Source organism: Haliotis rufescens, unplaced genomic scaffold (assembly GCF_023055435.1).
Source record: "Haliotis rufescens isolate VD_foot unplaced genomic scaffold, xgHalRufe1.0.p SCAF_9, whole genome shotgun sequence".
Lineage (NCBI taxonomy): Eukaryota > Metazoa > Mollusca > Gastropoda > Lepetellida > Haliotidae > Haliotis > Haliotis rufescens.
The window spans coordinates 28,159,435-28,231,523 of NW_025964383.1; the positions used below are offsets into that span (position 1 = coordinate 28,159,435).

General features: G+C 41.2%; 3 protein-coding genes across 6 annotated transcripts; 1 reads left to right on the plus strand and 2 right to left on the minus strand.

Annotated features, from left to right (window-relative positions):
* Positions 1-2,104: 2,104 nt before the first annotated feature.
* On the minus strand, positions 2,105-35,914 carry LOC124130404 (monocarboxylate transporter 12-like). Of its 4 annotated transcripts, none has more exons than XM_046493582.2 (6): positions 35,759-35,914; positions 9,396-9,620; positions 7,054-7,197; positions 4,353-5,294; positions 3,658-3,708; positions 2,105-2,381 (listed from the first exon to the last, which is right to left on the minus strand). In XM_046493582.2, exons 2-6 carry the CDS (start codon positions 9,595-9,597, stop codon positions 2,245-2,247), a joined length of 1,476 nt encoding a protein of 491 aa, XP_046349538.1. In that variant the 5' UTR covers positions 9,598-9,620; positions 35,759-35,914; the 3' UTR covers positions 2,105-2,244. The 4 variants fall into 4 exon arrangements, with proteins under 4 accessions (XP_046349538.1, XP_046349533.1, XP_048247254.1 ...); XM_046493577.2 differs by lacking the exon at positions 35,759-35,914 and adding an exon at positions 26,900-27,217; XM_048391297.1 differs by lacking the exon at positions 35,759-35,914 and adding an exon at positions 13,763-14,368.
* A 13,906-nt stretch (positions 35,915-49,820) lies between these two features.
* LOC124130453 (dnaJ homolog subfamily C member 17-like) lies at positions 49,821-51,961 on the minus strand. Its single transcript, XM_046493596.2, has one exon. It carries the CDS (start codon positions 51,831-51,833, stop codon positions 50,835-50,837), a length of 999 nt encoding a protein of 332 aa, XP_046349552.2. The 5' UTR covers positions 51,834-51,961; the 3' UTR covers positions 49,821-50,834.
* Positions 51,962-52,083: 122 nt separating this feature from the next.
* Positions 52,084-62,157, plus strand: LOC124130467 (transmembrane protein 256 homolog). Its single transcript, XM_048390913.1, has 4 exons — positions 52,084-52,481; positions 55,426-55,463; positions 60,012-60,092; positions 61,348-62,157. Exons 1-4 carry the CDS (start codon positions 52,289-52,291, stop codon positions 61,489-61,491), a joined length of 456 nt encoding a protein of 151 aa, XP_048246870.1. The 5' UTR covers positions 52,084-52,288; the 3' UTR covers positions 61,492-62,157.
* Positions 62,158-72,089: the final 9,932 nt, after the last annotated feature.

Consider the following 72,089-nt stretch of genomic DNA (forward strand, 5'->3'; position numbering starts at 1 on the left):
AGAATAACCCACTCGGTACAAGTGATTACGGAAAATATGTCACTGACATATTTTACGTAATCAGTCGTACCGAGTGGGTTATTCTAATTATTTCCCATAGTCATATTAAAGACGTTTCAAGGAAAAAAACATGTCGCCGATCAAGAATCAGCTGTTTTGTATCTTTCCGCGTGTGAAAAAAAACTGTCTATTCACTCCAATTGCATGACGCAGTATTAACGTGTTGTTACGCGTGAAAAATATAGTTCTGTTAAAATTGTAAATATCACATTATTGCAGTTATATTTCTGCCCGATTTACACAGCGTACACTATCTAGCATTGATAAAGAAGACAAGTTTCCAAAAAGGTTCATCAGGTTTTTTCATCAAAGCTTGTTATGACAAGATCTCGTTACTGACAGACAGCCCCCGTCGTGCATCGGCAGAGACATGCATTTCACATTGAGAAAACACGGAAAACCTGTCAAATTATTTAGGTGTCATTCGGAAAAAATGCCACAATCTATAACAACAATATAGACGGAATGTACAGAAGTCTTGATTATTAGAGAAAAGTTACGAAAAGAAGGTAAACTTTGAAAAGTACGATTGCTGTCACAGTGTCTGAATGAATGACCCGACTTGACCCAGATATGGGACAGCTGAAATCAGGCATGACAAGAGAACCGGCGTTACAGTTTAATCCGGACAACAAGTTTATTGAACATCGTGTGTGATTTGAGACAAGTGTGACTGATGAGAAACATGTGCATGTGGGGTTTTAGGAGGACTTGTCAAACGCGCTTGTGGAGTGGACACAGATGGCGGGAGTTTGTTGATATTTTGATGTGATTAATAATAGTCAAATACCTGTTCATAGACTTACACGGTATCTGGAGACTTGGTGCCAAACTGTCCGCATGTACGTAGTTCATTTACTTCAATATTGGACACAGGATCAGCTCGCAGGGGTAAGTTTTTTTCCTTGTATGTTTAATTATTTTTGTTTTGATTTCAAAACCTCTCCGAGTTCAGCAAAGTACATCGATTTCGCAACCAGATGTTGGTAATCTCGTCGCTAAGGCATCACTCTATGCTACCCTTGATCTCCTTCAAAGTAGACATTTCGAATTCTGAACCGTCTGATGGGCATACCGAAATAATCAATTTGCAAAGAATAATGTTTAGTTGCACCTGTCCTGTGTCATTATAGACTTATGGTGCCCGGACGTCAGTCAGCCTGCATACAGCTCAGCGCCGTACTGTGCTGACCTCGCAGTGACAAAAACGTATATTTTCCGTAATCACTGGTACCTCGTGGGTTATTCTATAATTATTACCCATATGGGCTCAAATATGCAGTGTAATTACTTTCTGATATTTGCACAGTGTGCAATTAGTGATTCTCGAAGCTGATTGGTCAGTTGAACCAAGATCACTTTGACAGGTGATCAGACCAAAATCCTGTTGTTTTGGGCGAAAGTCACACTGCCAAACGGACAAGGTAATCTCAATACCATAATGTCACTCGGATCAACTCGACTTATTCCGTTACCTGCACCATACCTCGGCCGGGGTAGGGATATTGCATAACCGCGTAACGCCAGATCCCGCGCATATAGTTCTTATAACTCGGTGGCCATTCTTGAAGACAGGTGCTTCTGTGCCAAACAGAAAATAAGTTTCCACTCAGATGTGAAGATGAAACCAAACGGATATAATTCTACTGTTATATAAGGTTCCCGTCAGGTTATGTTGTGTTATGTGATAATCACGTGATAGTCATGTGATACGTTCCTGAATCAAATTCCAATATGGATTCCTGCCGGTGGTGGATGAGGCCGTATTTAACCGAGTCGAGCCGAATGATAATCCCGACTTACCTATCGAGGGACACTTAACGAAATCATAACAAGACAAATGCTTTTGTTTGATAGCAATGTTTGTTCCGTATTGTGTACATGGTAAAGCGACCCGTGAAGATTCCGAGGTAGCATAGGTCTTCAGCAACCCATGCTTGCCGTCTAATGCGACTCTGCTCGCCCTAAGAGGCGACTAACGGGATCGGGTGGTCAGGCTCGCTGACTTGGCGGTTGCAAGTTATCGTATCCCAATTGCGTGGATCGATGCTCATGATGTCAGTCACTGGATTGTCTTGTCCGGACTCGATTATTTACAGACATTCGTCATATAGCTGGATTATTGCTGATTGCGGCGTTAAACAACAACCAAACAAACAACATGGTAGAGCACAGCGGGGTACATCAGGTCCATGTCTGGCTTTCTTGTTGGTCAACCTCAAGCGACATGTCGTCGGGGTGATGGAGAAGATGTTGATGACGACGTCCGCCGCAGACGGGCATCATCATGATCACCAACACTGACACAAACAACAGCGCACCTGAAAAGTGGAGATTGATAACTTGTAAATCGGAAAGAACTTATCAGCCGGCGAAAGAATTTGTTTGTTTGTATTGTTATCGCCTAACTGGTGTAGCTGATAATAGAATCGTAGTTTAAGGTCGGTTGCTGTGTCATAACAAAAAAAAGCCTAGAAAATGGAACGTAATACTTAATGACTGAGACCGGCCCGTATAGGACCAGGGTTACAAAAGTTCTTCATCAACCCTTGTTTGTTGTAAGAGGCGACTATGCTTGCCGTAAGAGGCGACTATGCTTGCCGTAAAAGGCGACTATGCTTGCCGTAAGAGGCGACTAACGGGATCGGGTGGACAGGCTCGCTGACTTGGATCGCCGTCTTTCAGCTGGAAGAGGTGCATTAAACTAACTAACTAACTATTTAACTAACTAACTAACTGACCGAGAGGTTCAAGTTATATGGTTGTGGCACCATGTAGTGCAAGGAGACAAGGTCGGGGTGAGTACACTATTTTACACACAGGCAGAGAAGAATAAACGTTCACGTTTTGTCTGAGTTAACGCCTATGAACGTGCAAATGGAAACCTGGGCACCTGCAACTTGTATTGAGTGAGTGAGTGAGTGAGTAAGTTTGGTTTTACGCCGCTTTTAGCAATATTCCAGCAATATCACGGCGGGGGACACCAGAAATGGGCTTCACACATTGTACCCATGTCGGGAATCGAACCCGGGTTTTCGGCGTGACGAGCTAACGCTTTAACCACTTGGCTACCCGACCGCCCCAACTTGTATTGAGACTGGTGATTCACGGCTATGAAGACCTGTGAGAAACAATCGAGACAGTGTTCAATTGTTGTTACATTGCCTGGCGCTCGATTAAAGAAGACTGGTCGACTCAGAGTCGGTATAATGTGTCTGAGTTGGCTGACTGTTTAAACTGTGGCATGAGAGTTCGTTGGGCTATCAGTATAAAACCGCATACGTCCAGTGTCAAGTACAAGCACACACACACACACACACACACACACACACACACACACACACATGCAAGTCGCTGTATGACATATGGCTGAATGTTGCGTTTGCAAGTATTTCACTTCTATCTATTAATATGGGAGCCCTAAATCAGTGTTCACACTTTAGTCACAACCCATGTGAGGTGGGAGCTGACGAATCAGCGGCTCAAAATCCGGGAATCGATCTCGCACCCACTGGATCCTGACGTCAATCTGAAGCAAGCTGTGAATCTTAAGTACATAAATATGGAATCAAAGTTAACATTTCTCTCTTGAATTACCTGACAGATATATACTGTTGGAATAGGAACCAGTAGAATCGACAACCCAACCTGAAAACAAAACGAAAGACTGAATAAACTGGGGGTTTTTCACCTTTAAAAACATGGGTGTTTTATATGCCTGCACGTAATAAAACAAGTCAAACACGATATTATCTGAGCGACATGAAATCATAACGCAACGAAAATGTTAAGAAACAGTATTTAAATTTGACGCCCATTTTAGCCTTGATACTGCATTATACATACTCCACCAAACCATTACGCTGCCAAAGGGACGGTTTCAATTGTAAGCTAATTTACCACTATAGTTTCGTTTTGAGCCCAATTTGAATGACACGACGCTAAAAATAGCCATCCAATCAAATCACTGTCATGAGCGAAGGAAAGTCTGTGTTAGTTGACGACAGGAGCGGTGGAGGTGACATCAATTCCTAAACGAAGCTTCGCTGACGAATTTGTCCTGGGTATTTATTAAAATAGGATGGAAACATACTACACAGGATCATTAAAACGTGGATGATTTCTAGCCTTATCACACTTGATATCGTTTGAATATGTCTTCAAGCCGAACCAATCACATCCTTTTGTTTCTGCTCTTATAAGCAGTTAATTGTTGTCATCATTTCCGTGGTAGGACACCTCCACAAGATGAACATTTGTATTACATAACAATATTGTCCAAAGATACTAACCGGCAATAGGTGGCGCTACTAGGTATCCGCTTCCAGCAGCAATCATTTCCCAGCCAAAGGCAGCAGCTAGTTTCTCAATGCCAACACATTCGATGGTTAAAACGGTCAGAAGCGAGTACGACCCACCGCAATACATTCCCATCAACACCATGACGAGAGTCTGTGTAGCAATCGAGGTAGCTATGACAGGGGTCAGCATTACGACAACACTTGATATTAGCATCACACCAACAAAGACAGAGAGAGGGTCCGTTTTGCTATCATTTCCCATTGCACCGATCATAACTCTCGAGATTATTAGGGCTGGACCGTTCATCGCCATGGCCAAGGCCACTTCCGTTTGGGTGACGCCAAAAGTTTTGGCGAAGCTCGGAAAATGAATGAGAAATATACCTAGGCCAGAATTAAGGAGAAAAAGACTAAGACACAAAATTAAAAAGCCTACATTAACGTAAAGTGGTTTGGATTCTAAGTTTTTAATCTTTGACATTTCAAAGCTGATAGAACTTGAAATGTTCATGGCTGAATTTATTGAGTCTTTGACAACCAAATGTTGGTCTTTCCAAGAAACAGCCCGTTCTGTCTGAGCTGAATCGTAATCCTGTTTCAACATTTTGCCCTTCTCTGGTTCTGTATTTGCCTTACATGATTCACTGGCTTTGCGGTTCCTAAACAGCTTGAAGCACATACTATTGTCGTTGTGTTCGTGAACAGGAAACATAACAGCTCCGCACACCACCATCTGCAAGGACAAACCTGCAAGGATTGCCAGAGTCTCTCGCCACGACAAAACGTCGAGCAGGTGGCGACACACAAGCGGAAGTATGAGTATTCCCGCACCGGATGCAGATAGCGCGAGTCCCGTGACAAAGGTCCGCCGCTTCACGAAGAACAGATTAACGATGACGATGGAGGCAGAGTAGGTGAGTCCAAGGCCTATTCCTGTGCAGAAGAGACAGAATCATTGGAAATAGGTCACAATTTCAAAAACATACCTGATCTACATTTCAGACGGAAAAAATATGGATGAATATGAATGACATATACGACCGGATTTGTTCATATTACCAGTCAAGTCACGATCTAATGACCGCACAGCTTCCCTCTCCTTTCATTGTCCGGCTTCCGTCCGTCGCCAAAGTCCGGCAGTTGTTGGGCGAAACCGCATTATCAGTGGTTCATATTGGGAAAGGGAGGTCACTCTAACTTCAAACGGGAGCTATCTCCGTTGTTTTCGTATTTGCGAGTAATGGCGTCACCCACGCTGTACGTTGTTGGTCCAGCTATTAAATGCCCAGCTTATCCCTAAGGTAAATCGTATGCGTAATTAAATGTTTGAATGCATTATATATTTATGTTTCCATCCGTACATCTTTTAAGATTGGTTTAGTGGTGATAACCATTTTCTAAAATGTGGGCCCACATCTTTTCCGTCATCTATGGTGATCGAAACAAGTGGGCCCATATTTGTATTTCGCCTAGCTTCGTTAGGTTGTTTCGTTAGTTCTGATAATCAATCCCTTAATGTGGGCAGACGTTCTTCCGTCATATTGATGCAACAGGAGGGACCACATTTATTAATCGCGAAATTCGACTTAAATATTGATAATCATTTTCTCAAATGTGGGCCCACATTGTTCCCGTCATATATGGTGATCGAAACAAGTGGGCCCACATTTGTATATCGCCTAGTGGGTAGACGTTCTTCCGTCATAGTGATTGCAAAAGGAAGGACCACATTAAAAAATCGCTAGCTTCATTAGCTTGGCTTACTTATAACCATTTTCAAAAATGTGGGCCCACATTGTTCCCGTCTTATAGTGATCGAAACAGGTGGTCCCACATTTATAAATCGCTGGGTTTCATTAGGTTGACGAAGTCATTTAGGCTAGTGGGCTCACGTTTGTCATTATGTGACATTATATATTATTCATATTTTGTAATATTGATGGGAAATATCTTTATAAATCATTTCGTGTGACATTAATTGCATGAAAGGCACAAAAGTCTTTGTAGTTTGAATAACTGAGTCATAGCTGACCACACTAGTTTTACAAAAATAGCTACCAAGCAAGAAACTTAAATCTGCTTCAAATTAAATTTACAGAGGCAATACCACTCATTCTACTTTTTCCAATATAACACATCAATCTAATCTTAAGTGTTGGTGGCGATATAAGCCTGAAAATATGTCTACACTTGAACTGATCTCGGACATGATACAAGCCTCAAACGTTTCCGAGAACTTGTTCCATAAAAGGAATAACTCATGAATATTAATGACCCCACGACCTAGTTTGGCGATGTTCGTAGAAGTGAGTTCTGCTGTATTGCCATCTTATTTGTACATTTTAATCCAATTATAAGTCATAATACTTATTTTAAATAGACAAATTATGAGTTCGTTATGCGGGTTTGTTTACGTAGTATATATTCTCAACAACAAGTGCGTTTAGTTTCGAATGTGAGCCCACCTCGAACTTTCGATTAGACAAACGGAGTTAGCTCCCTTCTCGAACCACCGATAATGCGGTTTCGCCAGTTATTGTCTAGTGCTTTGCATTCCTTGTCAGAATGAGTGAGTATGGTTTTATATCGCGTTTAGCAATATTCCAGCTATATCACGGAGACATCAGAAATGGGCATCACACATTGTACCCAAGTCGGGTGCAGAACCTGAGACAATATCTTGCATCCTTACCTGAGACAATGCCCATGAAAACGAGAAGGAGACGTATACTGTGGACGAAGCTGCTGATTATGAGGCCAGCCGCCAACAACGTCCCCCCTGTGATGACCGACGCCCGGCAGCTGACTTGTGATGATATAACGCTGGACACTGGGCCTGGTGGAGAAATCTGACATATGATATAATGCTGGACACTGGGCCTGGTGGATATGTCTGACATATGATATAACACTGGACACTGGGCCTGGTGGAGAAATCTAACATATGATATAACACTGGACACTGGGCCTGGTGGAGAAATCTAACATATGATATAACACTGGACACTGGGCCTGGTGGAGAAATCTAACATATGATATAACACTGGACACTTGGCCTGGTGGAGAAATCTAACATATGATATAACACTGGACACTGGGCCTGGTGGAGAAATCTAACATATGATATAACACTGGACACTGGGCCTGGTGGAGAAATCTAACATATGATATAACACTGGACACTGGGCCTGGTGGAGAAATCTAACATATGATATAACACTGGACACTTAGCCTGGTGGAGAAATCTAACATATGATATAACACTGGACACTTAGCCTGGTGGAGAAATCTGACATGTGATATAACACTGGACACTGGGCCTGGTGGATATGTCTGACATATGATATAACACTGGACACTTGGCATGGTGGAGAAATCTAACATATGATATAACACTGGACACTGGGCCTGGTGGAGAAATCTAACATATGATATAACACTGGACACTGGGCCTGGTGGAGAAATCTGACATATGATATAACACTGGACACTTGTCCTGGTGGATAAGTCTGACATATGATATAACACTGGACACTGGGCCTGGTGGAGAAATCTGACATATGATATAACACTGGACACTGGGCCTGGTGGATATGTCTGACATATGATATAACACTGGACACTGGGCCTGGTGGATATGTCTGACATATGATATAACACTGGACACTGGGCCTGGTGGAGAAATCTGACATATGATATAACACTGGACACTTGGCCTGGTGGATAAGTCTGACATATGATATAACACTGGACACTGGGCCTGGTGGAGAAATCTGACATATGATATAACACTGGACACTTGGCCAGGTGGATATGTCTGACATATGATATAACACTGGACACTGGGCCTGGTGGATATGTCTGACATATGATATAACACTGGGCCTGGTGGATATGTCTGACATATGATATAACACTGGACACTGGGCCTGGTGGAGAAATCTGACATATGATATAACACTGGACACTGGGCCTGGTGGAGAAATCTGACATATGATATAACACTGGACACTTGGCCTGGTGGATATGTCTGACATATGATATAACACTGGACACTGGGCCTGGTGGAGAAATCTGACATATGATATAACACTGGGCCTGGTGGATATGTCTGACATATGATATAACACTGGACACTGGGCCTGGTGGAGAAATCTGACATATGATATAACACTGGACACTTGGCCAGGTGGTGAAATCTGGCATATGATATTACACTGGACACTTAGGCTGGAAGACAAAACTGAGATACCATGTAACGCTGGGCCTGATCAACATTTAGATACGATATAATGCTGGACACCGAGACTGGATAGTGACTGAGTTTGATTTTACGCCGCTTTTAACAATATTCCAGCAAGTTCACGGTGGGGGACACCAGAAATGGGCTTCACACATTGTACCCATCGAACCCGGATCGAACACGCTTTAACCACCGGAATATGACATAACGCTGACAGTATGACAGAAAAGTGATTATTGTTTACAGCCAGCAATATGCGATTTATGTCTAGCTGACATGCCAATTATCGAGACAAAGACAAAACAGTGCTTGATAGTCACCGAGCCTGACCAACCGATCCACTGTGTCGTCTCCCACAACAGGCACAGGGTGCTGGGTCAAGTCTAACCCGGACTCGGTTCAACTGCCACGCCCATTCCAGATTCAATGAGTTCATAAAATGATTAGCATATTTAATACAATCAATAGTTACAGCCAGGTTTACTTCATGGCCGCCCCGTGAAGATCCGGATTAGAATAGGTCTTCAACCCATGTCGCAACGGGCAACTGTACCTGTCGAAAGAGGCGACTAACGGGATCGGGTGTTCAGGCTCGCTGACATGTCATCGTATCACGATTGCGTGGATCAATACATATGATTATCCACCACTGGATTGTCTGGCCCAGTTTATTTACAGACCGCCGTCATATAGCTTGAATAACGATGAATGTGGCGTTGCAGAACAAACAAACAAACTGAACGGCCAGTCTGGCCACAGCTTTTACAATCAGGCTGTGTTCTATTCCGTACCTGCCAGCTGCATGAGTGACGCAAAGAGTGACGTCACCCATGACGTCATTGCGACACTCTCCTGAAACTGTTCCAGGAATACCGTCTGGAAGATGCCTCCCACATACGCCAGGCCTGGGCCTATGAGGAGATTTATGTAGGCCGCAAACAGCACGACCCAAGCCCAGCCGCCGTCTATGTCACGTGACTGTCGTGACGTCATGTCCGGACCCCTTCAGATCATATCTGAAAGAGATCAGTTATAGTTGTAATAGTTGTTTGAACATTTCTTTACAAAAACATATTGTGTTTGTCCATTGACAAGGAACACTTCAATAGGTTCATAATATACCTGGGTCGTTGTGACATATTTCTATTATGATCACAATTTCATATAATTATAGATTTGTGTCATTTTGTGTTAATGTTACACAACGATAACTAATATTGTTTATCTCTATATGTCCCGAATCCTAATTATTAAGGATCTGTTATTAGATCAAATTTGGTGTAAATGTTACACAATGATAACTAATATTGTATATTTGTATTTATCCTGAATCCTAATATACTAGTAAAAGGTGACTATGCTTGTCGTAAAAGACGACTTTGATTGTCGTAAAAGGCGACTAACGGGATCGGGTGGTCAGGCTCGCTGACTTGGTTGATGCATGTCATCGATCCAATTTGCGTGGATCGATGCTCATGATGTAAATCACTGGACTGTCTGGTCCAGACTCGATTATTTACAGCCCGCCGTCATATAGCTGGAAAATTGCTGAGTACGGCGTTAAACAACAAACATTATTATGAATTAAAACATATATACAAGTTTGTGTAAATGTTACATTGTGATACTTCTCCATAAACAAAATAGAATCATAAATGCATCAGAACCATACACAAGCACTTACTTACTTACACGAACACATGAATATGAAGTGGGGAGATCATAAGGCAACTTTTGATTGCCATGGCACAGTGCATAGTAGAACATAGGCGAGCGGCCATCATTTTAATTAGTTGTAAGTCAAGTGAGCTTTTTTCGTAGCATGTTTGTCCGGCGCCTGTCGTGTGTCGTGCTTCATGAACAACTCAGAAACCACTGGTCAAATCACTTTCAATATCGCCGCCACCCTCATTGGAAGCTGAATATTCTGATGGCTTAAATCAGCCCTATCTGTTCCAAATGTAATAAAATGGTATGTGAACTTAGCGGTAGGGCTTATAAACATGTTTATTACTTGCCCGTGAAGAGATCACCCGTTTAATAAACATATAGCTTTATTACACATTGTGTAATACCAAAACGCGTGCTTATGTACTCTCGGAACACGTTTCACGAACAAATATTGAAAGCTCTCAACATCTCTTGGCTTATTCAACGACATTGCGTGTGGAGTTGATAGATCACTGAGAGGAGCTTATGCACACTCGATGACCCCAGCAACCTTGTTGCTAGGCTGACGTCACATGGCATTGTTTCGCCGATGGATCTTGCATCAAAATTCCACAAATTACGTCATCGGGTATTGTGACGTTATTGAAAACTTTGAGGTGCAAGGCCCGTTCCACAAGGCGATCGTATTGTAGCGCAACGACAGTCGTTGGTCTAAGTTAAAGTATGTGAGATGCGAAAGTCTTAGCCCTACGATAACTTTGTGAATTCTAAAGGTAGACCCGTTGCATGGTATGAAATTCATACGTTTCAACTTTTGACGTGTTTGAAGTATTATTCTGTTAAACTCAATTTGACTATGTCGTGGATCATGTAGGTGTCAGCCAATTCATACTCAACAGTATAATTAAAAAAACGTTATAAATTGCAAGTAATAAATAAAATACTAAACTCGCTCCCGTGTAAAACCAATTTTATGAAACTCGTGAATAGTTGTGGTATCTGACTCGCTTTCGCTCGTCAGATACCACAACTTTTCACTCGTTTCATAAAATTGGTATTACACGGGAGCTCGTTTAGTATTCTATATATGTTCGTTTTTTGCCGATACTTTCAATTTCGATCCTTGCACGTTGATCATATTCGAATCCGAGTTTCGGTATGGCCATCTTGCCACCCGTCATGCAATAGTGCAATGGTGATCACTCTGTCAATAAGATTTGGTACCTAACTGTGGGGGTCTCAATATGTAAGTTGCGTTTCTTTGCGATATTTTTAATTCGGACCTTATTTTGACAATGCTCTTAAAGACTCTTGTGTATATATATATATATATATATATATATATATATATATATATATATATATACGCTGACTCTGTAAACCTCCTCTGAACCTTTGGTATGTATATTTCTCCTGATGATGTTCTCATATTTTGTTAAAAGCTTTAGATTTTAGTCTTATTTTTAGTCCATAGAATTTATGCAGATAATATTTGAATATCTTGCAGCAATTGTTTTAACTGTCTGTCTTTGTTGACATTTTAAACCGATGACTACATATGCAGGTGAGCTATAGTGTAATATATGTAAACTATTTAATAAATAAAGTTAATCAATTACCTTAAACAAGCAAATAAAGTGAAACATAATAATAAAACACCCCCAACACACACACACACACACACACACACACACACACACACACACACAACAAAAACAAAACAGCAACAAAAAACAAAAACAAAAAAAATAAAACAAAAACAAAAAAACGTAATCTTGATTCCAGTGTGCCTTACTGTCATGCAGTCAAACCAAAAAACATACAGCCACGCCCCATCAATCCTGACGGTATCGCCCGGGGGAAGACATTCCACGAATTCCTGATTTGTACTAATATCGTGAAACCAGGAACGGACATTCACGATAGTGAACGTGTTGAAAGCTAAGATGAGATTCTCGATGGGGCTCCTGACATGCGGAGGGCTCCTGACTTGCGTAGATCACAATACATAAGTACAATAGAATCGGTTACATTCCCATCCAAGGGACTCGCCCAATCAATACTTGTATCAGTCAGTAAGGCTTCACTATTTTGTGTACTGTCCTAACATGAACACAGGGTCAAAATGACTCGATCTCTCAGATCACTAAGACCGCATCCATGGTCTTAGAAAGCGTGAGCTCAGTGGTTCGATCCCCGACGTCTTGGCAAAAGACGTTAAAAGATGGTACTTGTTGTTTCAAAACCTGTCGCTCGACATTTTAGGGAGACCGGAAGGTCGGGTGTTCGATTCCCGGACGCGTCACACCAAGACATTTTTTAAAGAGTGTACACTGTCTGGCGTTCGGCATTGAGGAGCTAAAACAAAGACTGTCCGGCTCAGGGGCAGTATACTGAGTCTGAATGGGTATCCATGTTAAACTGAGGCATAGCAACTCAGTTGGATAACCCTATTACTACACTGTTATCTATTATCGCCATACTCCGGACCAGTGCAAAGCAGGCACACACATGCGCGCGCACGTGAATGCACGTGGCAATATATGGATCAATGATATCAAAGCGACGTTAAACCCAATTTCACCTCACCTCACTAAAGATCATCTAAGGATCAATGTTAATAATGTTAGCTAAGGTACACCACTAAACTTTTCATGGGGATATTCGGAGTGCCAGATGGGGGATACATCTGACTGAACGTTTGGACCGGCTAGCGTACGGACCTGGTCTGGATCTCACAAATGGAGCTTCATTTCAAGTAATAATAAACGAAAGGTAACATTGGAGCGTGCGTGCGAAGTTTTAGAGGATTAGTTACATACAAGGGCCGGTCGGGTAGGCTAGTGGTTAAAGCGTTCGCTCGTCACGCCGAAGACCCGGGTTCGATTCCCGACATGGGTACAATGTGTGAAGCCCATTTCTGGTGTCCCCCGCAGTGATATTGCTGGAATATTGCTAAAAGCGGCGTAAAACTCACTCACTCACTCACTGAGTTACATTCGAGTTTCACGTCTCTCCCAACACGATGACAAAATGAGTCCCAAGTTCTCTCCAATGTGTGAGTCTTAACAATACTACTCAATTCCTGATAGGGATACTGTGCCAGCTGACACTGTTACCAAAGTTGTATGAACAACGCACATAAACGTTTATTTTTGTTTATTATGAAATAAAGATTTATCCCACAATTTGTTACCCCGAGTGAGTGAGTTGGGTTTAACGCCGCTTTTAACAGTTTTCCAGTGGCGCATGTGTCAGACGTTTACCACTTCGGTGAAACCCACGAGCACGGGTATGGTGCTGACAAACCTAGAAACATAATCGGGGCGAACCGGGATTCGAACCCACAATCATAGGTTAGGCAACTCTGCAGAGCGAATCGCGGCGCCTTAGACGACTAGGCCATCCGTGCCCCCTGGACACCCAGAATATCCCTATCAAATGTTGAATAGCATATTACAAGGATTACTCACAGAATGTCACCTACCTGTGTTTAGCATCTATTGTACCTGTTCGACACCGCAAGTCACATACATACCAGTGTGTCCAGCAATGGTTGATCAGATTTGTGTGATCACCTCCACAGAGTGTTGGAAAAATGCTTGGTCTTGCAAATGTCGCACACTGCTTCGTCTTGACCTTGTCCTACAGTTTGGGCTTCAGTCACTGTACACCTTATTTGAACAGGACAGAGCGCTCGGGGACAAAAAAATTACAAGCAAATAGGACAGACGGGCAACGAAACACTTGTCAAATATTTATTGTGTCGTTCGTACAGCGATCACCGAGTGTCTTCGGTCATACATGAAATGAGGGCGCCTTTTCAAAGTGGTATTGACCTGTCGCCGACATACATTAATGGGCATATGATACCTTCGGGTCAGGACGGGAACGGTGTTGTGCTTGAAGCTGTGGTAGGATGTAGCCCGTATCTACCACATATGCAACTTATGTGTCGCTGGAAGAGTACACCAGGTGTATGACGCAGTGCACATAGGTGTATGATGAAGTATAATCAGGTGTATGATGAAGTATAATCAGCTGTATGATGAAGTACACTCAGCTGTATGATGAAATACAACCAGCTGTATGGTGAAGTACAACCAGCTGTATGATGAAGTACAACCAGCTGTATGATGAAGTATAATCAGGTGTATGATGACGTGCATCCAGGTGTATGATGTACACTCAGGTGTATGATGAAGTATAATCAGGTGTATGATGACGTGCATCCAGGTGTATGATGAAGTATAATCAGGTGTATGATGACGTGCATCCAGGTGTATGATGTACACTCAGGTGTATGATGAAGTACACTCAGGTGTATGATGAAGTACACTCAGGTGTATGATGAAGTACAACCAGCTGTATGATGAAGTACAAACAGCTGTATGATGAAGTACAACCAGCTGTATGATGAAGTATACACAGCTGTATGATGAAGTACACTCAGGTGTATGATGAAGTACACTCAGGTGTATGATGAAGTACACTCAGGTGTATGATGAAGTTCAACCAGCTGTATGATGAAGTATACGCAGCTGTATGATGAAGTACAACCAGCTGTATGATGAAGTACAACCAGCTGTATGATGGAGTACATCAAGGTGTATGATGAAGTACAACCAGCTGTATGATGGAGTACATCCAGGTGTATGATGAAGTACACTCAGGTGTATGATGAAGTACAACCAGCTGTATGATGAAGTACAAACAGCTGTATGATGAAGACCAACCAGCTGTATGATGAAGTACACTCAGGTGTATGATGAAGTACAACCAGGTGTATGATGAAGTATACACAGCTGTATGATGAAGTACACTCAGGTGTATCATGAAGTACAACCAGCTGTATGATGAAGTACAAACAGCTGTATGATAAAGTACAACCAGCTGTATGATGAAGTACAAACAGCTATATGATGAAGTACAACCAGCTGTATGATGAAGTACAACCAGCTGTTTGATGAAGTACTTGATACGTCCAGTAGAATACCTAGGGTCCTAACTACCCACATGTTGTTAGGTCTGTGTAGAAAATGTGTATATGGCTACAAATAGCACGATAATGTATGCCTCGTTTGAATATTTAGCAGCGCTTTGGCTGATGACTACCTCCATCGCGCAGTTGCGCAGTTGCTGATCATGTTCTGAGTTATCAAAACGTCACGGTCACAGCGCTGAATCCTAATCCGCGGATAACTAGTGTGAAGATTGGCCGTACGTTTACTAGCACATGACAGTTCACTGACACAATAGCATCTGGGGGGGGCATACCAATAAGTCTATCATGTAACGTATGTGCATATACCTTTAGAGAATTTATAAATCGTTTCATTTGAACGATCAAAACGATCATATGAGTTATTAATCTGTATTCACTTTCAAATTATTATTATTATTATTATTATTATTATTATTATTGTTGTTGTTATTTACAGATTAAAATAGAAAATGTAGCAAAGCGGGTTTGGGTGATCCTGGCACAGTCAGGCTGGTTAGGCTCATCATCAGCTCAGGGCCCTTGCCCCCTCTACACGCAGCCCAGACAGCGAATGGGGCTTCTCCCAGGAAGCGCTGCCTAGTCAAACCCATCCAGAACTTTTCGGAGAATATGAAGACTCCCCAACACTGCAGCCTTCTGCATTACCCAAATTCTCAGAAGGGCTGTGTTCCTTGTAGTAAACCCGGGTACTCTCCCAATGTAAGTCAACAGATTGGGAGGTACCAAACCTTAGGCACCGAGAACAATTGGGAGTCGGACTGACGGACAACTTGGTACTTGGGATGCAGGCGTATTATTATTATTATTATTCCTTCAAAGAGTAAGAGTGATCTTAAGTTGTGATAATATGCATCCATGACTCTGGACTTCAGGCTTTCCCCTCAAATTAGAATACTTTATGTATTGTGTGGAGTGACAAAGACTACAGTCATTATAAGTCGCGAATCTCGAGGGGTATACGTGCGTGATGTATCCTGTGTGTGAGCCTACATGAGAGGTCAGGCTCGGGGTACATAGGATCATACGCAGGTTACATCACACCATATGAGCCGAGGGATCGGTTGGTTGACAAAGAATGTATTTTTACCGACATTCATTCCTACATGTCCGGAATATATGTCCGCAGTTTCACTGAGTTCGCAAACCTCGGAGCAGACGTCGCAAACGAACCGAGTTACTTCCCTTTACCCAGTGCCTTAAGTGAGTGAGTGAGTGAATTGGGTTTAACGCCGCTTTTAACATTATTCCTGTTACATCACGGCGTGTCAGCTTAATGTGGGAGGAAAGCCCGAAGTGATGCAGGTCTCAGACGTTTACCACTTCGGTGAAACCCACGAGCACGGGTATGGTGCTGACAAACCTAGAAACATAATCGGGGCGAACCGGGATTCGAACCCACAATCATAGGTTTCTGGCATGCCCAAGGGAAGCAACTCTGCAGAGCGAATCGCGGCGCCTCAGACGACTGGGTCACCCGTGCCCCCAGATGTTCCAGTATTTATTGTTGAGTTAATGTGTTATACATAATATATTAATTAAACAATAATTATAAATACACATTTCATTTTGATAGGGGTATTAGCGTAGAGTTTGTATACATAACAAATATAATATTTCATTCTTTCAACACAACATTTGATAATAATCGTTCAGGAACCATACATACAATTACTTAAGCAGATCTCACTTATACCGTTGTCATATAAATCCTATATAAATGATATTTGCCGTTGAACGTAATATGTGTATTGGTTCTCCATCAGCATATGATTAATCATACATGAGTGCAATAAATACACAACTATTCATGACAGTAGATCTAATTCATTTACATATTCAATAATGACTGAGATATTATTCAATATTCATGCAGAGATTATTTAGAAATACACATAATACATAATATTTGCCACTTTCTATTCATCATAAATAGTACATTTCTATCATGATATTATTTGACGTAAATAATAGAGTTTGTATATGTGAGCTTACCTTAAATTAGAAGGGCGAATTCCTTGAGTCAGTGATCAGTCAAAGAGATGAGGTTGGGGATTTTACGAGCGTTTTCCGACTGTACGCGTATGTCGGACACGGTTTGATATGAAATCACGGACCTCTTTTTTAGTCTCAAAAGTACAGTAAACTACGGTTATAACGAACACGCTTATAACGAACAGACGGATATAACGAACAAACTTTTTAGTTTTGCCGTTTTGCTGTATATATGCTTATAACGAACTACGGTTATAACGAACTAAAAAAAGTAGTCCCTTTGAGTTCGTTATAACCGTAGTTTACTGTACTGGAAACACCGCTGATCAAAGTAGGAATTCTCTTAATTTGCCAAAAAATACAATGTGTCCTTTAATTTCAATTTTGGTTGGTTTGGTTAGGTAATTTACTGATAGAAATTTGATTGGACAGGCCGCAATGAGTTCTAAAAGGACGTGTCACGTGACCGAGAGAAATTGCGTTCATTACATCATATTATTTATATTGTGTTTTACAGCTGCTGCCTGGTTGTCTAGACAATGGTTATTAAGGTAATTTACAGGTAAAGAAATCAATAGATTGGTTGTTTTTTTAAGTTAGACACTGGCGATAGCATATGGTTGATGTTAATTAGGTTTGCTAGGTCAGCACGACCTTGACATGATGGGTAATTAAAGTGACATTTCAATGTAGTAACTGTATAGAAATAATTGCATGAAATATATGGCAAATATGTGTAAAATATATACATACAAATTGATATAAAAATGTTAAAGATTTTATCTTGAATTGTGCACTGTCACAATATCATAAGTATCGATCTATACAAATGGGATACGATGACATGCATCAACATCATGATGCATGTCATCGTATCTCAATTGCGTGGATCGATGCTCATGATGTAAATCACTGGATTGTCTGGTCCAGACTCGATTGTTTACAGACCGCCATCATATAGCTGAGTGCGGCAAACAAACAAATATTACCTATTCGTATTTAGGTCGTACACATCGATAAAAGAAACGCGAATATCATACATGTTGGTTAATATATGAAGAAATGCTCGTATTCAAGAAATATTAGACTGGTTCGATGCAAACACGAACATACAAATGTACGTACTGATATGTTGTGTGAATCGACGCTCATGAACGCATTACATGTGACGTCATAGATCCATGACTCGCGATGCACCAATTGTCTCGTGCAGGATTAGCGTGTAAAGTTTTAAAATCACGTGCAGCATATCGTGATAATAATAAAGCCGCTGTTGTAACACTTGACTGATTGTTAGTGCTACACATCGGAAACATCTCCTCTTAACATACATGCTTCTCTGCATGGTTCTAAAGTTCACGTTTTATTTGAGCATGTATCTGGAATACTGCAGGAAGGGTTGTCAACATACAAAACCATACCGTATTAGAGCTACGAAGTGTACACTGATAAGTGTTACATTTATGAAATTCACTTACTTCCTTACTTATATTGGAGATTTAACGTGCGCTTTCCGACTGATGCGTATTTCGCACACGGGCCCGGCCAGGCCATTAAATGTGTTTCCGAAAGGGGCGAAAGTAGTGTGTGCAACCCAAGAGGGGGCTTTAGGGCTTGCTTATATAGAATTGGGGAATTTTGAAATTTGTAATAGATGCCGAGGGGGTTGGGGAGGAGAACTAAGGGAGCTGGGTATGGTGGATGTTTGTTTGTTTATGTGATTTTGATTTGGTAGGTTATTGTGTTTTTAGATGCGTTTTATTAGTTCCGTTTTGATTAAGAATACGCCTAAGGCCTTGAAGTTTTCTAGTTTATTTTGTGGGTTTAGTGTTGCTTCTAGAGTGAGAGCCTTGTTTAGATTGAGGGTGGTTTGTAATGCGGTTCGATGTGTTAGGTAGTGTGTGCAGTGGATGAGTGCGTGTTCTGGGGTTTCTAGTTGTTTGCAGTGTGGGCAGTTACCTGTTGTGTTTTTGTATTTTTTTAGGTGGTTAATGAAATTCAAATACATGCTGTGTTTTTATATTTCCGAAACTGTGTCACCATTTGCCAGTAGGAGGCCTTAGTTTGGGTCAGTTAAGAAGCCCCTGGGTAAGCCATTGCTGGTAGACGCCGACACGTCTTCCACCTGTTATTTAAGTTCTGATATTTCTGCAGTCTCAATCCGCTTCGTCACTTCCTTCCTCACAGGGGGCGGTGGGGTAGCCTAGTGGTTAAAGCGTTGGATCGTCACGCCGAAGACCCGGGATCGATTCCCGACATGGGTACTATGTGTGAAGCCCATTTCTGGTGCCCCCGCCGTGATATTGCTAGGATATTGCTAAGAGCGGCGTAAAACCATACTCACTCACTCACTCCTTCCTCAAATGTCAAACATTACTTGACGTGAAACGTGCATTCGATACTACTGAGCTTTTAAACATTAACATAACAATCTGAATATAAATTAGTTTACCATATTCGTGCTATTTTTAAAATATCTTTCGCTGTTGTGCTTAGGTTTGACAGTACTATAATAAACCTTATGACCTATAATAACCTTTAAAGGTTTAGGTTTGGTCAAGGCTAATTTTAATTCCTAGAATTAGCTGTCGGGGAATTAGCAAGGTACTGCACACAGTTAAAACAACCAAGAGAAGCATCTATTAGTGGCCAGTCTTTATTCCATGTGTCTCAACAGTCATTTACATATCACAATAAAACATAAACAAAGTACAACCTAAGCCATTAAAGTATTCCGCAAACTATGAACTAACAGTTACAGTATAAATCTTGCAATGTATCATAAAATAACAATTGCATTTAACAATGTAACGAAGACACTTTACATTTGGTTGAAAATATAATACACGTGATATAGCGCAATTAAGGACAATGTATTTTAAATAAATAAGATAACACTTCGGTAAAACACGTTCTACATGTGTAACCAATAACTTAAATAATCTTACATGATCTTTGCTATTTATTAAAACAATAGGGGGCACGGGTGGCCCAGTCGTCTAAGGCGCCGCAATTCGCTGTGCAGAGTTGGGCTCGCCAGAAACCTATGATTGTGGGTTCGAATCCCGGTTCGCCCCAATTATGTTCCTAGGTTTGTCAGCACTATACCCTCGCTCGTGGGTTTCACCGCAGTGGTAAACGTCTAAGACCTGTATCACTTCGGGCTTTCCTCCCACATTAAGCTGACACGCCGTGATATAACGGAAATACTGTTAAAAGCGGCGATAAACCCAACTCACTCACTCACTCTTAAAAAATATGAAGAACGTAATGATAAGCGTTACTTTAATATACCTAGCAGAAGATAACCTAAACCCAATAATTAGGATACACATACATTAATAAATATCTTACCAATTACTAAAAATAATCTTACATGATCTTTTGATGTTTATGAGAAACGTAAATATGAGCTTTACTTCAATACAACCTTACAGAATACACCTAAAACCGAATAATAAGAATACACAAATATTAATAAATATCTCACCCATTACTAAAATAATAATCTTGATCTGTTAATAACCAAAAGTCATATGCCCGACGTCATTGAATGTGTACAATGTAGAAATAAATAGAGCTTAATAATACTGAAAATATAGCAATACATGAGCAACTGAATTAAACAACAAGTGTTATGTGCGCTCACGGGTTTTGCATGTACAGTATAGTTGCCTCGCTTAATAAGTACATTGTTTAAGAATTAATTACATCAAGGGTAGTTTGAATAATTTGAATAGAACACACCCTAATCATTTAAAGATGCATTCATTTACATACACTTCAATTGCAAACATTCAATAAAATATACAATTGACAACAGATGCACAGGAATTACTTTGATTCCACGAGCCCGATTATGTGTAATTTTAATTTGCTGAACCAATGTCTAAAAACGTTATCATATTATATTTTGTACTATTTTAATACACACTATATAGTTAGATTGTTTCTCGTGCTACATGATCTAACCTAACTATAATACTAACTTTACTGGTTACCTTAATCATTATTGCCTAATTTAAAATGTTGATTATATTCAAAGCATTTGAGAAAATAGAATGCAATAGAAAACAGGAAAAATAGGAATATAGTTAAAGAACATACAATATACATGAAGTGAACATATCTTACCTTTAAACAACCAAGAGAAGCATCTATTAGTGGCCAGTCTTTATTCCGTGTGTCTTAACAGTGAGGTATCCCGAATAAAGGCCGTTATTTATACCACCGATGTTCTTAGGTCATCATATGGTCGCATTTTGAATTATCACTTACTTAAACAATACCTACACAATGTTGCTAATCTAACGTGCTGACTATCAGAATTTCGAGATTACCTCGCAGTTTTGAAGGACTTGAGTATGCAGAAGTGACTAAAATTACATAAGTTTTCTTGGAGAGCGCGTTACCACAGAGTAATGTTTACTTCTCTCGCTGGACATGTAGTCTTAACGATTAGCTCATAACGCTTTTTGACTAAATCTTGGGAATGATGGCCGGCGTATATCGCAGAAGAAGAAGAAAAAAAATAGTTTATTTAAGTGTCCAGCGGTGTATACATAAAATTACATCAATTTATACAGGAGGTAAAATATATTAAAAGATATACATCGCCCGGCCAGCGTGGGCCTATTAGACACTAATGTTCTTAAAAGCACTGCAAGTGCTAAAATAGTTACAGTGGACAGTGATGAATTTATTTATTAATGGTGCACAAAATACGTGCTAAAAGTATAATACTCGTACATTTATAACAAGCATTGCCATACAATGACATGTCCTCTGTTGGCTAAATTAATGACATATTTGGAGGTACTTAAAGACGTTTTAAAAAGTCGATATGTTCTTAACTTAATACCAGTTGTTAATCCTCTGTCATCCCAGAGCTGTTCCAACCATAATTCCTGATCCTTATTGATAAGTATTCTTCTAGCATGGTCGAAGTCACAAGATGATAGATTAGTTATAACAGAAGTAATTGATTTCACATCGAATAATTTCTTAACTGAATTATCCCTTGACTTACGAAATTTAGATGACCATCTTTGCACTATATGCATTAGCCTGTTTTCATCTGCCAAACTCAGCCTTTTTCAGAAACGTACTATTTCAATTTTTTGCTTTGTCAAACAGATCATGCATCATATTCATAAATGGTAACATGATGTACAATATAATGTATTGCTCAAATGCAATGCCCAAACACTAAATTAACTGCAACATGTTTGGTTGATCAATGACTTGATAAAAACTGTTGTGGACTTGAAGAATGTATGCACTAAAAGGTTGTGTTAAAATCGTATGGAGTTTACGGGCATTTAGAAAGGAAATTCTTATTTTATTAGGGATAACAATGGAAGTTGTAGTTAGCTTGTTTGTAAGAGTGAAACCTCGCCAATTGACAGAGAGAGTGGGGAAGAAATAACCAGAGATTCGAAGGTTGTCAATAGTGTAAGGTGGCTGAATGTTCCAATAAGAAGGGCAAAGAGTCAGAGACATAACTGTGACAGTAGCACAATCAGGACCTGTACAGTACTGAGTTCTAACAAGAGACTGTTATGAGAAGTAGAACGTCGGCGATACTTAATTGCGCTATATTACGTGTATTATAAACTGACGTCCAAAAGAAACTTTACCAACTGAAAATATAAATTTCAGACAAAGTATATTATGTTTTCGATGAAGTCTATCTAAAACACATAGCCTAAATACAACAATAGTGTATGCAGAAAATGTTAATCGTCTGTTACATGTTTGCGAGATAACACGCGAAAAAGTGAAATACACGTGCAGATAAAGGTATAAAACGATTGCAACGGCATGTCAGACATCCACAGTGAACAAAATCACAAAAGAAATGCCACGACTCACAGTCGAACAACGTAAACGAGCCTTGGGCATGGTACAGATGGGAGCCACCCACGCCCATATTGCACGAACCTTCGGTTGCTCCCGTGTTGCCATTACCAACTTGATGCAACGTTACAAACAGACAGGGCGGACCGCTGACAGGCCAAGAACAGGCAGACCCAGGGTGACCACGCCCAATGATGACCGGTACTTGCGAACCTTGCACCTCCGAAATCGCTTCCTGACAGTGACGTCATCGGTGACAAATGCCTTAGGTCACAGGGTTAGTCGACAGACAGTGGCCAGGAGACTCAGGGCTCATGGAATCAGGGCTTTTAGACCATACAGAGGACAGCTATTGACAGCGCAACATCGTCGTCTGCGATTGAGATGAGCCCGGACTGTACGACGTTGGCAACGACGTGACTGGCAGAAAGTCGATTCTGTATGTTTAGGGCTGATGGAAGACATGTGTTTACCGCCAAAGGGGTGAACGTACGGCGGCATGTTGCGTGCAGGAGGTCGTACCATATGGTGGAGGGAGTGTCATGGTGTGGGGAGGGATCTGTGGGCAGGAGAGGACAACGCTGGTTAACCGTTGACGGAAACTTGACAGCTCAGCGTTACATGGATAACATTCTTCATCCAGTTGTCCTACCATTTCTCCAACAGCAGCCACGTGGTGTCATTCATCAGCATGACAACGCTAGAGCCCATACAGCCAGAATTGTCACTAACTTCCTCGCAGCCAACAACGTCAACGTCCTGCCGTGGCCTGCACTCTAGACCGACATGTCCCCCATAGAACACCTCTGGGACTTGATGGATCGTCGTGTTCGACAACGACCACACTCTCCAGCAAACTGGCAAGAACTGATCTTGGCCCTTCAAAAAGAATGGCGTCAAATCCCACGTGACCTCATCAGACGACCGGCTTTTTCTGTGCGTCGAAGAGTTTCTGCGTGTATTGAGGCATTTGATGGTCACACACGCCACTAATGATTTGTTATTGAACGTGAGCGATTGTTAATGTACTCTGCCTATTGTCCATGATTCTGAAAGCGCGAGTTTTGTACCACACCCAACTTTGGAGGGTTCTGACATCATTCTCGGTCGCGGTATGATTGTCAGTTTCAGTGTTGATTATGTTGATATATTGATCTTCTCAATACACTTTACTTCATGCATGTATGTTTTGCAGCAAGGTATATTAAAGTAACGCTTATCATTACGTTCTTCATATTTTTTAAATAAATAGCAAAGATCATGTAAGATTAAATTAGTTATTGGTTACACATGTAGTACGTGTCTTACCGAAGTGTTATCTTATTTATCTAAAATATATACATTGTCCTTTATTGCGCTATATCACGTGTATTATATTTTCAACCAATGTAAAGTGTCTTCGTTTTATTGTCATATGCAATTGTTATTGTATGATACATTGTAAGATTTATACTGCAACTGTTAGTTCATAGTTTGCGGAATACTTTAATTGTCTAAGGTTGTACTTTGTTTATGTTTTATTGCGTAGCTGTCTTATATCATCAAATGTCAATTTCTCATTGCTTTATCATGACGTATCCGTGTCATAACCAATCATGTAGCAATAGCAAACACAAATATAGTTGACTTCGACATAGAATAGTGTCATGAAATATGATTATCCTTTGGTGTGCAATATTTCCGGTTGATAAATCTAACATATGCTTACTTTTAAGAATAGCGACTATACCTTTTTATATTACTTTATAAGGTCTCTGTAACAGATGCAAAATAAAACAAATTTAATAATACAACTGAACCTAAATGTATGTTGTAATATCCTTAAGTTGCTGGGTGCGGCATGAGACCATAAACAAAACATAATATCTTTAAGAATTGCTAAAAAATAATCTCCACAATATCCATACCTCTTTCTCTATGTTTAATGTGAAACATAATAACTCTTTTTAATGATCTGAAGGAATAATAATGACAATAATATCAAAATAATATCATCATTATTTATGTTACTTATCCTCAACTGAAGTAGTCCTCAACAATATACGTTCAGAGAAGAAACCCATGAACATATTATCAATGTAACATACATTAATGGAAATTAGATGAACAGTTGCTTGAACAAATGATATTATTCGGTCGAAGATCTATCAGCCAATACTACATTATTAAATTGTGAGACTACAGTGATTTTGGCAAGGCTACTCTTATAAATGTCATGACGCATTTGAGGCCAGGGTTCTTCTATACTCGCATTAATGTGCTGACTTATTATTGCGTTAATTTCATGATTTACAGTATTCATGAAGAACATTTCACGTGGGACCAACAGAGGGAAATATGACTTTTTATATTTAGCTAGCTCAAACGATCTATTGGTTTGATTTATTGTTATTGTATCCACAAAATAAGTAGGATCCGTTTTTTCCGTTTTTGTTGTTCTTTGTGTAACGCCGCACGTAGCAATATTCCAGTTATATGACGGTTGTCTATAAATAATCGAGTCTGGACCAGACAATCCAGTGATTGATATCACGACCACCGATCCACGCAATTGAGATACAATGACATGCATCAACCAAGTCAGCGAGCCTGACCACCCGATCCCTTTAGTCGCCTCTTACGACAAGCATAGTCGCCTATAACGGCAAGCATGGGTTGCTGTAAATCTATTTTTAACCGGATCTTCAAAGGTCAAGTGGGATTCAACTGATATGTTAAGATGAAATAAAACTGAATTATATGTGCTGTTTACATATCAAAGTTTGCCAAATTGTTACAAAATGTTTGGCCACAGCAAGGCTACGTATTCACAACTTATTGTGGTAGGCACAGTATAACTCATGATTCTGGACTGAGGGAGGGCCGTATTCCTCCTTGTGGGTCACCTGCTTGGCAATATGGGACGGGAAATCTGCAGGGGGTGAGGGCAGTTAAGTTGATGGTACAGACAGATAACAGAGATCATTTTACAAATGTGAAACCTCATTCCACAAAGGAAGAGGCAAAAGCTGAAACTTGGTGAGATTTACAGAACAAAGTCAGTTTCTTTCTAGTTTCTTACTGACTCTCGAGGATACATTTAATAAAAATTCGTGTGTGCGACACGGCCACCAGTCACTAAATTTGGGTCAAAATCTTTCTGTCTTCTTTCATTTGTCATCTGAAATAACATCCCTTCGTGCACTTGTGCTTCCTGCTCAAGTTACCAAACACATCCTGTTTACGTACACGTGCAAGATATATATTACGCCGAGGAGAATTTACGATTATACGTTGATACGTCTAACTGCTGGCCTGGTACGCAATGTCATATTTCTTATCGCCAGGGATCACAGGTGTGATACCAGTCTCCCTCAAGGAGACGTCTGATTAAACTCTTTGCTTCGTCAATGCTTCGTCTAGCCCAAACCGGTAACTGGTACCACTAGCAACGATACAATTGCGTACAAAGACTTACAATGAGTCAAGCATCCGTCACTCGATTTCCATTTTGATTGATTGTTTGATTGATAGATTGATAGATTGATAGATTGATACATTGTGAGTGAGTGAGTGAGTGAGTGAGTGAGTGAGTGGCTGTTTCACTGGTATGTCCGGATCTGGGTACGGGTCACCGGCTTAGCGTCACCGATCTAGATATATCTATGCAGGAATAGGTCATCCATGCGGATAGCGTAATCTCGATTAATGTATTCAGGAACCTTTCGTGAACAACATTTATTGAAAATGCTACCGAAGAATCAAACAACTTTAAGATGATATACTCACATTGAACTGCACGACGCCGATGTGGAACGCTTATACTATTCAAATCATGCCAAGTTGTGGGAGACAAAAGCACAGAGATCCGGGCCCGCAACAAACCGACGCACATAATCCGGGGAACTGTATGACACGCATATTGTGAGTTGATAGCATATTACATGGGCGTATGAAGTACAGGCGGTGGCGCGGCAGTCTCATAAAGCCACGCTTATGAAGCATGATTAGACGTTGACTAGTCAACAGGTCCTCAACACTGATACACGTGGCATTTACTGCACTTCAAGGACGACCGTATACCGGAGAGCCTGCGAGTTTATGCCCCCTCAAAGGCGTGGCTTTGTGTAGGGGACATGGTGACAAGATGAGCAGGCCAGTCAAGGTCAAGGTTATGTATGGGGTGACTGAAGATACAGGATGATATTGCTGACACTGTACCATTGTTTGTTTTTGTTTTGATTGTATATTTTTAACGTTTGCACTTCCAGCTGTACGACGGCGGTCTGTAAATAATCGAGTGTGGACCAGACAATCCAGTGATTGATATCATGAGCATCGATCCACGCAATTGGGATACGATGGCATGCATCAACCGAGTCAGCGAGCCTGACCACCCGATCCCGTTAGTCGCCTCTTACGACAAGCTTAACCGCTTTCTACGACAAGCATGGGCTGCTGAAGACCTATTCTAACCCGGATCTGTACCCATGTGTGAATAATGTACGAATATAAGGAACTAATTCGAAAGTCCATGACGTTCGGTATATCATTGTAAAGGGGTGGTCTCATGCAGGTGTGATGTTAGGCTATGTTCGAGACAACAGTATATAGGTGACCAGGGATAGGGATCGACAGTTCACACACACACACACACACACACACACACACACACACACACACACACACACACACACACACAGAGTGATAGGAATCGACAGTTGATACATAAAGCATGAATCTCGCGTTGATAAGGCAATACCTCATTGAAAGAGGCAAAGACGATAAAATCAGAATGGAGTTAATAATCTATTACCACAGGAATATGAAGTTTTTATAACAGATATGCCATTGTATGATTCCTGTCAGATCGCCTCCGTGGTATGGTGGATAGAACGTCAGCCCGGAGAGCGGAAGGTCGTTGGGTCATACCAAAAGACGTTAAAAGATGGTACCTTTCTGTTTCCCTGCCTGGCGCTCGGAATTAAGGAGATAAACGGAGTGGTCGGCTCGGAGACAGTACACTATGTCTGAGTGGGGTATCCATGTTTAACTGTGGCCTGATATATCAGCGGGCCAGCTAACACTATAAAACCGGCATTGCCCCTGGCTTGTACAAGCAGCCGCACACACACACACACACACACACACACAGCCACAGCCACACACACACACACGCACGCACGCACGCACGCACACACACGCACGCACGCACGCACGCACACACACACAGCCACACACACACGCACACACACACACACAGCCACACACACGCACGCACGCACACACACACAGCCACACACACACGCACGCGCACGCACACACACACAGCCACACACACACACACACAGCCACACACACACGCACGCACACACACACAGCCACACACACACACACGCACGCACGCACACACACACACGCACACACACACACACACACACAGCCACACACACACACACACAGCCACACACACATCCAGATTCCAGTCATGTACTTACCGCGCCAGTTGGAGCAGTGTATTCAGTTATTGTGTCAACATAGCTCGGTCTGGGGAATAGGCGCACTGGCTGAAAGTATCTCCGATCACGTAGATTTATGCAGGAATATGCCTCGGCAAACACCGCAATGCACAGCCTGAGGATAAACCGTGATGACTCAATATAAACATGGTACACCTGTTTTCAAAACACGTGTGCAGTCTTTCTTCTTTACAAATGTCGGTAAATTTCTAAGTCCATAGAAATAGTACATTTTGTTTGAACAAAGCGCAATGTGCACGGAAGCATTCCACCTGTTCTGTGTAGAAAGCCTGTGGGTTAACGCCGCACTCAGCAATATATAGACAACTATATGACGGCGGTGGTTTAACGCCGCACTCAGCAATATATAGACAACTATATGACGGCGGTGGGTTAACGCCGCACTCAGCAATATATTGACAACTATATGACGGCGGTGGGTTAACGCCGCACTCAGCAATATATAGACAACTATATGACGGCGGTGGGTTAACGCCGCACTCAGCAATATATAGACAACTATATGACGGCGGTGGTTTAACGCCGCACTCAGCAATATATAGACAACTATATGACGGCGGTAGGTTTAACGCCGTACTCAGCAATATATAGACAACTATATGACGGCGGTGGGTTAACGCCTCACTCAGCAATATATAGACAACTATATGACGGCGGTAGGTTAACGCCTCACTCAGCAATATATAGACAACTATATGACGGCTGTGGTTTAACGCCGTACTCAGCCAATATTTAGACAACTATATGACGGCGGAGGGTTAACGCCGCATTCAGCAATATATAGACAACTATATGACGGCGGTGGTTTAACGCCGTACACAGCAATATAGAGACAAATATATGACGGCGGTGGTTTAACGCCGCACTCAGCAATATATAGACAACTATATGACGGCGGTAGGTTAACGCCTCACTCAGCAATATATAGACAACTATATGACGGCGGTAGGTTAACGCCTCACTCAGCAATATATAGACAACTATATGACGGCGGTGGTTTAACGCCGTACACAGCAATATATAGACAAATCTATGACGGCGGTGGGTTAACGACGCACTCAGCAATATATAGACAACTATATGACGGCGGAGGGTTAACGCCTCACTCAGCAATATATAGACAACTATATGACGGCGGTGGGTTAACGCCGTACTCTGCCAATATATAGACAACTATATGACGACGGAGGGTTAACGCCGCACTCAGCAATATATAGTCAACTATATGACGGCGGTGGGTTTAACGCCGCACTCAGCAATATATAGACAACTTTATGACGGCGGAGGGTTAACGCCTCACTCAGCAATATATAGACATCTATATGACGGCGGTGGGTTAACGCCGCACTCAGCAATATATTGACAACTATATGACGGCGAAGGGTTAACGCCTCACTCAGCAATAAATAGACAACTATATGACGGCGGTGGGTTTAACGCCTCACTCAGCAATATATAGACAACTATATGACGGCGGAGGGTTAACGCCTCACTCAGCAATATATAGACAACTATATGACGGCGGTGGGTTTAACGCCGCACTCAGCAATATATAGACAACTATATGACGGCTGCCTGTATGTAATCGAGCCTAAACCGGAAAATCAAGTGATTGACATCATGAGCATCGGACGTAAATGGATACGATGACATGAATGTATGTCTTGAAGCACGGGGACTCAAACAAATATCCATTTTTCCACAGGTCAAAGATCATTGCACGTACGACAATATTAGAAATCGACACATTCAAGTTACATTACCGTATTTGTGTTAGCAAAAATCTGCATTGAATTATATCACGACATAACAACTATTTGATCTTTAGGAATGGTCATTTAAAATGGATTGGGTGGGGTGCGGGGAGAAATGACGGAAGAAAGGGAGGTGTGTCGCCGATTAATTTATTTGCTGTAGTTCTATAGGCCCTGGGGCGGTCGGGTAGCCTAGTGGTTAAAGCGTTCGCTCGTCACGCCGAAGACCCGGGTTCGATTCCCGACATGGGTACAATGTGTGAAGCCCATTTCTGGTGTCCCCCGCCATGATATTGCTGGAATATTGCTAAAAGCGGCGTAAAACCAAACTCACTCACTCACTCTATAAGCCCTTCTATAGAATTCTATAACTGGAAATCTTTGTACATATAACATGTAACACCTGTTGCATTAATTCAACAACAAAAGAGATATGATATATAGTGGATATTATTAACAATTGAAGCATATGTGGTTTGTCACATGGACTGATTGTTACAGATGTACGATGGTCTATATAGAGATCCAAATACATGAAGACACAAATTATTTTCTTCAGATCCACAGACCTTCCTAAGTATGGTGGCCGAGGGGGGACATCGCCTTCTCGCTCTATCGCTTTCTCGCTTTCTCGCAGTGAAGCAATATCCCCTGTTGACCGCTATAGGGGCTACATGTGCTATCTGATTCAACTGGGAGGGAATGTTGAACTTTTCTCACTATATTTACTTTAAACATTATTTAACTGTATAGTACAGACGTAGGTGATTTTACAACAATCCACAGATTTTTGCGTAAAATGTAATTGATTGATTTATGGCCCTATTTAGTGTTATGTTACCATCACGCCGACAAATCACGCGCCGACACATCACGCGGGTCATGGCAAAACGCTCTAAATAAATAAGGTAATATCTAAATATATACTTTTCAAAAGAAGTTAAGAAGACTATGGTTAATTAGTCATGGCTGATTGTATTGCAAAATACAATCTTATAATTGTGGGTGTTCTATAACTTATTTTCGATAGTATATGATGTTACAGCGTGTCATGTGGGGAATCGAACTGGGTCTTCGGCTTGACGAGCGAACGCTTTAACCACTAGGCTACCCCACTGCCCCCATCGCTGTACTTGTGTAAACTACACATATGGAGAGACATAAGAATTAGTGTGGCCACATAGTTAACGTTGTTAAAAATATGAAGTGCATTACTATGATTATCTGTAACATATGTTACATCAGCTATCATTGTGATATTTAATGCATGGTTTTGTCAAAATTATGTATGTGTGTGTGTCTGACTCATTTTCTGTGTACATATGTGGTGGATAACCACATGACTCAGAACGTACAACTGTTAACGATACAGTTCAATAGACAGAGAATTGTTTCATAAATATGTATATTCCTGCTGGAGCCTATATGCTATATAGAGGTTATCACGCGTGTGTGTTTGGGGATGGTGAGTATCCTGCATTAGGAATAAACATTGTATTTAGCGAGCCTTGGCAAAGTTGCCAAAAGTATAAAATGCCTTAGTTACGTCGCAGTTCGACACTGATTTTCAGTATATTAGACTGTTCTTTTGATAATTGTAGCAATTATCCCTGTAGCCGATAGTTAATTCTGACTCGATCGCCGAATGACAAGTGCGACGCCATGTTTGTTTAAAAACAGTGAAAGTAGTCCCTACTTGACCTTTGATATTTGCATCTCTATCCGCATATGACCCCAACGGATATCGTTTTTATCCTTTGGCTTTATCCTGCCGAGAAACCTACCCATTATATGATAAAATCGGATATCTAGTCTCCCCTGGCGGGAAAGTTAAACTACATTTTACAAGCAATTTAGTATCAAATTTAATTCCCGAAGACAGTTTGATGGGAAGGAATTATAAGAAACTCGTTGTTTTTAAATTATATTCACAACGAATTTCATTTATATTGTCCAAGGAATGAGGTTACGGGTTAAAGGTGCTCTCAAAAGTCGTATAGGTGACTTAAGGTAGAGACATATACTAGTATCTAATCGATCTGTAACATAACTGTGTACATGTAGAACCTTTGTCTGCTTAATGTACATGCATCTTTATCAATATAATTGTCATCCCGAAATCGGACGAGCACACATTCGGCTTTAACTCCAAATCTGATGACCGACAAAATAATTCTTTGGACGTTGCAAACAATACAAACAGTGGCTCATAATACTGACAATTATTTGTCAATATATGATCTATATGTAAATCATTTTTCTACTACAAGATGCTGAAAAAATCTAATTATGAAAGGCAAAATAGCGGTGATGATTATAGGAATGGATCACTGAATATCAGCAAAAAACGTTTTAATGAACGGTTTTATTGGAAATATCTCTTTCTCGCTCTATTGCTTTTTCTAATACCATCGTCATATCTCGTGTGACCCGTGAAGATTCCGGGGTAGAGAATAGGTCTTCAGCAACCCATGCTCGCCGTAAAAGGTGACTATGCTTGTCGTAAAAGGCGACAAACGGGATCGGGTGGTCAGGCTCGCTGACTTGGTTGATGCATGTCATCGATCCAACTTACGTGGGTCGATGCTCGTGATATCAATCACTGAATTGTCTGGTCCAGACTCGATTATTTACAGACCGCCGTCATATAGCTGGAATATTGCTGAGTGCGGCGTTAAACAATAAACAAACAAACCATCGTCATATGAAGGAATCGGGTGTTCTTTAACTTCTTTCGAATAATCTGTACTGTACTGAGAGTAGACTTAATAAATTAAACTTTGCATTTATGTCTCAGAAATGACTTGATAAGACGGCCTCACTGCACACTTTGAATAGCGGAAATACCAACTTGAATATAAAACCAATCAACTATCTATTTCCACATTACGGTTTACTAAGAACAATATGCCATTCAAACGCTAGAAATAATGGTCATCCGGTAGTATTACCATTGCTGGGGCGAGGACTTACAGTTTGATCACATCTACTCCGCAAACAGAATAAACATTGATATAACCTAAGTGTTGTTTTTAGGAAAACACAATTGTTTTTTAGGAAGAACTCTACTCAGCGCTAAGAAGCGGTGTAATTTGCTGTTTGTTTTGAAAACTAGGCCTGGGGCTGGGGGATCCAATAAAACTCCTAAATAGGGCCATAAATCAATCAAATACTTTTTCACGCAGAAATCCGAGGATTGTTATAAAAGCACCTACGTCTGTACTGTTACAGACAATATTGTTTAAGTAGATAGTGAGAAAATTTCAACATTCTTTCTATATGTATAATTTGAAATGTGACTGGAAAAATCTCAGCTCTCTTTTATTATTAAAACCAACCTCAGCCTCCGCCCACTGAGGTCAGGTTTAACATTTCATTAATGTTGTTTTACGTATATACTTTATATCGTATAAAAACCCACAACATATGCGACCCCTATAGTGGGAAAGAGGGAATATGGCTATACCGCGAGAAAGCGATGTCCCCTCTCAGCCACCATACCTTCCATCATCCTACCCTTTAATCATATTTTTTTAGAGCTCCACCATTTTTAATAATTTGGAAAATGAGTAATTAAGGTTGATTAAGAAGAAATAATGTGTTATTTCGCTCGCGCCGTTAATGCACTCTTACTCCATGCGTCACTGAGAATAAGACAAAGCCATTTGTCCAGTGAAGATCGCTTTCTGGAGGTTACACGTCAGTACTGGGTTGTATATCTCGTTCGTGATTTACGTTGAGGTTTACCACCTGGGTTTATATATTTACGAGCCTTGGAGAGTCTTGGTTTATTCGTTTGTTGTTCAACGCCGCACTCAGCAATATCCCAGCTACATGACGGCCGTCTGTAAATAATCGAGTCTGGACCAGACAATCCAGTGATTGACATCATGACCATGCATCTACGCAATTGGGATGCGATGACATGCATCAACCAAGTTAGCGAGCCTGACCACCCGATCCTGTTAGCCGCCTCTTACGGCAAGCATAGTCGCCTTTAACGGCAAGCATGGGTTGCTGAAGACCTATTCTATCCAGATCTTCACGGACCTAGAGAGTCTTAGTAATAATTTTGGGGCTTTAAAAAGAGTGTCACGGATTGGTTTCATGCACCAGCAACAAATGAAGTACAAAGCATGCGTGATGCCTTATGTTTGTTATCAATGGGGATGTCCCTGTAGAAGTTGGATCTTAGTGATTGAGTCTCCGAACATTGAAAGCAATTTTATCAGAACAGAAATATGACAAATAAATCTTTTGTAAATGGTGCAGTGGAAGAAGTTAAAATGATTCTAAAATCTAATGGGACTTGCATTGGATATTTGCGTCCATTTTTAATTTTTATGTCTGTCCGACGCTACATGTTGCGTACTGTAAAACCATGTTTACGGAACTGCTTAGACTAACATTTAGTCTCTGAAATCTTATATTACACAATATCCTTCTTGACTCCCTATGCTGATTTCAGCTAGCTTGAGCTGGCAAGACTTGCTTTTGTATGCGTTTCTAGATTATTATTTTTTCATAAAATAAATATATTCCACGGTCATGGTGCAGGACTAGGAACTGCTAATTTCATAAGATTATGCAAGGTAACTGTCCCATTCTCGTGAACCGCGAAGCACTTCCTTTACGACAATTGTAAAACGAATGTGGGTGTATGCTGCAATATGAATTAAAGACGTGAGTAAATGGTATCACACTCCGGCGCAGTGGTGATTTAACTACACGTACTAGGTTGGCGTCAAGGAACGTTGAGTTGGAGAGTAGATGCGAAGCCCGAAAAATCTCTAGACTGGAACCAGTTTTGAAAAAATGGACTATTCACTGCGCATGAATATTTTTCTTCTTTAGTATTTTTTTTCTTAATCACAAATGTGAAAAAAATAATTAAATATTAAGTTGGATCAATATTAAGGGGATAAAACAAGGACTGATCGGCACGAAGTCAGTGCAACGTATCCATGTTAAAATGCAGCATGGTATCTCAGTAGGCTAGTATCGTTGGCACTTCGGTGGGACATGGGTTTTAACAGAGCGTTGAGTTGGAACTGTAGCATTACAGTAAGGTCTATGCGAACAGGAAAATAATATGGTTCAGGGATGTTGAGACAGACTAGTCAGACCAGTAATTAATTAGAGAAAGGACGGTAGGCCAAGTATGGCTTTGTGGAAGACTAACATTTAACGTAAAGTTATCTCATTTAAAAAATATATGTACAAGATAAAAATAAAAATAAATGCAATGGAGCCTAGAACAATTCTAGACTTCAGATGGATTGATATATAATTTATTCTCAATTGTCTGGGAGAAAGACTAAAATTTAATATCGAGTAACTACCGATCTACCTACCTGTGGTTTGAATGTTTCAATCACAAGGAGTCCTCTCGACAATTTTACAGGAGAAAAATTCGAAAGAAAACAGCAGATGTTTAAGTCTGAAACAGACTTAAGAAATATTCGCATTAGACTCTGTCATATTAAAAATAATGCAGTCTTCATAAATTAAAACATCTAAATATATAATCCACATAACACCAAGTCAGTTGGGGAAAATTCTAGATGTGCATCTAAGAAAATAACAAATGATGCTGCCTTTGTTTTGTCAATGCTCCCATGATGCATGTTGCACTACACTTAGCCATGGCACACGACATGGAGTGGGTAAAAGGAAATATATACAAGTTCTTTACACTTGGGAGAGACAGAGGGAAGCCATTTATTAGTTTAGATAGGGTGTATTACCGAACTGCCCAGGTTCTGGGGCGTTCATACCAACAATTCTACGGTGGTTTCCGACTTTAGGCATTGTGGATGAGGGCAAAGTCTGTCATGCAGACCCTAAACAAATATATTCAATACAGCCCATGCAAGTCTATAATATTTGGCAAGTCTAGATTACTGCAGTGTCTGAAAATGAAAAGAGTCTGGGTTCCTTTTTATTATATTTCTAACAATAAGTTAACAAACGTTTTTATCCTTAAAATGTGTTCACTTCAGAGAATAATGTTAGTCATTGTGGGATACTGCAAGCTGACAGTGACACGATACGTGACAGTTTGAAAGTGATTTTCCTGAGGGCTAAATAAAGTGTGTTTAGAGTCAGTCGAGGTTTGACCTTCGGACAGTGGCACGGCATGGTTGCCTGGCGAACGCCTCCAAGATGCGCCTAGCCATTGTTGTACCATCATTACTGTATACAGTAAACTACGGTTATAACGAACACGTTTATAACGAGTGAGTGAGTGAGTATGGTTTAACGCCGCTTTTAGCAATATTCCAGCAATATCACGGCGGGGGACACCAGAAATGGGCTTCACACATTGTACCCATGTCGGGAATCGAACCCGGGTCTTCGGCGTGACGAGCGAACGCTTTAACCACTAGGCTACCCGACCGCCCCCGTTTATAACGAACTTATTTTTTAGTCCCGGCGATTAGTTCTATATATGCTGTATATATGCTTATAACGAACTACGGTTATAACGAACAAAAATTAGTGGTCCCTTTGAGTTCGTTATAACCGTAGTTTACTGTATTCGCATCTGTACTGATATCAGGAATACAGGTGCAGTGGGCCCACTGATGGCCTCCTGTGGTTTAAGACCAACAGATATTCCAAACTATTTAAGCCGGTATACTAGCACTAGAAAGTCGACACGAGCCCGGAGTACTACAAGCAGCCATGCGCGCGCACACACACACACACACGTGCATGCCACATACACGTGCATTAACGTTGAACGCGACGTTGAACCCCATTTCAACTCGGTGACCACGCCCATACATAAGTAAGTCTTCAAGTGAGGTCTATACGCGTGGCGGATAAGCAGCGTGTAAGCTGTAAATGGTATTTTGAAAGACGTTGCTGAGCATGACATGGACATATGCTGACAACGAAAAACTATCTACATGTTTATTTGGTTTTTTTTCATAACACGGAAGTGAAAAACTGTTAGAAATACCTGGCTGACTTGATTCATCGTGTCTCGGTGACTTGGAGCGTTTACACGTTGTCAAGGTCGCTGTGATATCCACATCTCAGTCAGACAGTCCGTCACTTACTCCATAGCATAAGTAACATTCTACACAGTTAAACATTGTAACACTCTCTCAGTTAAACATTGCACTTGGGCCTATTTAGGGGGAGAAGAATATTAAAAGGTGTATATTCAACCTCTGTGTTGGAATATTATAATTATTATTATTTTAACCAAAGCTTCAATATATCACAAGGGACTATCAAAACATATCAAACCATTGTTAGAACATACACGTCATTAAACATATCATTGTTGGTGTTGCCAACATTATTGCTGCGAGCACTTTAACAGTAATGTCTGTGGTAGCAGCTGTGTAATGTCGCAAGCAGCCATTAAGTGTACATGTGTGCGTGCGTGTGTGTATGAGTGCGTGTGTGTATGAGTGTGCGTGTGTATGAGTGTGTGTGTATGAGTGTGCGTGTGTATGTGTATGAGTGTGTGTGTATGAGTGCGTGTGTGTATGAGTGTGTGTATGAGTGCGTGTGTGTATGAGTGTGCGTGTGTATGTGTATGAGTGTGCGTGTGTATGTGTATGAGTGTGTATGAGTGTGCGTGTGTATGTGTATGAGTGTGCGTGTGTATGTGTATGAGTGTGCGTGTGTATGTGTATGAGTGTGCGTGTGTATGTGTATGAGTGTGCGTGTGTATGTGTGTGCGTGTGTATGTGTATGAGTGTGCGTGTGTATGTGTATGAGTGTGTGTATGAGTGCGTGTGTGTATGAGTGTGTGTATGAGTGCGTGTGTGTATGAGTGTGCGTGTGTATGAGTGTGTGTGTATGAGTGTGCGTGTGTATGAGTGTGTGTGTATGAGTGCGTGTGTGTATGAGTGTGTGTATGAGTGCGTGTGTGTATGAGTGTGCGTGTGTATGTGTATGAGTGTGTATGAGTGTGCGTGTGTATGTGTATGAGTGTGTATGAGTGCGTGTGTGTATGAGTGTGTGTATGAGTGCGTGTGTGTATGAGTGTGCGTGTGTATGAGTGTGTGTATGAGTGTGCGTGTGTATGTGTATGAGTGTGTGTGTATGAGTGTGCGTGTGTATGTGTATGAGTATGCGTGTGTATGTGTATGAGTGTGTGTATGAGTGTGCGCGTGTATGTGTGTGCGTGTATGAGTGTGCGTGTGTATGTGTATGGGTGTGTGTATGAGTGTGCGTGTGTATGTGTATGAGTGTGTGTATGAGTGCGTGTGTGTATGAGTGTGTGTATGAGTGCGTGTGTGTATGAGTGTGCGTGTGTATGAGTGTGTGTGTATGAGTGTGCATGTGTATGTGTATGAGTGTGTGTGTATGAGTGCGTCTGTGTATGAGTGTGCGTGTGTATGTGTATGAGTGTGTATGAGTGTGCGTGTGTATGTGTATGAGTGTGCGTGTGTATGTGTATGAGTGTGTGTATGAGTGCGTGTGTGTATGAGTGTGTGTATGAGTGCGTGTGTGTAGGAGTGTGCGTGTGTATGTGTATGAGTGTGTGTGTGTACGAGTGCGTGTGTGTATGGGTGCGTGTGTGTGTGTGTGCGTGTATGAGTGCGTGTGTGTATGGGTGCGTGTGTGTGTGTGTGCGTGTATGAGTGCGTGTGTGTATGGGTGCGTGTGTGTGTGCGTGTATGAGTGCGTGTGTGTATGGGTGCGTGTGTGTGTGCGTGTATGAGTGCGTGTGTGTATGGGTGCGTGTGTGTATGAGTGTGCGTGTATGAGTATGTGCGTGTGTGTATGAGTATGTGCGTGTGTGAGTGTATGCGTGTATGAGTGCGTGTGTGTGAGTGTGTGCGTGTATGAGTGTGTGTGTGTGTGTGAATAAGTGTGTGTGTATGGGTTTGCGTGAGTGTGTGCGTGTATGAGTGTGTGTGTGAGTGTGTGCGTGTATATGTGCGTGTGTATGAGTGCGTGTTTATAGGTGTGCGTGTTTGTATAACTGCGTGTGTATGTGTGTGTGTGAGTGTGTGCGTGTATGAGTGCGTGTGTGTGAGTGTGTACGTGTATGAGTGCGTGTGTGAGAGCGTGTGTGTGTGTGCGTGTATGTGTGTGCGTGTATGAGTGCGTGTGTATGAGTGTGTGTGCATGAGTGTGCGTGTGTATGTGTATGAGTGTGTGTGTATGAGTGCGTGTGTGTATGAGTGTGTGTATGAGTGCGTGTGTGTATGTGTATGAGTGTGCGTGTGTATGTGTATGAGTGTGTATGAGTGTGCGTGTGTATGTGTATGAGTGTGCGTGTGTATGTGTATGAGTGTGTATGAGTGTGCGTGTGTATGTGTATGAGTGTGCGTGTGTATGTGTATGGGTGTGTGTATGAGTGTGCGTGTGTATGTGTATGAGTGTGTGTATGAGTGCGTGTGTGTATGAGTGTGTGTATGAGTGCGTGTGTGTATGAGTGTGCGTGTGTATGAGTGTGTGTGTATGAGTGTGCATGTGTATGTGTATGAGTGCGTGTGTATGAGTGCGTCTGTGTATGAGTGTGCGTGTGTATGTGTATGAGTGTGTATGAGTGTGCGTGTGTATGTGTATGAGTGTGTGTATGAGTGTGCGTGTGTATGTGTATGAGTGTGCGTGTGTATGTGTATGAGTGTGTGTATGAGTGCGTGTGTGTATGAGTGTGTGTATGAGTGCGTGTGTGTATGAGTGTGCGTGTGTATGTGTATGAGTGTGTGTGTGTACGAGTGCGTGTGTGTATGGGTGCGTGTGTGTATGTGTGCGTGTATGAGTGCGTGTGTGTGTGGGTGCGTTTGTGTGTGTGTGCGTGTATGTATGGGTGCGTGTGTGTGTGCGTGTATGAGTGCGTGTGTGTATGGGTGCGTGTGTGTGTGCGTGTATGAGTGCCTGTGTGTATGGGTGCGTGTGTGTATGAGTGTATGAGTGTGCGTGTATGAGTATGTTAGTGTGTGTATGAGTATGTGCGTGTGTGAGTGTATGCGTGTATGAGTGCGTGTGTGCGTGTGTGCGTGTATGAGTGAGTGTGTGTGTGTGAATAAGTGTGTGTGTATGGGTTTGCGTGAGTGTGTGCGTGTATGAGTGTGTGTGTGAGTGTGTGCGTGCATATGTGCGTGTTTATAGGTGTGCGTGTTTGTATAACTGCGTGTGTATGTGTGCGTGTGTGTGTGAGTGTGTGCGTGTATGAGTGCGTGTGTGTGAGTGTGTACGTGTATGAGTGCGTGTGTGAGAGCGTGTGTGTGTGTGCGTATATGTGTGTGCGTGTATGAGTGCGTGTGTGTGAGTGTGTGCGTGTATGAGTACGTGTGTGTGTGCGTGTATGCGCGCGTATGAGTGTGCGTGTATGAGTGTGTGCGTGTATGAGTGCGTGTGTGTGAGTGTGTGCGTGTATGAGTGTGTGTGTGTGCGTGTATGAGTGCGTGTGTGTGAGTGTGTGCGTGTATGAGTGCGTGTGTGTGTGATGGTGGTGCAAACAACTGTCAACAGTTTATAGATATATACTCACATATAAAGGACATGATCAACATCTTTCTTCTCCCTACCACGTTTTGGTAGGCGCCTAGCTGAACATAATAACCTACTTTTACTTGCCTGAGTTCTCAATGACCCTTTGATTGATCCAACAGCCTGTCAGCTCGGGATTGGACAGTACATTGACTATGATGTAGCAGCTAGTAATTTGGTACAGGTGGACGTTTCCAAAAGCAATATGCAATGCAATGTATGTATCCATGGTAACCGTGGCCATCTGCGAGTATCGAGTTTGTTCGGTGATGACAAATGAAGTGTTGAATATTAATGGGAGGTAACTCGTGAGAGAACTGATCGTAATACCTTGTTATTGTACGAGTTGTGGAAACACGTGATCGATTCCCAGTTGACTATGTTTCTCGGGGATTATCTGTAACTGTGCGAGTATAGTTTAGGACCACTTTTCAAGCAAAATCAGTCGAGAATGAGAAATTCATTACCTTTATTCCAGGCTTAAAGGTAAGAGAGAGAGAGAGAGAGAGAGAGAGATATTATAATACACAAATTGTCATACGATATAGGATGAAAAATACAAACAAATGTCCAATGATTCCAACTGAGTGAACCTGGGGACAAACAATTTCACCAATTTCTTTGCACTCAAAGGGCATTAAATTCCAGGAAATAACTAAAGTTCAATACCCACATTGGATTTGCTGTTAGCATAAACAGTTTAGAAAATCACCATAAAGGGACATGACTTATTCTCCAATTTGATAATGACCCTCTTACAACCTGAACGAAAGTTAGCCAGTTGAGGATTACAAAAGAATCTGGGACACTGAGACACACGTAAATCCCCAAACACACATACTTGACACTTAGGGGCAGTGAGGTAGCCTTCTGGTTGAAGCGTTCGCTCGTCACGCCGAAGACTCGGGTTCGATTCCCCACATGGGTACAGAAATTGCTGCAGTATTGCTAAAAGCGAGGTAAAACTATACTCACTCACTACAAACATTTAACATTATATACTCAGGTGTACATCACATTGAATAAATCGCCATATTTTTTAATCGGTAATGAATACTGAAAGTTGTTTTCAAGTATTAAAATACTTATGAAACTATAAAACTGGCACAGAAATACTATGATGTATTTGTTGCTTTGTCTTCAAAGCACGTCATACGACGCTTGCTTAAAAGTTGCCTTTGCCTCTTCATGTGTTTGTGATGGTGCCACTGGTGGGGCAGGATACGCTCACGTTTTCGCAAGCAACTCGTATCATCACTTTTTAATATTGATTCATAAACACATGCTTATGATATAGTCGATTTTTTATGATTAAATAAATAATTATAAGAAGAAGAATTCTTATAATGTGCCACCTTCTACGCAACATAGCATGCTCAAAGCGCTGACATCACACATACATCTGTAAACAAGAGTTAGTGGCTGAGCTATCAAACAAAGATGTTTTAAGTCTTGAAGTGTGATGGGGCTGTTTGGAGGGCACTTGGAAGATCATTCCAGTTGTTTTACAGCAGTTACTTGCGAAGTTTGATCACCAAAGGATTTAAGTTTATGTAATGGTTGTGTCGCTTTTAGTGGCTGTTCAATGCCGCGCCCTCTACACAGGCTATGGACGACCATAACAGCCGTTATACTGCTAACTATCATTCAGGTCTACCATACCAAATAAAAAAACACATGAGAGCTACAAAGCTATGGAAAATGTACATACTTTAATTACGATCCTCATAATTACGATGCAGATTTAATGGGGATTGTGTCTGTTAGTTATTTGTGTGGCTATATAGAAGCCCAGTTCGCATGCACAACTTTTACGCACGTACTCAAATTTACGTGTGTTTTTGCACACGTACTCGTACGTACAAGTAAAATTACTTGGCGTTCGCAAAGCTTTAGTCAGATGTTGTATATTGAGGGCAGTACTTGTAAATCCAAAAGTTACATTTTCGGAATCATGTAATCACAAGCATTCAATATGGAAAAACTTATTTCACATGGCATATGTAAGTGTGATGAAGGTTATCAAAAAGAAATTGGAATTAATTTATTTGAGTGAACACTTTCAATAGAACATGTATATACGAATCAACGAGTACATCCTTCATCCATTGCATAATGGCGAATATACAAGTGAATGTTCAGTTTATACCAAATTCCCAAGGTGGTCAGAACCTTTGTTCTCCATCCATCCAAAAAAATCGACAGAGTAATCACTAAACTCCAAACAGGACACACCAACCTAAATAACCACCTAAAAAAAAATTAAAAACACACTACAGGTAACTGCCCACACTGCAAACAACTAGAAACCCCAGAAAACGCACTCATCCACTGCACACACTACCTAACACATCGAACCGCATTACAAACCACCCTCAATCTAAACAAGGATCTAACTCTAGAAGCAATACTAAACCCACAAAATAAACTCAAAAACTTCAAGGCCTTAGGCGTATTCTTAATAAAAACGGATCTAATAAAACGCATCTAAAAACACAATAACCTACCAAATCAAAATCACATAAACAAACAAACATCCACCATACCCAGCTCCCTTAGTTTTCCTCCCCAATCCCATCGGCATCTATTCCAAATCTCAAAATTCCCAAATTCTATATAAGCAACCCCTAAAACCCCCCTCTTGGGTTGCACAGACCACCTTCGCCCCTTTCGGAAACACGTTAAATGGCCTGGCCGGGCCCGTGTGCGAAATACGCATCAGTCGGAAAGCGCACGTTAAATCTCCAAAGTAAGTAAGTAAGTAAGAACCTTTGTTACCAGGGTCATACATTTAGGGTTAAGAAGACCAACAACGGCGAAGACTTTCTGCTTCGTCAAGACGACGAGATCCTCATCTTCTCAACTGCTGAAAACCTGCCACACCTGTCCACGTCCGAGGTCATCTTGTGATGGAACATTCAGCGCTACCCCAGAAGTGTTCGATCAACTTTACACTGTCCATGCTTTTGTTGAGGGAAATATGTTTCCATTAGTCTATGTCCTCCTGCAAAACAGTGGCGGTCTGGTAGCCTAGTGGTTAAAGCGTTCGCTCGTCACGCCGAAGACCCGGGTTCGATTCCCGACATGGGTACAATGTGTGAAGCCCATTTCTGGTGTTCCCCGCCGTGATATTGCTGAAATATTGCTAAAAGCGGCGTAAAATCATACTCACACTCCTGCCAAACAAGACACAGTCAACGTACCAACATTTTTTTCACTTTCCTCCAACAGAAAGGTGAAGCTCTCGGCCCACAACTTCCACCCAGACCTGTGTTTACAGACTTTGAGAAAGCAGCACAGAATGCTGTCAAACATGTGTTTGCCTGTGAACTGAATGGTTGCCTTTTTCATTTCCGACAGGCAGTTTGGCGCAATGTTCAGAAGTGTGCCTTTGCAAACAAACCTGATGTTAACCTTTTTTGTGAGACGAGCATCAGCCTTCTCTCTCCTCAGACCTTGTGATATAGATGACTACTGGTTTCATGCCCTAGAATAAGTCAACACCGAAGATCCTGCCATCCTGAAATTTGCTGATTATGTGACTGAGCAGTGGGTCGAGGTGGAGGATAGAAATATGTGGAACCATTTTGACACCATGGGTCACTAACCACGTGGAGGGGTGGCATGCAAGAAAAAACAAAATGACAACCAACCACCCCAACATCTTCCGATTCATTGGTTTTATTCAATCAGAACAAACCATGACTGAAGTGACAATAAGCCAACTTTATTCGGGTGGTAGAAAAGGACCCCAAAAGAAGCAGTACCGCTAACTTGAAAACGAACATGGTCGTCCGAAAATGAGCCTGGTTTCTGGAACAATAGTTCTGCAATGGACTATGGAGATTCTGTCTCTCATCTTGTTGGGTTATAGAATGTATTAATTGTAACTGTTGTCAATTTCATTTCTTTAAATTGTATATACAAAATGATTGTTTGTTCAATATGTGTAATATGACTGAATATGTGTGAAATAATTATATTATAAATGTAATCATGCGGGTTATGATATGCAAACTGCATATGATAACTTTTGGTAACATATGCCACAACACCAATTGTATCTATTTTCAAGAGAATGTAATAAATTTTCACCTTGTTTGGAAGTCATTTCATGGGAAAGCTGGCTGAGCAGACGACGCATCAAGGGACGTAACTCTAATTTCTTACCACCTCGGCTGATATCGATCGCCCATTCAATACTCATTGACAAGCCATACCAGCCTGGCAGTGTGTCATTCAGGTCAGGTTATTACACCCCTGTGATATGACCGTCTCTATGTTGGCCCTATGTCGCACATTCCTAATATCATTGATAGGTACATAAGTCACGGTATGTAACGTGTAGTGTATAGAAACTAGGGCTGGGACGGGTCACTCGGGTACTCGGGTCGGGTGGGTACTGAGTAGGACCCGGGTACCCACAGGACTAACCTGACCCGTGGTTAGTCACGTGATATATTGTTTAATGACAAAAAGTATCTAAAACCCTATGTTTAAACTACAAGTCACTAATGTTCGCAGTTCTTGACTACTACGCCCATTCCTTCTGACTTTTATATGTTTGAATAAAAATAAAGCTTCAGTCAACTTCAGTGTATACACCAGATCGTTTCATACATATCTTAACACATTTTACCAGAGCTATGGTCAAACCTTTCACAATCGGACAATTTGTACCTACCTCTTGAGACCTACAGCGGGTACCTGGGTAGGGTCGGGTAATAGGGGAGTGGGTACCCGGGGTAGTAAATTTGGACTCGTCCCAGCCCTAATAGAAACCCATACTATATGTTACATACTGTGACTTATAAAACCCTTATGAACTGTGAAAATCCCTGTTAGAATAGGTCTTCAGCAACCCATGCTTGCTGTAAAAGGTGACTATGCTTGTCGTAAGAGGCGACTAACGGGATCGGATGGTCAGGCTCGCCGACTTGGTTGATGCATTTCATTGTATCCCATTTGCGTGGATCGATGCTCATGATGTCAATCACTGGAATGTCTGGTCCAGACTTGATTATATACCGACTGCCGTCGTATAACTGGAATATTGCGGAGTGCTGCGTTGCACAAGATACTTGAAGTCGGTTGCCTGTAAGTCATTGTAGGTGTTTCTCTGTGTATCAGTGTGTGTGTGTGTCCAGTAGCATTTTGTAATGTTATAAACATATTTCCCTTTGCTTAATTTCCCTTGTCCTCATTAGATTAGAAAAAAACAAAATGATAAACTACAAAATGCATACACAAATAAAGTAGATTCATTATTTTGCAAACTTAGTATTAAATGAAAATTGATACTCACCAATTCTGCACTTAAAACAAATTAAATCTAATTTTACAAATTACCCCCCAACAAAACAACTTATACAAACAAAATATAAATAACAAACTTGAAATGCTCATATCCCCCGCCCATATGACATGTCCGGTTGTGTGCAATGCATTAGCTACTGTGAACTATGTTCACTGGACTTTTTTGTAAATGGCCTAATTGCAGCCCTAAAAAAGTTATTACTGGTGTTGTTTTGCCTTCTGCAGTTTATGATAGAATACGTAACTGTATTTGTAATGAGTTGTGTTATTACCTAAACAATAATCAGAGAAGTAAGGGAGTTCTTACTTTACTTAGGAGATCATTGAGAGCCATGAGGTGCACTGACTACTACTGAGAAGTACAGCACCAATCATCTGATGATCTGAGTAGTAGACTGGAGTCTTGAATGCTACAGCACTGGCATGATCAGTAAACAACAAGTCCAGTGTAGCTCCAAGACAGTGAGTTGAAGAGTGAATGAGTTGAGTCATTTTCCGCACATTTAAGAAATTTTCAAGTTTCAGTTTAATTTCATGTTACCACCATGCAATGCGATGAAGTATGCTGGTTCGGGTGCCACTTGTAAGTTGTGTTTTCACAATAATTCACCATAGACCTTGTCCAAGTTCCTTTGTCAAGTGGTATACATCTCAATTAGGTAATTATGGTAACGGTTCTCGGACAACCCTGCGTATTTGTTTTTGTAGAATTTGAAAACAGTTTCCGAGTTAAGCGCTTGTTAAGGAAACATTTATAAAAACTTCCAAACTATCAAAGGCACCAGTTTATCACAAGACCTATTTAAATGCCAAGTTTGGTGAAGAAATGTTGTACATTTTTCAAGATCTGTGCCAAGTTTGGTGATTTACAGTGTAAGTCAAATGTCGTTGCCAGGGAAACTCAAATAACACACTTTTAAAAAATCCCAAACTATCAATCGGCACCAGTTTACCACTAGACCTATCAATAGGCCAAGTTTGGTGAAGACATATTGTACGGTTTTCAAGATCTGCTCCGGAAACGAGCATTACCGCCATTTTCAGTCTGTCAAAGTCGTTGCCATGGAAACTCGAAAATTGTTGTTTTTTTTAAATCCTAAACGGTCAAAAGGCACCAGTTTACCACTAGACCTCTCTATGTGCCAAGTTTGGTTAAGATATCTCTCATGGTTTTGTGTTCCGCTCCGGAAACGCAATGTGATGGAAAGACGGACGGACGGCACCCATTCCTATATCCCCCTTACCCGTGAAGATTACGGTCTTCAGCAACCCATGCTTGCCGTAAAAGGTGACTATGCTTGTCGTGAAAGGCGACTAACGGGATCGGGTGGTCAGGCTCGCTGACTTGGTTGATGCATGTCATCCCAATTGCGTGGATCGATGCTCATGATATCAATCACTGGATTGTCTGGTCCAGACTCGATTATTTACAGACCGCCGTCATATAGCTGGAATATTGCTGAGTGAGGCGTCAGACAACAAACCAACCAACCAACCCCGCCCACTTCGTGGCGGGGGATAATAAGCTAAACAAATATCATGATTATATATTTAAATTTGATTAACTCCACATAGCGATCTTAGTGCTACGATGATTGTAAGCCTATGCTTAAGTATGCAAGCCCTTAGGGCTAAGATCGCTTTGCGGTATGACCGGTGGCTATAGTTAGCAAAAATGAGGAAATCATAAAATTTAAACTGTAAAATAGACCAAGTTATTTCATAACAGGGACTAAAATTCACAGTCAACCATGTCAATTAACATGATTAAAGATCAATGTACAAGCTCTGAATACTGATATGTAAATTCAGTGCCATAACCACCATGAATGTGTAATGGTTAAGTGTATTTCTTAAGACTTTTCCTTTACCTGTTGCGTCCATTCTCCAGTTACAGGAGACCCGTGAAGATCCGGGGTAGAATAGGTTTTCAGCAACCCATTCTTGCCGTAAAAGGCGACTATGCTTGTCGTAGGCGACTTATGGGATCTGGTGGTCAGACTTGCTGACTTGGTTGATGCCTATCATTGATCCAAATTGCCTGGATCGATGCTCATGATATCAATCACTGGATTGTCTGGTCCAGACTCGATTATTTACAGACCGCCGTCATATAGCTGGAATATTGATGAGTGCGGTGTTAAACAACAAACCAAACAATCCAGTTACAGGTGAGGTGAAATGGGGTTTAAGGTCATGTTCAATGTTATTCCACTGATAAAGCAAAGTGAACGCACTTCTGTTTGTGTGTGTCTGTTTGTTTTTACCAGTACATCTTCCAGAAGGCAAGAGTGTCCACAAGCCTAACTCAAAGTCTAGGTTTCACCCTTGCCACTTCGAGCCTACTTTTCTTGCGTGGATGCTGGTGCCACCCTGTGAAGAACACAAATTGTGCCCCATGTGATGAAAACATGATATCCAATCAGATCGCTGTCCTTATTTCGAAAGGCTACACATTGAAGACTACCATAGCAGACGATCTGGTTGATCAGATAACTCAAAGATTCCAGATTTCATCCCTGACAGACAAACAAAATAACAGATTACCACAGTAAAGATACTTATTGATGCCACGTTTCTCTTACAAAAATAGAGGCTCACAGACTAAACAGTGAGAATGGTTTTACGCCTTTAACAATATTTCAGCATATATCACGGCAGGGTACACCAGAAATCGGCTTCACACATTGTACCCAAGGGGAATTGAACCAGGGCCTTCGGTGTGACAAGCGAACGCTTTAACCCCAAGGCTACCCCTCAGATCCCAGACTACACAGTATTGAGTAACACTGCACATCAGCTGGAGTTGTCTGAAAACAGCACTGCATCTCAGCCACTGCGATAAATGCTCATTGTTTGAGTGAAAATACGATGAAGTTTTCACTGAAATATAATATCATGCCCTAAGTACTTTGGCGAGATGATTGACAAGTTGGAAAGACTTCAAACATATTGGTCATATTTCATCGTAAATTTGACAAATTTAGTAAAACATTCTCAGATAGGACTATCAACATGTGCTATAGTCCAAACCTGAGCAAGTCTGTATTAACACAGAAAATTAAGCTTGAAATGGCAAGGGTGAAAACAACTTTGATATTTACTAGTCCGGACTAATGTCGGTTTTATTGTACTAGCACACCAAGATACCAGACCACAGTTTAACAAATGTTTAACATGAATACCCCCGACTCTGAGCTGACTAGTCCTTGTTTTATCACCATAATGCTGAGCACCAGACGGGGAAACAACAAATACCATCTTTTAATATCTTTTCATTAGAGTGAGTGTGTGAGTATGGTTTTACGCCACTTTTAGCAATATTCCAGCAATATCACGGCAGGGGACACCGGAAATGGGCTTCACACATTGTACCCATGTCGGGAATCGAATCTGGGTCGTCGGCGTGACGAGCGAACGCTTTAACCACTAGGCTACCTGACTGCCCCCTTTTGATTAGAGTATTTAGATACAGCTGGGGATTGATCCACTGACCTTCCGCTCTCCGGGAATACCCTCTTTCCACTTGACCATCAAGTTACAGAGGTCACCAAGAGAACACAGTATACGCGTGATGTGGTTTTCAATCAGAAATCAATTTACACCAAATACAAAGTATGCAAGCATGTGTCAACCTTTAAACAGATTTATTCACCATGTTCACTGTTCATAGCCAAATTTGAAACATGAAACAATTTTCAGTCTGACAGAAATACATCTAAAACTTATTCTTAAAGTGATAACATGAACATGTAAAAACTGCATGGAAATCTGAATTCAATATCTAACTTCATGTGCCATGTAAAACTCCTTGATGTTTGGTAATGTACAGTCAAGTCCCGTTAATCTGAGATTGTCCGTTGCACATAATGCACATGATTATGTCGGATTAACGAGTATGTTTGATAAACGAAATTAGGTAGTATCAACATTCGTGATTGAAAATTGGACAACTATATGATACATTATGATTCAAATTCTGTTTTGTTGACTTAAAGCAGTAATTGTTTATTGTTCAGCAAGTTTATCTCTGCACCCCTTGAAATATGCAGCTATTCGCTGACTCGTCTCGCATCAAAACACGGGGCTGTGTACTCGCTGGCAGATGACCACAGAGTACGCTGATCACTGCGTCGGATTAACAAGACTGATTATAGTGATTTAAGCAGTTCATTGCAAATTAGGTGTGTCGGAGTCCGAGTGCAAGACTGTTGGATTAACGGGTCAAAACAGCACTGATTTAGTCGGTTCCCATCATTTGTGTCAGGTAGAGACTATTGTTGGATTAACAAGTGTCGGATTAATGAGACTTGACAGTATTATGTTGATGGAATTATTCACCCAGGTTAAAAAAATACAAAAAAATACCTGAGACCATGTCCAGCAGATATCATGTCCAGTGAACCTCATTAGTGTGGACACCTTAAAATACCAAAACCCACATTCTGGAGGATTACCATCAGTACTGCTTGGAACGCTTATATCATGTATATCATGAACATGTGGGATCAATATGATCAAATCTACACACCTCTTCTTTTCTCCCTGTTTACCTTGTAAACATGTTCTTGCACTTGTTGCATTTTCTTCACTACTCTCAGTATCATAACTTTTTTCACAATGAATCAATGTCTTTTTAACATATCATGATTCTTCGTCTTCTCTTTGCATCTGTTCAATAAGTCTCTTTCTCTCCTCTGCTTGGCGCATCTTCATTAAAACTAAGCTTTCAAAATCTCTCTCATGGCTTGTCTTGGGTAAACAACTTGCGTGCGTGTTTTTTTCAGGAACCGTTGTGAAAGTAACACTATCACTTTCTGTGGGAAATGAAGGAATTTGAGGGTTTGCATCACTGTATGACTGATTCACAGTCTCGTAAGTCGGTGTTTCTGGTTTACCAGATAACCATTTCAGAGTTAATGGATTCTCTCGCAAACCACATTCATTCCTAAAAGCCATATCTGCCGATCTGGGAGATTTATACTCAACTATAGCACGTCCTTTCTTGTTCCCTGAAATAACAAGAGCACTCACTTCTCCATATTTTCCTAACATAGCACGCAACATTCCATGTGAATATCCACCGTTGCTGTTATCAGTCTTCTCTGCTGTCCATGTAACTTTTAGTTTGGGTGAAACAGCTGATGGCTCTTCCTCCTTGTTCTTGTTCTTCGGTATATTCTTTATCGCTTCTTCTCTATCCTTTTTTAACTGTTCCTTCAAATATTCTTGCTCTTGTTCAAGAAGCGAAGAGCCCTGTTTTCTTAATCGTTCTATTTCTGCTTCTAAATTTCTCTGCGCCCGAAAATCATCTGATTTCTGATCTTGAAACGCTCGTTCTCTCGCTTCCAAATCTTCTTTGAACTTTTTTCTCTTGCTGTCAAGAACTTTGTGTCGTTCCTCGGCCGCTTTCTTGGCTTTTCTGGTCTTATCATAGGCAGCTCTTGCCGCAACATCACAGAGGATCTCGAGTGCTTTAGAAAGTCTCTGAAACTCATTGGCCGCGTCTGGATTGTCCGGGTTTTTATCAGGATGGCATTTCAAGGCTGTCTTTCTGTAAGCTTTCACCATTTCCTTTTCGGTGGCATCTTCTCCAACTCCGAGCAAACGATATAGATCTGTTTTGTTCAAATCAAGCGCCATGTTTGTTCTTCCTATCAGTTCATAAAATAAACTACTGTACTTGCGAGTTCGTTATTACCACAGATTAGTTACACATACGTCGTCGCAATGCACATGAACGTTTCTGTTCCGGAAGCTTTCAGTTCACTTGTTTCACATACCGAAGAGCGGCCAAAGGGAGATAATTATTTCATCCGAGAACTCGTGTTAGAAAATTGCTGATAGTTTGGTCCGAGTAATACATTTAACAAAAACGGAGACCCAAAACAAACTTTAAGTGTTTTATATCAACGATCTTAGGGTTTTTTTTCGAAACAAAAACAGCAAACTGATCTTTTCAGTACTTGTCATGGCAAATGTTTGAGAATAATTTAGAGTTATCTCCCTTACACCAATTCCTGGCCACAAAGTTGTCCACGACTGGAATATTATCTCGACTGAAATCGTGTGGACTTTGTGTTCTGCTCGAGTAGAGCATGGCTGAAGTTCTGAAAGTCACTCAAGGCCTGCTTTCGACAGTTTACAGTTACATTCCCGGACTGCCATCATCTAAGGAGATCGAAAAAGTGATAGTCCGAGAGATTGAAATGGCTCGACCCAACGCATTTTATCGCCTCGCCGGCTTGTCAGGCGCTATTGCCGTGGCAATGGGAGCATACGGGGCTCACGGTGGGATTTTTTTACTTCTCATTATCAACGTTGTACATAAGATAGCGTTATAAAATTAATTAAAAAGCTTTGATAACTGAAACTAAGTGCAGGCACGATTGCATTGAGTCTTTGTGACGTAACACGCTTGCATGACGTCATCATTACGTCACCATGCAATTCTACCGTATTACCTCTAGTAGATGCTGGAAATACAATACATGTATTTAGATATAAACGATCTGGTCATGCATTGAACTTGACATGAAGCTTTATCTGTTTCAAACATTTAAAAGTCAAAAGGAATGTTGTCACACACACTTTACAAATTTCCAGCTACTGTAAATCTTGAAATTAATGCGAGGGTGAATTAAATGCGAAAAATGTGAGTGATTGGATTAAGGTAAGGTTGCATTAAGGTAAGGATATGTATCAATCCACTGGGGATGGAGTCGGGGGAGTCGCATTGATATTGAGTCACATTTTTTGCTAGGGGTCAGCATCAATTTATTATGAGACACATTAATTTCGATATTTACATTATGTGACAGTGTCCTGTAAATATCTGGACTAGACATTCAAGTAATTGATTTCAAAAGTAGTGATCCATGATGCTGGTGTATGGTGTTGCAATAAAACAAGCCACTGATTCTGATCATGTGATCTATCTGGTTGCTGGGACCTTTTCTAACCACAATTCCAAAAGGGGATGAAAAGTTTGATCATTAGTGAACTAATATTGAATTCAAAATTTCCCCTAAACTTTAACCCTGTTTTGTATAAACTGTTTAATTTAAACTGTTGGTAATGTCAGTCCAAGCTTCTGCCTTGTGTCAAAGAAAAGTTAGTCTGTCTTACAGACCCTGATACATTTATATAAACTACAGCCCATGCAAGTCTATAATGTTTGGCAAGTCTAGATTACTGCAGTATCTGAAAATGAAGAGAATCACTGGGCTCCCTTTTTATTAGATTTTTATTAAGATAACTGAACAACTGTTCATTCAGAGACTATATGTAGTCTAAGGAAAAGTATCTGTTTGAAGTTTTATCTATTTCCACAACTGTTGAGTTAAGACCCTGCAGTAATGTCAGTGTTTGAGTTGCACACAAAACACTATTGTGTTTGTTTGTTTGTTGTTTAATACCGCACTCAGCAATATTACAGCTATATGACAGCGGTCTGTAAATAATCGAGTCTGGACCAGACAATCCAGTGACTGACATCATGAGAATCGATCCACGCAATTGGGATGTGATGACATGCATCAACCAAGTCAGCAAGCCTGACCACCCATCCCGTTAGTCGCCTCTTACTACAAGCATAGTCGCCTTTTACTGCAAGCATGGGTTGGTGACACCTAGCCTTACCTGGAGCTTCACTGGTCCACACTATTGTGTGCTGTTCCCCCAAACAGCAACTGAACGATCCCCATCCTGCCACGACTTTCAAAAATACTGGATTATTGTCTGTTACAAAGTGCAGTGGCTACTACAATATTTAAGGTTTGTGTGGGTCTAACGATATGGTCGGGTCACGATACTATTCGTATCCCGATGGTATGGGTCCGATACCATTTTTATCCAGAATCGTATCCACTCACAACCCTGAATCAATTCTTTTTAGATGAGATGGAAGATGGCATACTGAAGGGCAGAAACATATAGGCTAGAGGGCGCTGTGTTATGCTATTTATAACCAAAAGGGAAATACTAGAGAATTTGCATAAGCTGGTTGTTGAATAGTTTCTGTTATCATCACATATTTATGCATCAATATAACTTCTAAAGTAATGTATCCTTTGTATCGCGATACTGTTTTGTGTTGTACTTAAGTAATTCAGGCAACAACAAGAACTTATCTGAGGACCATGTGTGTATATTTATGATTAATTCTATCATAAATAAAAAGGACTGGAGCAAACCATCTGACTTGTGATTTTGAGAGAGCTACATCATCCCTAGAACCAAGGAGTGGTTGATAAGTACAAGTGACCACAGGTAGAAGGGTAAAGTACCCGGAACCTAAGGTTACAGTAAATCACAGTATTGTATCGTGAGCCTTGTATACATACGATACGATACTATATCACTGTATCGTAACACGATAGTGTGGCAATACATTTTGGGCTGAAAATGTGATAGAAAAATCAACAAAGAGGGTGTGTTTCAAGTTATCAGAGAAAACATCTCCAAATTGTGCACTGCTCTGTCTCTGACTGTGACGTCATGTTTTGCATCACAACAAGCGTTATTATTTCATAATAGTGAGGGGCGGTCTGGTAGCCTAGTTGTTAAAACGTTCGCTCTTCACGCCGAAGACCCGGGTTCGATTCCCGACATGGGTACAATGTGTGAAGCCCATTTCTGGTGTCCCCCGCCGTGATATTGCTGGAATATTGCTAAAAGCGGCGTAAAACCATACTCACTCACTCACTCATAATTGTGATGCTCGGTTTGGAACTAAGTCGTGCAATCATATTGTTTATGGGTGACCACAAAATGTTTGCTTATAAAGCATCTGCCACACGTAAAATATTTTGATGTGAAAATCATTGTTTGAGTGCATAAAGCTAAAACAACAATTCACTCAAAACATTGGCCATGTCGCTTCACTCGTTATCTTTGCTAACACCAAAGATTTTCTCATATTATTGAGTTGAATGGCAAATGCATACTGGTTTTTTTATGTAGATTTCACGGAGCTAAATTCACTTTTGAACAGAGCACACAGCATCCAAATTAAATGACTATGACAGCGAGGGTTTCAGGGTCGGTGCAAAATGTGGTAGAAAAAAATATATGGATGTCATTTTGAGAGGATCATGAAGTACTTTAACAGTGACTTTGCTGATAAAAAATCAATAGAATTTGTGTGATTTCGTCATTTAGACATTTTCCACTTGGGGAATTTGCCGTTATGATGTCGTGGACATCATTTCAGTGAGTATTCTGTTTGTTTCAGTTTTCCGTCCCAGTTATGCTGACGAAAGATTAAAAGACGTAAGTAAAATAGCTTGTGAACCAGTTTTACAACCAAAGAAATATATACTCCTTACATATGAAGCACATGGGTGTTAAAATTAATATAATCAAATTTAAAGTGTTCCTCTAATATTTAAGTTATGTATTAATTGTTTATGTATGAGGGAATTACTCTGCACAGTGCCACATTGTTAATCTGTCATACAGACCCTGACACAAATATATCCAATACAGCCCTTGCAAGTCTATAATGTTTGGCAAGTCTAGATTACTGCAGTGTCTGAAAATGAAGAGAGTTTCTGGGCACCTTATTTTTATATTTTTATTAAGATAATTTAACAGCTGTTTTTTTCTGTAACACATGTTCATTTCAGAGACTAGATGTCAGTCTACCACAAAGTATGTAATCAATAGAGTTATTGAACCATGGTGAGAATTACTTTAAAAATGAACAAGGAGGGTTTTTGATCCAATTTATCATTGCATTTGAAATTTTTCTAAATCTTACCACATCATACATATTTCTAATCATACATACAGTATGGTTCGGGAGCACTGAATTTGTTACATATTTTTGGAGAGAGAGAAAAGGTCGAAAATTCAACGCGCACACTCCACAATGATTCAACTAGAGTGTGTTTGGCATATGTGGTGGTACGTGGTCCTGTCCACAGTGCACAGGTCAAAAATTAGGCAAAGTTAAACAATGTCGGTCGCGGAAAGTAGTGGGATAGGTGACTGCGTTTGTCAGCTTGAGTCCTGCTAGTTTCTAGGACTTCGGTCCTGCCCCACACTGAAGCATGTGTAGCATGGTGTATCCATAGGCAAGTGACTTTGTTGAAATATGCCTCCTTTCACCCAGCTGTGAATGGGTACCCAGTAGGATCAGATGGTAACTGTCAACCTTCTAGCACCCCATAGGCAGCTTGGCTTGTATGATCCCCAGGGAGCTGAAAAAAGATTTAAGTGGACACTGATCCATTGATCTGGGTATTGATGGTGTTAGCGCTTTGAGCAAGAGGCGACTAACAGGATCGGGTGGTCAGGCTCCATGACTTGGTTGAAACATGCCATCGTATCCCAGTTAAATGTGACCCTTGAAGATCCGGGGTAGAATAGGTCTTCAGCAACCCATGCTTGCTGTAAAAGGCGACTATGCTTGTCATAAGAGGTGACTAACAGGATCGGGTGGTCAGACTCGCTGACTTGGTTGATGCATGCCATCGATCCTAATTGCATGGATCGATGCTCATGATGTCAATCACTGGATTGTCTGGACCAGATTGGATTATTTACAGACCGCCGTCATATAGATGGAATATTGCTGAGTGCAGTGTTAAACAACAAACAAACAAAACTTCGAACATGGCAACACGATTTGCTTCCTCTAAAATAATGTGTTGTAAGACCTCGCAACTGGCCACTTCCCTAAGGCTTGCCAAATGCCTGTGGGTTCAAATCAAATTGGTAAATTTCTATTGTTTCGGGGTCTGTTGGCACTAAACCTGTGCATATGGGTTTCACTTAAGTCAAGTATTTATCCAGGATTCCAAACTGGGAAAGAGTTGACATTTGTTAAAAATTTGATTTTGTTAGAGTTCTTATTTTCTCAAATTAAGAGGTATTTTCAATTGCATTCAGTGCACTAGTGTAAAACTGAGCACGTCAGAACTTTCAGTCCTCTTTACTGGTCCTGTTATCAGTGAAATACAAGTCTCCATGAAGCCATATCATTGGTTATAGCTACATGACTTGGGAAGTTTGTGATTCCAATTTGGACACTGGCTGCTGACTTGGGGTCGTATATCGGCCTCTGACCAGGTCTAGGTAAATTCCTGAAAGTGGTGAATACTTAGATCGGCATCACTGAAATACTGAGATCATGCAACGCCATGACGTAACTGAACTACTGCTTAAAGCGGCATTAAAACCAAACCTCACTCACTCACTTGGTGAATCCTGCATTCCTGGGATATTGGACCGCCTCCGTAGTTTAGTAGTAGAGTGTCCGCCTGGAGAGCGGAAGTTCAGGGGTTCGATCCCCGGCCGTGTCCTTCCAAAAGACATTAAAAGATGGTACCCTGCCTGGTGCTCGGCATTAAGGGCTAAAACAAGGACTGGTCGGCTCGGAGTCAGTATACTGTGTCTGAGTGGGGTGTTCATGTTGAATGCGGCATGGTATCTCAGTGGGTTATCACTATAATGCATGCAAGTCGCTGTATAAGTGCAATAATCTTGGACGCGACGTATAACACCATTTCACTTCACCTCACCTCACCTCACCTCACCTCACCTCACCTCACCTCACCTCTTGGGAGATTGCATTTGAAATGCAAAATTATGTCAAAATGTCAAGAGGTTGGTCCAGGATGTGAGTGAGTGAGCGAACGCTTTAACCACTAGGCTACCCGACTGTAATGTAGAGCGTTTGCCCCTTCCTTTTCAATGAGATCGATAACAATTTCTGAATCATCAGAATTCTTTTCTTTTTTATTTGTTCAAGGAATCATGCTGTGCATTGAGCATGTTCATATGGTTGTTATTTTTTCATGTGTAGGGGCACGGGTGGCCCAGTCGTCTAAGGCACCTCAAGTTGCCATGCAGAGTTGCATCCCTTAGGGACGCTAGAAACCTACGATCATAGGTTTGAATCCTGGTTCGCCCCGATTATGTTACTAGGTTTGTCAGCACCATACCCGTGGTAGTGGTGAAAGTCTAGACCTGCTTCACTTCAGGCTTTCCTCCCACGTGATGTAACTGGAATACTGTTAAAAGTGTTCACTCACTGTACATGTTTGTCCAGATTACTTTGGCGAAAGAACATTTGTGATCGGCTTCATATAATATCCATCACCACCAGGTGTTTTTTAAAAACATGATTTCTAATTTTCCATAGGGGACCAGGAACACTGTTTGACTGTAACATGAGTTTAATCATTAGCACTCTACTACACCTCTCCTCGTGGCAAGCATGTCCACTAGCCTATATCAAAGCCTAGTTTCTACCCTTGCCACATCAAGGCCCTTTTCTTGGCTCAACCCTGGCGCCACCTCGCGTAGATCACGAGGTGTGCCACTCGTAATAAAAATGCAATATCCAATCAGATCGCTGTTCTTATCTCGTATAGCTTCACAAAGATGGCGACTACCAAAGGCGAGGACCTAGTCGATCAGATAATGAAAACATTCGCAAGTTCATCTCTGACACAAAAACATAGGCAATTGTTGTGGGGTTTAAAAGATGAAAAAGACATATTCATGTCAACAAAGACAGGCAGCGGTAAATCACTTTCCTACGAAGGTGTACCAGTCGTGGATGTTGATTTTATGAAACGATTTTATGTGCAATAGTACAATCATATTTAGCACAGGAAAGTGGGCTTGATATGGCAAGGGTGGAAACAAGACTTTGATAAAAAGGCTAGTGGGTGCCCTTGCCTCGGGGAGATGTCTACCATAAGGAATTTAGGACCATGGTTTCCTATCTTTCAGTCATTGTTGTGCCGCCCTGCCCCCACTCCCCCCTCTATTCTCCGAGCTACGCGCTCAGCTGGTGACCCCGTGAACCCATTTAGTCACTTACAGCAAGTACCGGAACCAACACTACCTTAGGGGATCAGTAAACACCAACTTCCATCAGTATGGAAATTTAGATCTAATAACAAAATGATTGGCCTGAGATCTGGTTTTCTGTATATGAAGGGGTGACCAGCTTGTTTTTTCTGAGGGCTATTTTGATAGCAGGGATCTGTTCAAAGTATTCTTAAAATTGTTCAGGATTTGTGTAAGTTGATAAAATGAAGGGAGGTAACTCCTTCCAGCTTGTCAGTCTATTCACGGTGAAGGCTGCATCACTTCAGCAAGAGCGGACTATTTTTAAGAATTATCAATCATATGATATTCATATTTTTTTCCTCTACAATCTATGCAAAGGAATATAAGATTTTCAGTCATCAAATTTCTTCAAAATGTCAGGCTTCAAGATAAGCATTTTTCTTTTTTCCCCTCAGAATCTGTTGAAGTATATTTGTTGAAACTCCGCCTAAATGTTTTCTTCTTAAAAAGGTTAAAGTTTGTATAAAATCAGTAAAGTAAACATGGTGAAGTAACGAATAAAACAGTAAGTTGCTAAAATCCTTTTTTTGTTGCATTACCTGTTTCATATTTATCAAAGTCCTCCTCAGTATTTTTGCAGAAGTAATTAAATATCAATACTGACGACAACTTTTTTGTAAACTGAACTTTGTAATGTACACTCAGGTGAGCATGTGTTTGGAGACAAGACCGTATGTATAAAATACAAAAGATATACAAATTCAATTACTTTCTTACACTGCTCCGATTAATGAATCTCATAATGACTAGCAGTAGACCTACAGAGATCAATTACATCAATGACTAGCCAGACCTCCCAAGATCAACCACATCAATGACTAGCCACACCTCCATATATCAACCACATCAATGACTAGCCAGTGAATTTCAAGGCTCAGTCTTTGATGAAAAAGTCTGTATTTTCCTGTATTTTCCAAGGTTATTCAGCTTGACACCATGTTGTTGTTTCAGACGTTCAGAACTGGTTACATGATTCATCTGGTCCACTCCGTCGCTCTGATGGGCACCCCCATGGCTCGCAGACCTGTGTTGGTAAGTTAAACCTCCTCCGCCCCTTGGATGGGCTCCCCCATGTCTTGCAGACCTGTGTTGGTAAGTTAAACCGCCTCCATCGCTCTGATGGGCTCCCCCATGTCTCGCAGAGCTGTGTTGGTAAGTTCAACAACATCAATTGCTCTGATGGGCACCCCCATGGTTTGCAGAGCTGTGTTGGTAAGTTAAACCGCCTCCATCGCTCTGATGGGCTCCCCATGTCTTGCAGACCTTTGTTGGTAAGTTAAACCGCCTCCATCGCTCTGATGGGCTCCCCATGTCTCACAGAGCTGTGTTGGTAAGTTCAACAACATCAATTGCTCTGATGGGCACCCCCATGGTTTGCAGAGCTGTGTTGGTAAGTTAAACCGCCTCCATCGCTCTGATGGGCTCCCCATGTCTTGCAGACCTTTGTTGGTAAGTTAAACCGCCTCCATCGCTCTGATGGGCTCCCCATGTCTCACAGAGCTGTGTTGGTAAGTTCAACAACATCAATTGCTCTGATGGGCACCCCCATGGTTTGCAGACCTGTGTTGGTAAGTTAAACCGCCTACGCCGCTCTGATGGGCTCCCCCATGGCTCACAGACCTGTGTTGGTAAGTTAAACCGCCTCCATCGCTCTGATGGGCTCCCCATGTCTCACAGAGCTGTGTTGGTAAGTTCAACAACATCAATTGCTCTGATGGGCACCCCCATGGTTTGCAGACCTGTGTTGGTAAGTTAAACCGCCTCCATCGCTCTGATGGGCTCCCCATGTCTCACAGAGCTGTGTTGGTAAGTTAAACCTCCTCCGTCGCTCTGATGGGCTCCCCATGTCTCACAGACCTGTGTTGGTAAGTTAAACCTCCTCCGTCGCTCTGATGGGCTCCCCATGTCTCACAGACCTGTGTTGGTAAGTTAAACCTCCTCCGTCGCTCTGATGGGCTCCCCCATGTCTCGCAGAGCTATGTTGGTAAGTGAAACCTCCTCCGTCGCTCTGCTGGGCACCCCCATGTCTCGCAGAGCTGTGTTGGTAAGTTAAACCGCCTCCGTCGCTCTGATGGGCACCCCCATGTCTTGCAGACCTGTGTTGGTAAGTTAAACCACCTCTGTCACTATGATAGGCACCCCCATGTCTCGCAGACCTGTGCTGATAAATTAAACCAACCTCCGTTGCTCTGATGGTGACTCCTATTGCACGCAGATGGTCTGGTGGGTCTAGTGTTTCAGGTTTAGTCATGACAACCCCCCACTAATTATGTATCCTATGTTTCAGGTGGGCTCGCTGATGACGGTGGGCACACTGCTGTTCTCCGGGAGTTGCTACTACCATGCCTTGAGCGGCAACACATCTGTCCGGTACATCACTCCTTACGGTGGCATGATGATCATCTGCGCCTGGCTGGCCATGACATTGTAGCCCAACCCAGCCTGCATGCCCCCACAGCCCCACAGCCCCACACACCACACAAACCTGCAACCCCAACACCCCAAACACCCACACACACATCCAACACACATCCACACACCCACACCCCAACACCCTCACTCTGACAGTGCAAAGGAAATGGTGACAGCTCCGTTGTTAAGAAAGAAGAAATGTTCAGAGGAAAATGTCATTTTCATTATGCCTTGCAGCAAAAAGTGCTTTTAGATTGTGAAGAGTAACTATATTTGTGATTTTGTTTGTTGGATTCAGTAATTTGTTAGTGATGTGCCAAAAGGATTTCATCTAATTAAAGTCAGTCTCAGAGTCTGAATTCAAATTTGTTTGAAGAAAGTGACATTTCATTGAAGGCAATTGTTTATTGATGCATATATAGGTTGTTATTTGCTAACATTGACATTTTGATGTCATGGCTGTACATGTCCATTTGACACATATTATAGTATTGCCATGCTGGGAAACTTTTCAATAAGATGTTTGCAGTACCGGTAGATTGAATTACCTAAAGTGTTTTATTAATGAGTAATAAGAACTGAAACTGAAAGACGGAGTAAATAATGGATGGCGAGATGTCGTCCTTGTAAAGTTTGTATGTTATCAAAGGTTCATTTCGATAAGAAATAAACAGAAAGTAAATAGGTCTTTTGTTTGTGTGTTGTAATGGTGTCAATCTCTCCATCACAGCGTAGGGGGTATATAAGAATGGTGTATCATCAATCTGTCTAGCACTATGTAGCAGGATATATAAGAATGGTGTACCGTCAATCTGTCCATCACAGTGTAGGGGGTATATAAGAATCGTGTACCGTCAATCTATCCATCACAGTGTAGGGGGTACATAAGAATGGTGTACTGTCAATCTATCCATCACAGTGTAGGGGGTACATAAGAATGGTGTACTGTCAATCTATCCATCACAGTGTAGGGGGTACATAAGAATGGTGTACCGTTAATCTATCCATCACAGTGTAGGGGGTACATAAGAATGGTGTACCGTTTATCTCTCCATCACAGTGTAGGGAGTACATAAGAATGGTGTACCGTTAATCTATCCATCACATTGTAGGGGGTACATAAGAATGGCGTACCGTTAATCTCTCCATCACAGTGTAGGAGGATATATAAGAATGGCGTACCGTTAATCTATCCATCACATTGTAGGGGGTACATAAGAATGGCGTACCGTTAATCTCTCCATCACAGTGTAGGGGGTACATAAGAATGGCGTACCGTTAATCTCTCCATCACATTGTAGGGGGTACATAAGAATGGCGTACCGTTAATCTCTCCATCACAGTGTAGGAGGATATATAAGAATGGCGTACCGTTAATCTATCCATCACATTGTAGGGGGTACATAAGAATGGCGTACCCTTAATCTATCCATCACATTGTAGGGGGTACATAAGAATGGCGTACCGTTAATCTATCCATCACAGTGTAGGGGGTACATAAGAATGGTGTACGGTTTATCTCTCCATCACAGTGTATGGGGTACATAAGAATGGCGTACCGTCAATCTCTCCATCACAGTGTAGGGGGTATATAAGAATGGTGTACCGTCAATCTATCCATCACAGTGTAGGGGGTACATAAGAATGTTGTACCGTCAATCTATCCATCACAGTGTAGGGGGTACATAAGAATGTTGTACCGTCAATCTATCCATCACAGTGTAGGGGGTACATAAGAAAGGTTTACTGTTAATCTATCCATCACAGTGTAGGAGGTATATAAGAATGGTATATCGTCAATCTCTCCATCACAGTGTAGGGGGTACATAAGAATGGTGTACCGTTAATCTATCCATCACAGTGTAGGGGGTATATAAGAATGGCGTACCGTAAATCTAGCAATCTCTCCATCACAGTGTAGGAGGTATATAAGAATTCTGTACTGTCCATCTATCCATCACAGTGTAGGGGGTACATAAGAATGGTGTACCGTCAATCTATCCATCACAGTGTAGGGGGTACATAAGAATGGTGTACCGTCAATCTATCCATCACAGTGTAGGGGGTACATAAGAATGGTGTACCGTCAATCTGTCCATCACAGTGTAGGGGGTACATAAGAATGGTGTACCGTCAATCTATCCATCACAGTGTAGGGGGTACATAAGAATGGTGTACCGTCAATCTATCAATCACAGTGTAGGGGATACATAAGAATGGTGTACCGTCAATCTAGCAATCTCTCATTCACAGTGTAGGAGGAAATATAAGAATGGTGCACCATCAATTTATCCATCACAGTGTAGGAGGATATATACTACTCAAAAGAAGTTAAGGATCACCCGATTCTTTCATATTGGTAATGTTAATCTGTCATGGCATGAGATTAAATATTGTAATATGGAAGAATCAGGTGATCTTTAACATCTTTTGAGTAGTATATAAGAATGGTGTACTGTCCATCTATCCATCACAGTGTAGGAGGATATATAAGAATGGTGTACCGTCCATCTATCCATCACATTGTAGGAGGTATATAAGAATGGTGTACCGTCCATCTATCCATCACAGTGTAGGAGGATATATAAGAATGGTGTATCAATAATCTATCCACAGTGTAGGGGGTATATAAAAATGGTGTACCGTCCATCTATCCATCATGGTGTAGGAGGATATATAAGAATGGTGTACCATCAATTTATCCATCACAGTGTAGGAGGATATATACTGAGTCAAATTAAAAACTTCACATTTTTAAGAGTAATCCCATATAGGATATACAACGGACAAATGTATCAGAGAAGGTAATTTTTAATCATTAATGTCCAAAGAAGGATTTTAATTAACGGTGGTAATTTGTTCCAGTCACCTACGGTATTCGGTAATAACATCAACAGTTTAAATCCCAAGCATGAGAATCTAATGGCACACAAGTTCAGTAGCGTGTATGGCCACCATGTGCGTTGACAACTGCCACACAACGCCTCCGCATGGACCTTGTGATGCTTGTGAACACATGATTGGGAAGACGACGCCATTGTTGCTGCAAAATGGTGCCAAGATCTTGCAACTTCTGTGGTTGGTTCTGGAGAGTGCGCAGACTTCTGCCAAGAGCATCCCAGACGTGTTCGAAGGTATTGAGGTCGGGAGACCTTGACGGCCAGTCCATGACGTTGACTCCCGCATTCTGAAGGAAATTCCTTGTCCAAATTACTGTGTGGGGTCTGGCATTGTCGTGTTGGAAGGGTCCGTGTGCCGCCATAAAAGGCAGAAGTTCTGGTGCCAGTACCTGGTCGCGGTAAGCAGCAGCGTTGAGGTTGCAACGGATGACAAGAAGCCTGGAACGTGCATTGCCACAGAAAGCACCCCACACCATGACACTTCCGCCTTGAAATCTGTCAACTTCCTGTACACAACACTGGGCGTAACGTTCATGACGGCGCCTCCACACCCTCGCCCTACCATCAGCAAATCGAGGATTAAATCGGGATTCATCACTGAAGACTACTTGATTCCAATTCCTCTGAGTCCATCGTAAGTGTCGCTGTGCCCACAATTGACGTTGACGTCTGTGTAATTGAGTCAGAATCGGCCCGCAGTATGGCCGTCGTGCTTGAAGGTGAGCAGTTCTCAGACGGTTTCGAACAGTTTGCGCACTCAGCCTACCCCTAAACAGTTCATTTCTGGTTGATGTAATCGTCAAAAGTCGGTTACGGAGGTGACGTAAGACAATCTGAAGATCCTCTGCATGTGGCGTCACACGTGGTCGACCTGGCCGAGGGCGATTAGCGGTGGTACCCGTTTGCTGTAGACGCGTCTGTAAATCATAAACAGTCCGTCGACTACAACCCATCATCCTTGCGGACGTTCCCGTCTGCAACATGCCGATGGCACGTTCACGTTGCACATTTGAAAGACGTGGCATGACAAATGGCCGTAAAGACTTCTTGTGTGTTCTTTTTTTGTTAATGACTGCTAACAAGTATGGCTGAAAACACGTGCGGTATTATGGCCACGTGACCAGTTGCTCGTGAAAAACCACTTTTGCCAGTATAGTGCTGTGCACATGATTTTGATCGATTCACCTGCACAAAAACGGGTGTTATCTGAAGACAATATGTGGCCATTACTGTTTAAATACACAATAGGGGCCCACAATGATAACTGGTCAAAATCTTAAAGTTTTAGGATTGTGAAGTTTTTAATTTGGTTCAATATATAAGAATGGTGTACCGTCATTTTATCAATCACAGTGTAGGAGGTATATAAGAATGGTGTACCATCAATCTATCCATCACAGTGTAGCGGGTACATAAGAATAGTGTACCGTCCATCTATCCATCACACTGTAGGAGGATTTATAAGAATGGTGTACCATCAATTTATCCATCACGTTGTAGGAGGATATATAAGAATGGTGTACCGTCCATCTATCCATCACAGTGAAGGAGGATTTATAAGAATGGTGTGCCATCAATTTATCCATCACATTGTAGGAGGATATATAAGAATGGTGTACCATCTGCAGATTGATTCCAGCTATATGACGGCGGTCTGTAAATAATCGAGCCTTGACCAGACAATCCAGTGATGGGCATCGATATATGGTACGATTACACGCATCAACCAAGTCACCGAGCCTGACAACCCGATCCCGCTTGTCGCCACTTACGACAAGCATGGGTTGCTGAAACCCAATTCTAAACCGGACCTTCTGGGTCAATATTAGTGAGACACAACTGTGCACATATCATCAATGTTATTCTAGAGCTACTAACGTTGTCTACTACTACTAACCGCGTCTGGACCAGACAAACTAGTGATTGAGAGCATGAACACACCACAACATCAACCCCAATGGCACACCAGGTGATCCATTTCAACCACCTAATACCATTTTACTTTCCTCTTACGACAATAATGGGGAAATAGGGATCATTTCTCCCTCGGATACTCCCCAGGGAGCTGAACACATAATCCATAACTATTTCTTAAATTGTAATAATAATTTCTCAATTTGAAGTTGTTTTTTATGTGAACATTGACACAAGAATTCTAAATTTTCTGAATAATGTAGAATTTATTGTCCAATACGACATTAGAAGAATTGAATTCCATTTTTTCTGATGGAGAAATCAGTGATAAGCCTACTCGGTCATCGAAGGTTGAATCAATCTGCTAGTGACACTGATAGATATAATGACACAGAAATAAAGCACAAAGTAGGTAATAGCGTCGCTAATATATCACCAACAAGCGCAGGTACTTAAATGCGTAATTTGGTTATATGAACCGACCATTTGAAATTCTGGAGGGCTGGGATTTGCGTTTTAAAGAAAATACTGGAAACACTTAATATTGCGTCAAGATTTACAAGAAAGAATAAATGTTTCCAGGACAGTCTTGATCCCGTGAAAAAATGTGTTGTGAAAAAACAAAAACCTGTTGGTTTCCTATTTTCAGAGAAAAAAAATGTGTCTTGAACCAGTAGACATATTGTGTCTAAAAAACAAAGGAAGGCAAGATCTCATTCCAGTCAGATTCATTCAGTATGTCACAGTTGTTAGAAAACTTGGATGATATTTGTGTTAAGCTGTGCATTTGCACTCAAGTCGGCGTAATTATGGTTGGTTGGTTGGTTTGTTGTTTATCGCCGCACTCAGCAATATTCCAGCTATATGACGGCGGTCTGTAAATAATCGAGTCTGGACAATCCAGTGATTGATATCATGAGCATCGATCCACGCAATCGGGATCGATGACATGCATCAACCAAGTCAGCGAGCCTGACCACCCGATCCCGTTAGTCGCCTTTTACGGCAAGCATGGGTTGCTGAAGATCTATTCTACCCCGGATCTTCACGGGTCACTTCTGCGTTGACCATGTCTAAAAAAAATAGGTGTTAACAGAGCAAAGGGTAGTTGCCAGTACTGTGTATATCCTTATAATTTTTTTAACAATTTTAATTTTTACTTGACTTCAAAATCTGCTTTTGTTCAATGTGATAAAACAAATCTGATCTTATCTGCTACTATAAAGAATGCGCGATCTACACGTTCAAGAATTCATCAATGTTTCGGCAGACACACGCCTTGATGAATAATATTTTTATTGTGAACAGATGTTTTCATTAAAACCGTGCAACTCGTGCGCACAAGTACAACACGCGCCGCGCTGACTTGAAAAAAACTTCGAAAGGTTACTTGGCTTTCCTGAACGCATATACCGAAATGAGTTCATTTCAAATTACGGTACACAATGAATTAGTTTGGTTTGCACGGGGGAGCTAACAGTGCACGTGCAGATCATGCAAATGAAGCTCTGTACATGTCGAGTGATGAGGTGTCCCAGTGCACGGTCAGCGAGAGCGAAATGTGCGGCAGTTGTACCCGACCTCGTCAAGCTGTTGAAATGTTCATTCCAGAGAAAACTCAATATGTGTCCAATTTCCAACATATATACTCAAACTCAAACGTCACTGTAGTCATACAAATTTATGAACAAGGAGAGCACTCCTCTCTTAGCTACTAACGATCTTAACGTATAAAAACACATGTAACCAAATCTTTTGGGGTCATTCTCTCAACAAAAATAACAATTATTTGACAATATCTTTGGCTAACAAACGCAAATTACTTCACGACTTTTGAGCTTGCATTTCAAGTGCGCATCCTCTTTTCCCAGAAGGATGTATAGGGCTTGACAACAAACCATTTGTCAAGAAGTATCTTAATGCCATTTTAATGCGGTAAAGGGCATACACAAAAAGTCACACCTGGGCTGATCTTCCCTCCTAATCCGCTGTACTTCTCAATTTCAGGGAATAAAAATATACAGGCATTTAAAAAAAACGTGAAAACAACAAAACACTGCGAGGCAGAATTCGAAATCCGGAAATTTTGCATTTCCTTAAATTTTTATTTAAAATTTGAAAATCTCTAGAATGCCAAGGGGGTTAATCTTCAATCCAATAAAACACCAGTGGACCCTTTTTTAAAAAAAAACAACCCACAGCAGTTGAAGTTTAACTCTGTGATACATGAACACTATCACTAACCTCTGTATATAACCTCTCCTCCCTAAGAAGTTAAAATTGAAAAAAAATAAAATCGGGTTTCAAGGAAAAACTTAAATCGATTTACGTTGAAAACTCAGCGACTGTCTACCTTCCGAATGAAGTAGTGTTGATTTCGAAAACTCCGCACTGATGAAAATCGATTGAGAAATACTACAGAGTATCATATGCGTAAACATGTACATACTGAAAACCGTATATATTTCAACCATATGTACATGGAAATCAAACTGACTCCGGAGTTCCAAGTGGTAATAACAATACGACAGAATGGATGAACGTTGTGCGGGACACTGCATACAGTCAGCAGTAGACTCTAATAAATCAAATGTATATTTAAAAATATATCCATCCCTAATAATCCATGCCCACATTTACCAACATATATCTCCAAACTGTAACGACATTTCCTTCTTAATAGTACAACATAGATGTGAGGGATATTCACACATTGGACGCTGCAACGTCCGTCAACGTCATCGCCATAACGCGCACTGACGCTTAACCCTTGTCGTCATCTTATCGCATTTATCTCTAATATCCCCCGTGGGTTTCCATACATTCTCATGTTTATTCCTCCCTACTTTAAAGTCATATATTTGTATCTCCTCACGACCAACCCCACAGTATATCCCCAGCGTTAAATTGTAACAATATACCGTAGTATCAGGGCCAAGACGGAAAATTCGGTGTAATAAAATCCGAATTTCGTCTCGCGAGATCGATGGCTTTGTTCGTAAATTGATTAATTGTTGTCACTTTCGATCTTTCGTTGCCATTTCTTTATAGGCGTAATGTTTTAATGACGAGGGCCCGGCTCTTATTTGCTCAGCTAATTAAAGTTCCCCGCTCTCCCGCTTGGCCCGGTCAGCCGTTGAGGGACGTCCCCACGGGCAGATGACACACAGCTTCATACGGCAATAATCTCGGCATCTCACACCGCCTTCTTGTTGAGAAGCTGCCAGAAAACAGTCTCGCGGCTGAAGTCGTAAATGTGGGTTGCGTTGTGGCGCCGGCTACCACAAGGACAAGAACGCTATTTTCTTCACATACGGTTGGCCCGAAACGGGGGGAAATAACGGTGTTGCAACTTTAGCCTCAAGGTCATGACAATGACATAATTAAGAAAAACATGTAGAAATACATGGGGTGACACACGAGGCACGTGAACAAGTTAAGAGAAACGCCATATCCTTACATCTCTGCATCAATTCTGAGAGAGGGAGTGAGTGACCGAATGATGTTTGACGCATATCGCGGCATGTTAAATCAAAGGCAATCATTGAGCACTCTTAGCAATCGCTGTTTAACCCAGATCAGGGCTTACAGTGTCGTGTTCGTGCGTCAGCGAAAGTTTCTCAACATAAATACGAGGGCTGGTCAAAAAGTTCTTAGTCTGACTAACTTTCAACGATGGGCCATAACAAAGTGAACTAGTCAATGTAGTACATTGTTTGAGTAGTTCATTGCAAGTGTATTTGGTCTGTTGAGGCCGTTTGAATATAAGTGACAGCCGGTTGAACGTGATAGGGGTCCAAATGGCACAGAAATGGAAAAATGCGAGACACGAGCAGTCATCAAAATTAAGACTTTAGAGAAAAATATTCCCCCAAAAAATTCACAAGTATGTCACAAGTGTATGTGGATAAGTGCCCTAGTTATTCCATTGTTAACGTTGGGCAGCTATGTTTAAGGCTAGGAGAAGAAGCCTTGGTGATGACCCTAGGTCTGGACGTCCCTCAAGTTCCATCAATGAAGAATCAGTCAAGAAGATAGAAAAAACAGATACTGTCAGATAGACGTATTACCATTGCTTAACTTGAGAAGAGTGACAGGTCTAAGCTATGGATCCATTGAAACTATTATTCATGAACATTTACAGATAAATAAGATATCTGCTTCTTGGGTGACAAAGTTTCTAAATTCTGATCTGAAGAAAAGACTGATATTGGAAATTGAAGAGGATTTCGTCTAATTCAAAAAGAGATTAGTAACGGGTGATGACACATGGGTCTACCACTTTGATCCCGAGTCAAAACGTCAATTCATTGAATGGCACCATTCCACTTCTCCGGCGCCAAAGAAATTCAAGTCTTCAAGATCAGTGAAGAATGTTATGGCCACTTTTTCTGGGATGCAAAGGGTGTGATCCATGTTGATTACTTAGGAAGTCAAAAGACGATTACCGGTGCCTTCTATACTGATTTGCTTCATCGCCTAAGAGATTCTATCAAAGAAAAGCGGCGAAGAATGCTGACTGTAGGAGTTCTACTACTTCATGACAATGCCTCTTCTCACACCTTTCGACTTGCAAAGTTTCCTCACCCTAATAATACCGTTCCAGCAACAAACGCATTACTTGATTACAAAATGCAAATTGGCAAATTAATATATGTAAAAACAGCAGTATACATATTATTGCAAGTAATGGTACGTAAGTAATTAATGTTATAATAGACCCAATATTCCTATAAGATAGTTTCAGCTTTGAGCATCATTGTATTTATAATGAAGGCATGATATTATCATCACCATTTCAATTTGATTATTACGTTTTCAAATTATATCCATGAGTAAAATAGTACATGTTATATTCAATAATATCATAATTAAGACACGTGCATTTTCGGTTAGCCCCTTTTAAGGGAATGTCAATTTTGTCGGTATGGCCTTGAATTGTTTCGGAAAATAATATGTATAATTCCGGGTTGATCAAATACGTTTGAGAGAAAAGGACGGCATAATTCATGCGCCATATACAGACGACACCCGTCCAACCAGTTGAAGTTCTGATATCGCCGGTTAAACAGTTTCGGGTTTTTGAAGCATATATTGAAGTGACGAGTCTCAAAATGTTATCATTCGGAATGGGATTCGGTTTTTTAAAAACTATACATTCAAAACGTCAGAGAATAATGTCTGCAGATACAGCTTCCACAGGGCGTAAAACGTAGTGATGACAATTATTTGAATGGATCACTGAAAATTAGTGATCACACCATGTGTCCACGAAAAGGATGTCTTGTCCTACCGGTAGCACATTTTAGCGACCGGGTTCCGTCTTATCGCAAACGGGCATACCTAAAACAATTGTCAACTCGTTGCGTAATGGTTCACACATTTTCCCACATATTAAATATATTTCAGATGCAACTTAAAGCACATCGGGACGTGCGGAATTATGCAGTATGATTGAACACATTTAACTGTGTCTTTGGTATATTTTTAGATGCAAGACATATGTAAAATCAAAAATTATTTCTGAGGGATTCTTTGACGAAGAACTTGAAATCATACGCGCATTCTGATTGGTTTGTCGTATTTTCACACATAACATTCATCGATAGGGGGACGAGTCTTCTTGCAGGTTACGGGAAGGGGCGAGTGGTGACGAATGCCGCCACTCATACAGTTTTCATTAATGAAAAGTTTGTTTGTTTGTTTGTTTGTTGTTAGCGCCCCACTCAGCAATATTCCAGCTTTATGACGGCGGTCTGTAAATAATCGAGTCAGGACCAGACAATCCAGTGATTGACATCAT

What these genes read in the sequence shown, in the direction of transcription:
- LOC124130404 (XM_046493582.2), bottom strand. Translation starts at nt 9,597, where the DNA reads ATGACGTCACGACAGTCACGTGACATAGACGGCGGCTGGGCTTGGGTC. An exon ending in AGTAGCGCCACCTATTGCCG is followed by an intron (nt 3,709 to 4,352) that starts GTTAGTATCTTT and finishes TTTTGTTTTCAG; the next exon opens with GTTGGGTTGTCGATTCTACT. An exon ending in CAACAGTATATATCTGTCAG is followed by an intron (nt 2,382 to 3,657) that starts GTAATTCAAGAG and finishes TCCACTTTTCAG; the next exon opens with GTGCGCTGTTGTTTGTGTCA.
- LOC124130453 (XM_046493596.2), bottom strand. Translation starts at nt 51,833, where the DNA reads ATGGCGCTTGATTTGAACAAAACAGATCTATATCGTTTGCTCGGAGTT.
- LOC124130467 (XM_048390913.1), top strand. Translation starts at nt 52,289, where the DNA reads ATGGCTGAAGTTCTGAAAGTCACTCAAGGCCTGCTTTCGACAGTTTAC. An exon ending in CTGACGAAAGATTAAAAGAC is followed by an intron (nt 55,464 to 60,011) that starts GTAAGTAAAATA and finishes TTGTTGTTTCAG; the next exon opens with ACGTTCAGAACTGGTTACAT. An exon ending in TGGCTCGCAGACCTGTGTTG is followed by an intron (nt 60,093 to 61,347) that starts GTAAGTTAAACC and finishes CCTATGTTTCAG; the next exon opens with GTGGGCTCGCTGATGACGGT.